The following is a 71,463-nucleotide window of genomic DNA, read 5'->3' as shown; positions in this document are numbered from 1 at the left end:
AAGCAAAGAACACTTAGCAAAGTAAGTGGCAAATGGCACTATGAGTTGAACGTCAAAAACTTGCACAAAATAAAAATCAAGTAGTAAGTGGCATTCTAGCTGAGCGCCAAACACTTAGCCAAGTAAGTGGCAAATGGCACTATGAGTCGAACGCCAAAAACTTGCATAAAATAAAAATCAAGGGGCAAGTGGCATTTTAGCCGAGCGCCAAGCACTTAGCTAAGTAAGTGGCAAATGGCGTTATGAGCCAAATGCCAAAAACTTGCATAAAATAAAAAGTCAAGTGGCAAGTGGCATTCTAACTGAGCGCCAAGGACTTAACCAAGTAAGTGGCAAATGGCACTACGAGTCGAACGCCAAATACTAGTTAAGTAGCAAGTGACATTCTAACCAAGCACCAAACACTTAACCAAGTAAGTGGCAAATGGCACTACGAGCCGAACGCCAAACACTTGCAAATAAGTCAAGTGGCAAGTGGCATTCTAGCTGAGCGCCAAACACTTAGTCAAGCAAGTGGCAAATGACACTATGAGCCGAACGCCAAATAATTGCACAAAAATGAAAAACAAATAGAAAAGTTGAATTATCAGTTCCTTCAAGCACGGGTTAGAGTATTGAAGCTTTGCAAAACAAAGTTATCATTTCATTCATCATCGTAAAGTAGTTCTTGAGGTAAAAAAAGTGATATTGAAATGAAAGTAAGCTAGTACAAAAGATAGCAGAACACGATTCTGTTGCATCTTCTCCTGTGCCTGATTCGTTGCCCATTCTATCATCCCTGGCTGCATCATCATCACCGACCGGTTCACTGTCTTTCTCTCCATCATTGGCTGTTTCATCGCCCCTAGAGGGAGAGTCAAAATGGATAATCTCCTTAGTTGGTGGAGTTCTGTCAGTGGCAGCAGATGGAGGAGGAGCAATGGTGGTGATGTAAGGTACACACAGAGGACGAATATGTGGGATCACCCCTGAAGCTGCAATCTCATTGCACTTAATGAATATATTATCAGCAGGAGCAGGGAGTGGATCCTTGTAAGCGTTCGGCGGGCCAATGTCCAGGGAGGTATCTAGTTCATCCGGACCCGCACAGGAGCTTGATTCGCGCTCAAGGGGAGAATGATCAATAAAATCGTCTATGTACCCCTCTGCATACTTTAGGGCCATGATCCGGGAGAAGCGTACGTAAAAAGCCTTCATGCCACCATCAACTCTACCTATGACGTTAAGCAGAGCGGTGCGTTTATTTGAGAATTTCTGTTTTGAGATGGAATATGTTAGTCGTTCAGCAACCAGAGTGCACTGAAGGTCACCCTTCTCAACCTTCATAGTGTCTCTCTCGGTTTGTATAACGTTCTTCTCTATCTTCAAGACATCCAGCTCCTCATGAAGAGAATCTCGCTCATTCCTCAGAGCATCCCTCTCAACCTTCAGAGCATCAATCTCTTTTTTAGAGTCATTTAACTTAGCCAATAGCTCTGAGTTTTTGGCTTCAGTTGTCATTTCTGCTTCAACATATTTGTTAAGACCGATAGAGACGGCTTTGATTTTCTTGTTTGCGTGTTCAATACTTTTCTGGAAGGTGAACATCCCAAATAGAGTCTGCACAAAGACACAAGTGTTCTAATAAGTATAAGTGTCAAATAATCAGAACAAGAAAAATAAAGGAAAGTTGGTACAGAAGGTAAAAAAAAAAAAGGGGGAAGAACTACCTCAACAACAGCTGCTGGAAAACGTTGGTACATCTCGTTGAAGGTCATTTTGTTCTGAACCTCTATATCCTTAGGGGTCCAAATGCCTTTATAGAAAGCCAACAAGGTAACTAGATCTTTGAATAAAGAATTTGTAGGGGCAATAACTGACCCGTCCTCTCATTTGAGTAAGGGACGCCATGGAACCACTGCTGGCGAAGAGACGGAGGTTCTGGCTGATTCACCCTCTGGAATGGCTACCAGAGTAGAAGGAAAAGTGTTGGTGACCCTGAAAGACTGAACCCTTCGGGTTGGAGGAAGGTCACTTTGATCAAAGCCACCCTCAGGCTGGGGTCTTTTGCCCAGGCTCTTTTCCAAAACATTAGTTTGGGTGAGGGAAGATCCCTCAGCATTTTGAGAAGAACCCTCAGCGTTCTGAGCAGCATATAGAGAAATTTCATTCAGGGTTTTAGAGGGTTCATCGTTTGGCAAGATGGGTTGAACTTCAGCCGAGGTGGATGTAGAGGGTTCAGTGGTAGGCCGCTCAGCGTTCTGAGTCGTAACCGGGACGGTTGGAATGGCCATGGAGGTGGATGGTGCAGCCATAGGAGTTTCCGCAGAACGCCTCATTCTGCTGAAAGAAGGAATCTGGATGTTCTCCATAGTGGTACCAAGAACAGATATGTCAGAGAGGTTGTTAGGGGTGAGCGGGTCAGTAGCAGAAGGGATCTCGTTTAGAACTTTCTCCTCCAGAAGGTTAAGTCTAGCCCTGCAAACTCTGTAAACCAGTTCATCATGAGGGATGCTAAAGCAATCACAAAGAAAAGTGTAGAAAAGAGGAAGACAAATTTCACAGGGGCAGTCAGTCAGATACTTATTGTATTTCTTGTATATAGGGACAAAACACTCTCCGAAAGTGGTCAGGATAGGAAAAGTCCGAGCGAATGGAATTCACCAATTTCCACTAACCCCAATTAGATTTTTCCTCCAACCCTTTTCAGATGAGAGTTTGTCCGTACAAATGAACCGTTTCTCAATGGGATAGAGGTAGAAGTACATATCATTAGTTCTGATTTTGGTAACTCAGTAGTAGAGAAGAAGATCTATGATATCAAGATCCAAATCCCTATCACGATTTAAAATTAAGAGGACCGATACTACCTTAAGGAAGTTGGGGTTAACTTGAAGAGGGCAGAGCCCCAACTTGTTGAAGACATAATAGAAGAACGGGTGCAAGAGGAATCTAATTACATTTAGATGGAGAATAGAAAAGAGGATCTTTCCGGGAAGAAGACCCTTACCGGATCTCTCATCCAGGCCCTCGGGACAGACTCTAATGGTAACATCGTCAGGGATTTCGCTTTTCAAACGAAGAACTCCTAAGTCCGGAGCTATTGTAATGGTGGAAGAAATTCTCAGTTTTAGGGTTTTTCTATTTTAAAAAAAAAGTCGTAAAAATCAAAATCCCAAAAAAATAGTAAGGGATTAGAACTAACCTTAAAAAGGGGGTTTACAGAGTACACCGTAGCAAAGCGAAAGTTGGAGAATCAAAAAGGGGAGACTCACCAGAGAAGGCAAAGAAAGCTCGCTGGAGGAAACTGATAGTTGACAGAGACAACTAGAAAAGATGATGCTCGAGGACGAAAATGAGAAAAATAGGAGAAAGGCTTGAAGCTTTGGGTTTTAAAGAGGAAATGGCTTGACATCCCAAAGAACCATTGCAATGATGGTGCTTTAAGTGTCGAAACGTGGGTCTCCAAGCCAACCGTTCGCTTCCCTTACGTCACCACCTCGAGCCGTCACCTCATGATTAAGTCTTTTCGATAATCTCACCTTAATTAATTAGGGAGAGATTATGGGGGTAGATGATGATACCAAAAATGGCCTGGGCAGGGCGCGACCCAGATCACAAGAAACGGTCGGGTAAAAGCAATCTTTCTGAACCAAACCCTCATTTATCAGGCCCAGGAACATCAGTTTGGAAGCCCAACCTAAGAGAAAAAAGGAAATGGACCCAAAACCAAGAGGAGCCCAAAGGATCAGCCTAGCATAAAGAGTTAGTTAGGAAACTTCTAGAATGTTTGTAGAAGTTTATAAGTAGATTGAAAAGAGAGGGAAAAGGGGTTGAACATTTTCTTGGAGTGTAAAATTATTCTGTCCAAATTAAGAGAGAATTTTATTGCATCTTCAGTTATCAACTACAAAGAATCAACCTTTGATTATGTCAATACAACACGTATAAGTGATGTATAACATTCATTCGTATCACGTGTGTGTGATTATACACACATACATGTGGTGATTGTACACACATGTGGGTGGTGGAGACTGTTCAATATAGTATAACATTGTAATTATGCGTTAAATTTTGTGAATTTCACATATCTCACGGATTCAAGAATCGAAGTTGTGACTGTTGCGATTACACTTGACATTCTCTTTTACGAACAAGGAGGTATGAAACTTTGAGAATGCTATTATACACTTTTACCATCACAGATTAAAGTTAGACTTAGAATAGACTCTCTTTGTTAATATTAGCTCGTGATCCAATGCATAGAAGTTTGATTCATTTACGCAAACAATGAAGTCAATGATCTAACATATATATCAAGTTTGCTAATTATATATATAATCAAATGTCCAACGAATTGATGTCATTAGACTCGCGTAAGATTGGTGACACCCTTGGTTGCTTACCCATATGGAAAAGCCTAAAAAGTACTAGTAAATTCCTTTTGATTCGATGTCTGTCAATCGATAAACAAAATGATACGTATTGTAGATCCTTCAGAAAATAAAAATGGAATCATTACATTCACACGATAGCTTTTTAACACGTCCGAATTAATTTCAAAAAAGCTGACTTTTTTTCTTTTTCTTTTTAAAATTCGCATGTTGTTACAAAGAGAGAATATATAAATTTATATATATATATATATATATATATATATATTGGTATAAAGAACGAAGGTGGACGAAAGAAGGGGATTGTTAAAGCATCACATTCGCTGAATATGATTATGGGGTGTCCCTCCTTCAAAATTTGTTCAATTCCATTCTCCATCTGTGGGTACAATGAGTAGTTGAATTTTAGTTTCTAGGCTCCATTTATTTGAGTGTAAAATATTTTTTTTATGTTTTTTGTTATTTGGTTTTTGTAAAATATTTACGAAAGAAAAAAATATTTAAACTTAACAAAAATAACTTATTAATTCATTTTCGGCAAGTTAATTTAAACGTCCAACCCGATGAACTGGACCTAGATCTTTGCCAAATACCAAAAAATAAAAATAAAAAAATATATATTTTACACGGAAAAAAAAATATTTTACATTGAAATAAACATAGCCTTAATCACTATAATTAGTTCACAAATCTAATAAGAGAGAAAAGAAGATGATAATTTTAAAGAAATTCTATTTGTTTGTTTGGTGATCCTGTAAAATATACTTTTAATTAAAGGTTTAACTTTTTATTTTTAATTATTATTTTAAAAAGCACATGTTAAAGAAAACAAACAACAACAAAGTTTTTTTCAACAGTATTTTATCTCAGAATTTCCAAACGAAATAGAGGAAATGTATTTTAATTATGCATTGCTTTATTTATTTATTTATCCTTACTCTCAAATATATTCAAAAATAAAAAAATGACAGCCTTAATTTTCTAGGTACATGTAAATTAATTGCACCATGAAGTTGCAGATGGAACTAAACAAAAAATAAATCCCGAGGCATATATATCTAAATTCTGATAATTTGTGTATGCATTGATTGCTACATGAAGCTTGACAGAATTTTAAATCTTTTTTTTTCCTTCTTTAATTTGTTTTTTTGGGTAAATAAATTCCTTCTTTAATTTGTTACTCAATCTTAAAAGCAAAAGCAATAATATATATCAAATAAAATTATGAACATGTGAAACATACAGCAGAGTTGGTGTGAGAACATCAATAATAGTAAAAGAGTTAGACCTTGATGCACCTTCTTGGTTTCATGTATTGTAACGTATACAGTATATATATTTATTGAATAATGCATCCCATTGTCATAGCCAGTATATTTATTGTAATATATATATAGTTTATTTTGTTGAAACTTTGAACACTGTTTTATCCCTTCCGGCGAGCCACCGAGGCGGCCCCTGAACCAGTTTCTCATTAAACTCGTCCAGAAATATGAAGCATGTTAGGGTCAGCTTAGTATGCTAAATAAAAGAAGCCCCATTTAACGCCATATATATATATATATATATATATATATATATATATATATATATATATATATTTGGGATACATTGAAAAAAAAGGATGAAGGTGCACGAATGAAGGTGATTGTTAAAAGACGACATCCACCGGATATGATTATGGTGTCTCTCCTTCAAAATGTGTTCCATGTGAGGGTACTTTGATGGGAATAGATCCTCTCCAAAAAAAATTTGTCTCTAAGCATTTACAAATATTTAATTTTACACTTGTTAAGACGCCACATTAATAATTTAATTAACTAATGAATACGATATTATTTGACTAAAAACACCATTGGTTAAGCTTCCTTCTTTTGATTTCCTTCATTATCATCAATCTTTATTGGCTACAATTGAAGATTTGAAAGAAAGTATTTTAAGATGTCAGACTACATCAAATAACTCAAAGGCCATTTGAATTTCCTCTATCTTCGAGAGTTTTATTAGTTTTATCTCACTGCAACATTTAGTTGAATCATATATATATATAATATTATAACTTATTCATTGAACTTTATATTATTATTCACAAATTCTAAAAAAAAAAAAAAAAAATTATACCCAAATTTGCAGATTTTTACACAAACCCTTAAATTATTTTTAACTGTAATTGTCCAAATATCCATTTTATGCAGAACTAATTTTAATAGGGACAGTAATTAACATTGTTCATTTGTCGATACATTATACCCCTCCAACCAGGCCAATAACCATTTTGGTAGGAACTACAGATCTTGCTTTTATAAACTTGACTAAAACTAAAAATAATGAATTTATGAAATTGCTTGCAAGTATGGTAGGCATGTGTCCGAAAGTGCTCCTTCAATCAGTTACGGGTGTTTTCCAATAGAGAAGAAAGAACCGTATTTTAAAAGAGAAAAATTGACTGATTTTGAGCGAGAAAATCAATTGTAGCAAGATAATTAATTGTTCCTTCAATCTGAGAGTTGGATGAGAAAGAACTGTAAGATGCATTTTTAGTCCAACGATATCGTATTCATTAGTTAATTAAATTGTTAATGTGGCACCTTAACAACTGTAAAATTAAATACTTGTAAATGTTTGGAGACAAATTTCCTTGGAGAGGATCCATTGCCTCCGAGTGGTAGAATTTTACTTTAATCACTATAATTAGTTCACAAATTTAATGAGAGAAAATAAAAAGATTAGTTTCTAAGGCGTTTTCGTGATTATAATGGAGCAACTTTATTATTATAACGTGGCCCATCTAGAATTTTTTTTTATTTATTTTAAATTTTTCTGGATAAGTATAGTATCATTATTTCAGTCTTTCTTTAACTTTGTTTTTAATTTATTAAAATATCATATTTTAGAAAACAAACGAACCACCAATTTTTTTTTAACAATATTCTAGGTTAGGATTCTAAAAGGAAATAAAGCAAAAATACTACAATTGTATATTGCATTTTTTATTTATCCCCACTCCCAAATATTTTCAAGGATAAATAATACATTTTAGTTACATTTAAGCATGAAAGAAATGATAATAAAAAAAACCTGTTACACCATAAATTATTGGGTAATCGATCTCATCCAATAAAATTGATTTTTTTTATAAATAAAAAAATATTTATTATTTATATATTTTTAAAAAATTATTTGCGTCTAAGTAGGAATTGATCCTAAGATTTAATACTTTATGATCCACCAAGACCAAAATTGTTGAATTAACGACTTCAAATTATTGCGTTGGCAATCTAAACGCACAGAATGACACCGAACAAATAGAAAAACATGAAACGACCATGAACTCAAATCCTTTACTCTAATTTTTGGTGTTATAGTGGTACTATCGATTTTCAACACCATTACATATGTTTTGATCAACACATTTTACATTCACTTTTTTTCAGCCAAATATAACGTTTTAAAAATTAAGCACACGAAACTTATTAAAAAACAAATGTAACATGCTGAAAGGTATTCATCGGCGGACGGTATGATAATTGATGCCTTGAAACGTTTTTGACACTATTGAATATATTACTATATTTGGCGCGACCGGCGCATTGGCATGGGTCACTCTGTATGACCACAAGCAACCCACATGAATAATGTGAACTAAATTATAGCCTGTAATATATAAAGCAATGCATTGCATAAATTACCATATACCTCATCATCGTGGACTCCATTCTAAGCCATTCTATTTTATTATTGCCAACCAACTTCAGCCAATTAATAATTATATCAATTAAAGTCTCATACAGAGACGCATGTGTGAGTGCCAATTATGAAAAAATAAAAAAATTACAACTAAAGAGCTATCAGATCGAATCACATATGTATACCGAGTAATGATACTTGCACCGATGAGTTAGTCAGAATGATTAGGTTTATTATATCTTATTGGTTATTAATTAAATAAGAAAGTGAAGGACCCCACTTTTTTATATTTCCTATACATTGATTAATCAAATATAATAAGCTTATCAATTTTACCTAATTCCTCCGCGCAAGTCACTCTTACGTAAATTTATCTGATTTTTTTAACACATCCTAAGTCACAGCTTCTAATTGCTCAAGAGAAGACAGCTTACCTTTTTTCATACTCGATGCCTAACCATTTTCTGCAGCGGGCCAGAGGAAAGGGACTAGAAGAGTAAAAAATGGCCTAAGACTTCATTTCTCAAGAAATTCGCGCAAAAAAATTTCTGAAAAGATTGATAATAACGTTTCGATTCATTTAACCGTGAAAGAAATCATAATAATATCTGTCACACAAAAAATTATTTGGTAGATGATATCTCGCCCTCATTTGATAAAAGTGATTATTCCTTATAAATAAAGAAAATAATGAGTAGTAGTATTTGTTAGCTGGGTAAGTTGTATTATTGGGAACCAAATAATTTCATCGGAATAATGGACACTAAGCTTACATGACTGCTGAATTCCGATCCTTTCTTTTTATTTATTCGTCCTATGTTCATTTGTGCTCCATTAAATTAATAATACAACACGCTACATCACAATGTAACATATTACACGTATATCACACATGAAATAGTCATGCAACAATGTTAGACTTATGTAATATGTTACACCGTGTTGCTACAATACTACAACGCTATTAAATCTAGAGTTCAACGTCCTTACATAATCAAGGGCGGAGGGAGGGATGGGCGAAGGTGGGCTTCAGCCTACCCCAAAAAAAATTTTTTTTTTTTTTTTTTACTACACTACTTGCAGCCCAGTCCAAAAAAAATAATAATTTAGCCCACCCAAAATTAGCCCAATCCTAAATTAGCCTACTCCAATTAACAATTCTGAATCCGCCCTCGTGCATAATTGAATTTAAAATAATTACGTTTGTGAATTTAATCCGCCCTTGTTCATAATTGAATTTAAAATGATTACGTTTGTGAATTTAAAGGATAACCACGTACAAAGAACAAAATGGATGAGGAGTCACTATTGTTGACGCTTTCATGAGTTAGGCTACAACTTTCCATGAAATGTAGAATAATCACTCTGTGTGACCACAAGGACCCCACATGATCAATCATGTGACCTAAATTTTATATATATATATATATAAAGCAAAGCCTCGGGGCCAGCAGTGCGTGGCATAAATTACTATCTCCTTCATCGGGACTCAATTCTAACTAAATTTCATTATTGCCCACCAACTTGAGCCAATGAAACTAAGTGTGTGAACGATTAAGATATATATTTAAAACAAAAGTTTGATTGGGAGAAAAAGCATATGTTTGATTTACATTATTTATTAATTAGATGATTCATGACTTATGAGCTTGGATGATCAACAATATTATAATTAAAGAAGCCAAAAGATATGTGAGAAAATTAAAATTGTAATCCGAAGTGCAAGCGTGAAACAATTTATTGTGACTGATTTTTTTTTTTATTAATTTTTTTCAGAAATACGAAACTTCTTAAAGCTTATAAGAAATAAGGAAAAACAAGCACAGGGAAGAGCACTGGGGTTAATTGTAGGATTCAAAACCTAACCAAACCATATATAAATAGTTTCACAGGCAAAACTAAAACAAAAATCGTGTAGAATAATGTATTTTTGCTTTCTTATAATAGAAAATGTTTTCTATCTTTGTGAAAAAAATTGGAAACATAAAAAAAGTATTTCCTATATATGTTTTAGGCATTGTAGTGTGAAAACATTTTCGCTACTGTTAAAATACGGGCACATAACATATTTTTTAAAATAATATTATGGTACATTATATATTTTATTATATATAGGATATATTATTTATTATAATACACTATATGTAAAATATATTATATATCACACAATAATGTTATACATAATGCATACATGAATTTATATAGAGTATATAATTGGTGATAATGTTTTTTCCTACTATATCTTATTTTGTAGTACTTGGTATTCTTAGGATTTTTTTATTTTAAAATGGGTTTTGTTAATATTTGAAAAATAATTGAATTGCATACATTGTTCCACATTTAAAGCTGTATGGTACTAATGGAAAATTTTAAAATAAAATAAAAAAGTATTGTGTAGATTTTGTAGCAAATATATGTATTACTAAAAGTTTGTGAAACAAAGTGTTAATAAACTTATTTCCGTTCTTTATTTTCACTCATAATAATAAAATTATGTTTTGGTTTTTTTTTTTAAAATTGCAAAAAATAAAATGAAAACGTTGGGCTTGTTTGGTAAGTATTTTGTTTTTGGTGTTTTTGTTTTTGTTGGGTATTGTAGCAATGAATGTAGAATAGAAAAACTTGTTTGGTAAAAAATATTTTATTTTGTACAGTACAGTAATGTTTCGTGTGACCAAAAATCAAAATAACAAGTTAATATTTTTACATGTTTCAGCACTGTAGTAACTAATAATGAACAGTAATAAATAAAAATTTTTTTATAAAACAATTTTAAATTGATATTTTTAAACGAATCATTATATTTTTCGATCAAACTTGTAATATATTTTTACCAAATATGTTTTTCATATTTTTGTTTCAAAAAATTTTGTAACAAATGAACGTTACCAAACATACTTCTAATTACTATTCAAATCACTCTATCAAAAAATAATAATAATAATAAATAAATAAATAACAAAATACAAACCAAACACGATTTACTGATAAGTAGAAATGGATTGTTAGGTTTTGATTCCTACAATTAGTCAATAAAAGAGACATGAGAGGCATTTCTGTAATTAAGACTATACACACGCCCTTAGAGTCTTAGACAGCTATAGATAGATAGATATATATATATATTAGTGAGTGTGATGATTTGTATGACATTTCGTTGTTTCAACGCTATCATCTCTCTATTCTCAAAGAGCTAGCTTTAATGGCCATCTCTCTCTCCAACATAGTCCCTCCCTTCAAAATCCACCCCCACAACGTATTCCAATCTGAAAAACACTTTCTCGTACCATCTCTTCCCCAAAATTCTCACTCTAGATTCTCCAAGAAAGTAGAAACCATAGGACGAGCATTGTCCGAAACAAGCGAGTCCTTGTCTTCAACCATATTTACCCAGATCAACACAGAAACACCAAAAGTTGAGGAAGAAGAAGATTATCAAGAAAAACAGCAACCGGAGAAGCCGGTAGCTGATCGGTGGCGAGAAATCCACGGTGAAGATGACTGGGTGGGCATGCTTGACCCGATGGACCCGTTGCTCCGCTCGGAGCTCATCCGGTATGGCGAGATGGCACAAGCTTGTTACGATGCTTTTGACTTTGATCCTTTCTCCAAGTACTGCGGAAGCTGTAGATTCAACCGTCACAACTTCTTCGATTGTCTGGACATGACAGGATACGGATATGATGTCACAAGGTACCTCTTTGCCACATCTAACATAAACTTGCCAAATTTTTTTAAGAAATCGAGGTGGCCTAAGGTTTGGAGCAAAAATGCCAATTGGATCGGGTACGTGGCCGTGTCCAACGATGAAATGTCACTGCGGTTAGGCCGTCGTGACATTACCATCGCATGGCGGGGCACAGTGACACGACTCGAAATGATTGCAGACATGATGGACTTTCTAAGACCTATCTCATCCGACAAGATCCCTTGTCCAGACCCAACCGTAAAAGTCGAGTCGGGATTTCTCGACCTCTACACGGACAAGGAGGAGACTTGCCGGTTTTGCAAGTTCTCAGCTAGAGAGCAAATATTGAGTGAGATCAAGAGGTTGATAGAGAAGTACCAGGATGAAGAATTGAGCATAACCATAACGGGTCATAGTTTGGGCAGTGCACTAGCTACCCTAAGCGCCTATGACATTGTCGAAACCGGTTTGAATGTGATGGGTGATAGTCGGGCAGTACCCGTTTGTGTTTTTTCATTTTCGGGTCCACGGGTCGGGAATGTGAGGTTCAAGGAAAGGCTCGAGTGCCTCGGATTGAAGGTGCTGAGGGTGGTAAACGTTCATGACATGGTGCCGAAATCACCCGGATTCATTTTTAATGAAAATGTACCTCCGATGATGATGAAGATGGCGGAGGGGCTGCCGTGGAGTTACTCGCACGTCGGAGTTGAGCTTGCGTTGGATCATTGCAACTCTCCGTTCTTGAAGCAAACGGGCGACCCGGTTTGTGCCCATAACTTGGAGGCTCACCTGCATTTGCTTGATGGGTTAGTCATTCTCTCTTTTACTCCCCCCTCCACACACACACACACTATTTACATATGCATTGGGTCAAAATGTTCATGTGTATCATAAATTTTATATTCACGTCAATATTGAATCAAAATTAATCTTATGTTATTTTATATAAGGAGTTTATTTTAAATTTCATAAAATTACAAAAAATAAATTAAAAATTAATAGGTAAGGTCATGTAGGTAGACAATGTGAAACACACCCAAATCCTACCCGAATATCAAGAAATTTGAAGTTCGAACTTGCAATAAATTTAATCCAATTTTTTATGGTATTTTATTGCCCAAAGATGCTAATATTAGTGTGCCATTTAATATTATATGGAAGCAATGTGAGGTGGAAGTGATTAAAAAAAGAGATGAAGACGAGACCATCTGTAATGACTTGTAAGTTACAGCCAAAGTTGGGGATTTAAATAATTGCACGAGTACCCATTGGCATTAAATGTTATTATGACAGGCTGGTGGGCTACTATTATAATTTTAACACACTATCACAAGTAAATTGTGTGTGAAAGTGAAATATATTTTATTAATTCAATTTGTACTTATAAAAATAGAAAAGATAAAAAAAAAAAAATTATTTTTTGTTTGATTGGTTTAGAAACATCTTTAAAGCTATGTCTTAACTTTTGAACAAATAAGTTTTTGTTAATTAATTTTATTAAGTCATAGTCACACCCGACGTATAAACGTTGTTATTATCATTATCTTCATTCTTGTCTTTACTAAAATTTTATTTTTTTCACTCTTTCTCTATAAATAAAAGCAATATATCGACTTTTGTGTTTTGTTAAGCCCATTTGTGTCGAATGATACCCATTTTATTTGACAAGTAGCAAGTGAAGTCGCGATTGCACAACGATATATCATGAGTGAAGTTGTGATTGCACAACTATATATCTTTAGCATTTATGATAATATATAGATATATAAATACATACAGAAATGCAATTAATTGAACGTAGTTGTAAAATTGACGTTGGTGATGCAGATACCATGGAAAAGGCCATAGATTTGTGTTAGCAAGTGGAAGAGACCCTGCACTGGTGAACAAGGCTTGTGATTTCTTGAAGGATCACTACCTGGTCCCACCTAACTGGAGGCAAGATGCCAACAAAGGGATGGTGAGGAACAACGATGGCCGTTGGATGCAACCTGAACGGCCCAAACTCGACGACCACCCTGCAGAAACACACCATCGCCTCAGGCAATTAGGGTTGGCTTCTGATCATCAATAGATTCTTTGCTATTTATTATTGTAGAAGAAGTTAAATATATCGAACATTTAAGATTAGCTTCTTTTGTGAAATTGTTAGGCATTGAAGAATCGCTTCCTTGTCATGGTTAGAAAATGATAGGCACAGAAATGATTGAAGATAAACTTTAGATGTATGAAGATATTAATTAGTCTATGACGTCACTGTAATAATCATGAATTCAGGGCTCGTTTCCGGGCTCATATGGTATGCTGGAGTGTTAAATCATGACAAGGAAAGAACAACATATATAGGAAGAAGAAAGCTTACCATTCTCAAACTTGAAACCAAATTTTAATTGGACTGAGAAAGATTCATCATTTGGCATTAATAGATAATACAAAAATAAAAAATAAAAAACTAAAATATAAAAAATAAAAAATAAAAAATAAAAAATCCTTAAAATTGATAGAAATAAAAGAAAACAAGTCGAACTTCATTTATTAGAATTGCCTCTCGCTAAATATTGCAATAACTTATCTGCGGCCAACATGTATCTGTGATACTTAACCTGTTATACAATATAGGACTATCATCAATGTGTGCAAAGGGAAAAAAAAAAAAAAAAAGAAAAAAAAAAAATAGATACAATATTGTTGGCTTTCAGAATGAAAAAATGGTCATTTCACGGAGGAAAAGTGCAAAATTGCACTAGTTTACTGAAACATTCACTTAAAATGTTTCTCTGTTACTGAAGCCGATCTGTCGCCTCGCCTCAAAACCCCGCGCAATGCCTATTTACACTCCCTTCACAAAGCTCCACCACCATGCGAATCAACAACCGAGTTTCCATAAACTACTCAACATGTATAGTAACACCTTTGACTCCGCGAAAGGGCAACCTGACAAAATCAAGATAAAGAGCAGAAAGAAGATTTTAGGTTTTATACAATTCAAGAACCTAATTCAGAACACAATTTTTGGTACTGCGTCGTGTAATATATTCTTTTATGCTGTGGGAATTTATCACCCGGTGGTGAACAATTCCAAAAATAAATAGAACAATTTTATGTTCGTGTAATAAGTTGTGGAAGGACTATATTGCAGTTAAACCCTGATAGGTGCAAGTACACAAATCCTTTTACTTTTAGGTCCAACAATGATCTATGCAGGCCAACTTTATTGTGAACAGTGTATTATCTAATCCTCACAGTTCATTGGATTGCAGAATTTCGATGGCCTAAGAAACATTGGAATATGGAAAGTAAGAACCAGATGTGCAGAAAATAATACTCTACAAATGACAATAATTCGTCGCAACAAGAAGATATCTTTTTTGCTGTTTTGCTTCGGAAGATTTATTCACATGTTTCTATTCGAGACCCAGCATAAAAAAACAATTTAGTTATTGTCCAACAGGCATTGCGAAAATAGTTAGAAGAGACCATCACTGTTTTGGAAGGTGAGAGTGCTGTATGGTGGAAGGTGGCGATGGTGGCGGTAGTGAAAGGTGTTAGTGTTGCCAGTGGAGGAAGGCGGTGGAGGTGATGGCGACTGCAATGTGGTGGTGGTGGAAGGCGGCAGCAGTGGTGGTGATGGTGGTGGCAGTGGTTTTTCTGACTTGGTACGTTAGGTCTTTTTGGGAATGTGATTTTTTTTTTTTTAATAATTTTACTTGCGAGAGGAATGACCATTCCATAGGTTGATATGTGGAATGAATTTTCTTTTCCATTCCAATGGTTCCAGGTCATTAACATTGTAATTTTCCTATCAAACAAAAGAATGGGCATTCTACTCCTGCAGCATACCAAGCACAGTTTTAAGGTAACATTATGAGACTATAATTAAAAACATAAAAGTGGACAACATTGAAGGATGTTTAACATTCAACTGTTTGTGCAAAAGAAAATACATTATGGAGGGTTATACAACCACTATATAGACAGAATTGGTGACTCCTTATCAATGCTTTACTTCTCATTAAGATGGTTCAAAATAACAAGAAAAGGACAGAACATTGCAAGAACTACCCAAACAAAGTTTAAAAATCACATTTGCAGTGAAGGGCATGACAATAAATTAAGGAAACTGTTCTTATCTTAAAAAAAAGCATTATCTGCTGTGCAGAAGATTGATTTATATAACTCACATTACTCACCTAAACCCCTGCTGCAGCTTTAGCCTCAGAATCCATCTTCCCCTGAAACAATTGACCAGCAATCATAGCCAATCAAATCAACAGTCTCAACTCGTGAACATGAAACAATAAGGCATTAATGTGTCTGCAGGTCATACAACTTGGGAGAACAACATGAAAATTTAGTCATCAATATCCAATTTATTAAATACTAATATATCTAGGGTTCACTGTTATATCTATTAACTATTGTGTATTAGTGCCGAAAGCAATAAGAAAATAAGAAAATAATTGTGAAAAGAATTTATGAGTTGTAAAATTTTTCATTAAATTGTGGCTAGTAGAAGGCCAGAACTCTGTCTAAGGGGTTGGATATCACATGACTAAATTTGTACCAATTAAATAATTGACAAGGTTCTGAATCAAACAAACCTCAGCTGGAGAGCTGTTGCGGACTTTCCGTGTAGGAGTCCTCATTGTGACAAACTCCTCTGCTGATGTAGGATGAATACCTACTGTGGCATCAAAATCTGCCTTTGTCAACCCAGATTTCACAGCAATAGCAAATCCCTGAGGTTTTAAACAAAACAAAATCAAATGAATTGATCGTATGACAACAATTTTGGAAAAGCAACAAATTGATAGGATGCAGAAACCTGCACAATTTCAGCTGAATCTTCCCCACACATCATCAATCCCAGAACCTTGTCCGTTTTTGCGCACACTATAATTTTCATGAAAATCCGGTCCGGAAGCCCAGAAAGAGTAGCCTTTAAAGGCCTGAAGTTTGCTGTGAAGATATCAACATCACCATATTCTTTTATTGCCTGCAAAATTCCTTGAAATATTAAGCAACAAGCCAATCAGAGCTATTGCATATATGTAGTTCACAATTTGTTTCACCTGTTCTTCAGTAAGACCAACTTGTCCAATAGGTGGCTGAGAGAACACAGCAGATGGTACAGCCCTAGTCAAAAGCAGATGATAAACTGGTCAGGACGCAATGGAAAATCAAGTATCTTTTTATATTCTATATAAACCAATTGAAATTTATCGGTATAAAAGGACAATGAAAACACAGTTTAATGGTTACTAAATGATCTTGTAGATTCCAACATACAGAACCCAGCAAGCAGAATGCCTATCGTTTAACAATTAACTGATTCATACTGTATTCGAATGGATCTTCATAGAAACACTTGTGAGATTCTATGAAACAATTTATCATGAGATACAAGAAGTACCTATAATCTGGTTTTGTCGGTTCATTGGCAAAAAGAGTTTTTGCCAATGCCGCTCCCTCCATCAAAGCAACTGGAGTTAGATTAATTCTATCTGTAACATCTCCAACCGCCCAAATTGATGGAACAGATGTGCAGGAGTATTCATCAACCTAACGAAACAACATAAAACAATACAAGAAGATGCATAAAATAAAAAATAAAAAATAATCCTTTTAAGGTAACGGGAGGGGGGATTCAAGAGAGAGAGAGAAGGAAAAAAAAAAACAGTACCTCTATAGCTCCATTTTTGGTCATTTTTACCCCTACCTTCTCCAATCCTAAATTCTGCAATAAAAAAGGAGCCAATGTATCAGCCAATCTGAAATTGGTTTATTGTCAATATTTTGAGCATGTATCAACCAATCCTTCAGACCTACAAATGTTCTAACAATAAAGGGTCCGACTCCTCTAGGGTACAATCACCTTCAAGTTCATTAAGTAACAAATTACAGGGCACCATGTCAAATAATGGAGTGCGTTTCCATTGCTTGAAAAGAAGAATTCAAGACAATTCCCAGAACACCATTATTTCCCTCAGATAAACTGAGGTATTACAACCATACTTTATTGTGTCAACAAGCGAACTAAAAATTGCAGAAAACCATACAGAAATGAGACACCACAAATATGAAAAAATCAAACCTTTATGTTAGGCTTGCGCCCTGTTGCAAACATGATATGTGAGAAACCATCAACTGTTCCTTTGTTAGTCTTCAAAGACAGTGAACCATCTGTTGATTTAAGGATAGCCTGAGGCGACTCCTCTGTGTGGAACTCAATCCCTCTTAGAGACATCTGTTCTGCAACAAAATCTCTGATCTGCAGGAAACAAGAAATAAATTTTCATGCATGAAGGGAAACTTTTGTGTAAATATGTATATAACCAAACACAAACAATGTCATTTGTTGTTCCTCACCTCTTCATCAAAGCCTCTTAAAACCTTTTTCTGACGTATGAATACATGGACCTCACTTTTCAAACCATTGAAAATGCCAGCAAACTCAAGCGCAATGTATCCACCCCCAACTATTGCAATTTTCTTAGGCTTTGAAGGCAAATCAAGGGCAGCATCTGAATCTATTACATATTCACTTCCAGGAATTTCAGGAATGAAGGGGCGTCCCCCAACTGAAATCAGAATGTGTCTTGCCGAGTAGAGTTTCCCATCAACATCCACTGTGTGTGGGTCCAGAATCTGAGTATATGGTCATTAAAACCCATTCAATAGTTACAAAAAGATAGAGAAATGACATGTCAATAGCAATTCACTAAAAGACCATGTTAAAGATTAAATATGGCCACATAACCACATTTCACCTTTCCACGCCCTTCAATTAATGTGACACCAGCATTTTTCAGAATGCTCTTGTAGATACCGGTAAGACGCTGCAATTCAGCATTCTTATTAGCCATCAAGGTGCTCCAATCATGCTTGGGTTCAGCTTCATATTTCCATCCAAAACCACAACTCTCTTCAAATTCATGAGAATATTTGGATGCGTACACAAGTAGTTTCTTTGGAACACAACCACGAAGCACACACCTTCACTCCAGAAATTAAAAAAATCACTTACAAACTCAATAGAAAATCCCGGAATGCATAAATTTTTATGTAAGCTTGACTGAATGAAAAGAAAAGATTACACCCACTTAAATATGTAAGCTCAATGAAAATATATACAATAAGATACAAAGAAATATAACTGGTGCCTTGGATTGGTCTCCCGGCTCCAAGGGCCACAATGTATCCTTCATTGTTTCTCTGGCCGAATTTGTTGAGAAGGAGCTCCAAGAGGGGCCTCAGGCTTTGGATGCTCCGCAACAAGGGACTTATCCAAGTTTTTTTCTTTCTACTAAGAATTCCACTAAAGATCTAATCCAAAAGAAAAGGTGTTCTGTTAGGTTGTGTTAACCTACCATACAGAACAAGTATGTTGTCTATTATCGTTTTCACGATAGTTTTGTTGTTTCTTACCTATTTTGTTTCTGCAACCTCTCGGGGTGTCAAACTATTGCTAGGTTTTTCCCTCTTAGGTGTTTGGACTTTCTTTAGTCGAGATTGTGTTCTAAACCTAATTGTAAATTAATTTTATTTCTGGTAATAAAATTTTACTTACCAAAATATACATACATGTGTTATTTTGACATATCTAGCAAAGTGTGGGACAAAATCAGATTTATACAGAAGCGACCAAATCAAATTAAATTTATTAAGATGAGAACAATCAGGCCATGTAATTCCCCAAAAATCCTAAAAGAAAAAGGAAATTGAAGAACTTTTCACAAAAAATTGAGAACAGCATAAATAACACTTAGCCATTTCCAGTAACTTCAGGTTTAGGCCACAGGGAGGTAGTTTAGATCATGTAACCCTAATGACCTTTTGCCCCTCCTTTATACAGGGTTGGATTACTCATAGTTGTTAAAGGCGCACCTATGCTCCAAAAAAGCCCCAGGCTCGTCGAGGCTCACGTAGAGCCCAACCTAGTGTAGGCCATGCCCCCTTCAATCAGGCTCACATAAAGCCCCCAGGCTCACACTTTGTAGTAGGCTTCAAGCTCAAGAAAGGTGCGCCTTTTATTTTATAATCATTTATTCATATCATTTTCTCTTTTATTTAATGACCACTAAATTAAAATGTTCTATATCACACCACGATCACTACGTACATTAATTGCATTTAGTGCTTGATTCTGAAAATATAAGATAATATATGTTGGGCGCACTCCACTGTTCTACGTTTGTACTCCCATTTAAAAGGATTTGACACTTTTAACCCTAACTTGACACATTAATGCTTATTTTCTTTCAAATTACGTAACTACCCTTCCAAATATGATTGGTCTTCCCCTCTCTATCCAATCTTTAATATTTTGGGTCTCTTTTGATGGGATCCAAGAAACAAAATACCCATGCCCAAAAAAATAAAATGGACCAAAAAAAGGTTATAAATAAATTATATGAACAAAAACTAAAAAAATGCTATCTGTGTTGAATGAATTATTTCTTTAGACGACTCGATAATAAAATAAAAAAGTACCCAAAACAAAAATCGGAACCAAAAAAAAAAGTGAACTCAGTTAAATAAATTATTTCTTTCCACAAGACCACCCCAAAAAAAGTTATCCTTACTGAATAAATTATCTTTTTTGACACGATCCAATAAAAAAAGGACCCAAAAAAGGAGTTATCTATGTTGAATATAACATCTTCTGACAAGACCACAAAAAAGGCATTGAAGTAAAGAACATAATAATAATAATAATAATAATAATAACAACAATAATAATAATAATAATAATAACAACAATAATAATAATAATAATATAATAATAATAAATTTAAGTTTCACAAATAAAGGGTAGCTATTGTATTATAAAATAAGGGAGGATACATTAATGACTTTAGGAACCTTCTTGTCATTTACTTTGAAAGAAAAAAGCAAGTGGAGTGCAAGTGCAGAAAAGACGATTGCAAATATCGCCTCCCTATAGGCTTAAAATTCGCATGATTATAGTTTTTTATTGTTTCCGATTTTGTAATTACATTTAATTTGGCTAATGCATATGTATATCAGATGATATGAAAGGATTTATGAGCACCAATTTACCCAATATTCTTAGTTGATATATCAAGGCATTTTTAGATAATTTTTTATTATGGGTCACGTATCTTGAGTTGTTCCAATTGTATATTTATTGAATTCATATGCAAATAGAATAGATATGTTGAATTAGCTAATCCATTGAATTGATATGCTGAAATTTTTTCTTATTTAGCCACTGACTAGCTTGTGTTGCATTGTTTAAATATTCTTTATATGCTTATAACTAATATGTCATTATTATCACACACGCACCTTGCACTTAAGCTACAGAAGACCTTTGGGGCCTTAGTGCGCCTTGAGCCTTTATCAACTATGGGATTACTAGTGTTGGTTTTTGCCAAGTCGAGTAGCAGACTAGGTATAAACTAACTTCCGACATTATTTGCACAATGTGACTACCTTCGTGCCCAAAACATGATTTTTCATATAAATAAGTCAAAATACGTCTTTAAGTAAAAAAGAAACAAAACCCAAACTTGGAATGAAAATAAATCAATATTCCATATGCAGTAGATGAGCCAATCTAGCTTTCATATTCGCATCACCCTTATTTCATTTTCTTTTCCGTAATTAGCATTAACTAATCACCACCAAGGAATAATGCTAAGGAACTTATCTGATTCCAACTCATTCCCAAAAGATTTCCAAACAGCACATTTCTTGTATCAATCACACAACAAAACTTAATCCAATTATTTGGGATTGACAAAATCCAAGTGAAACTTAATTAAGTTTCTGCCAGCAATTATAAATTTTATTCCAGGAGCTTGGCATAGCAAATTAGGAAAGATATTTTAGCATGTGATTGGGGATGGGCCCTGGGTCGGCATAACCCGAGTCCCACCCCAAATTTTATGGGTATGGATAAAGTATTTGAGATCATGTGGCTGGGATTTAGTTTAAACCTAGACGTCCAAATTTATTTTGAGTAAAACTTGGGCAAAGATTCCACAAACTTGAGCAACCCAAAAAAACCCAAAATGCAAGAAGAGTTCATAGTTTTTAATTTATTTTAAGACTGTAGGTTATTTATATAAATTAAGGGTAAGGTTCCATTATTCATTCTTCGATAGCATTAATACTAGTCATAGTAATTAACCATTTAACTTGTGATACAGTTGCTTTGAAAATTTGAAGTAAATTTATAATAATTGCAATTAGATTGAATTTAGAAATAAAATAAGAAAGAATATAATATTTTGCCTTTCCAAATTTTTAGATTAAAGAACGTTATTGAATCTCACAAATCTGAACATGTCATCTTTTTAAAATAGTACTTTGATGTGACTTATCAAAATAGATATATCGCTGGCGGTAGAAGCTAGTCGCCAGAATTGAACTTTCGGGCAAGGATGGAGACAAAAAAAACATGAGCACACTTGTGCGAGCCTTATTGAAAAATAAATCAAGAAGCACGGTGGCATGTTTCGGTCCTCTTCCCCATTACCCAGAAATATATATATATATATATATTGTTTTGATGTGGGATTTTGTAGTTTTTTGTTGTTCGAACTTTTTGGAACATGTTATTGGTTTGAAACATGCAATGGTTGGTATATGTTTTATTACAGGTTATAAACTACTGTCGTATAATTATATTATGCCAAGGTTAGTTTTATTATAATTTCTTGTCGCAAAATATGAATGGTTTCATTTCAAGTCAAATGTATATAGTTTCAATATTTAATGTTAAATTTTAGCATTTTCAATGTTTGTAACATTCTATTTATTAGTAGACCATGGAAGCCATCTGGTATAGCATGGGTTTAGGAGTTAGTACCTTGGGTCTGGTTTGGTCTGACGCCTTGGCCTACCCAACCGGCAGAATCTCAAACCTACTTATAACACATCTACCCTAGTCAAATTATCCACAAAGATATCCAGATTCCAAGTTCTCCATAAAAGATGACAATTAGCTTCACATACTGGAAAAGGAATGTGATTACAAAAGATAATCAACTTACACCAGTCTTGCATAGACGCACTAATCATGTGAAATTTGACAAGTTAACCATCCCATTGGCTTCATCAAACATCATCAGGACACTACTGGAGGGTTCTTTCTTCTAAAATTCGACTTCAATGGGGCTACAGGACCTATGGTAACAGTACTGTATGGTTGTTCTCCATAACTGATTTTATAAGATCAAAATCACCAGACAACCCCATTTGACAGAACAATTTCCATATTGGATGCCATCAAACACAATAAATTCCAAAAGTATTATCAGTTGGAAAGTTACACTTTTCAAATCAGGTATCCTCACAGGATCAAATTGACAACCTCTAGATGTATTATCAGCTGGAAAGTTATTAGAACACCCAAAGAAAATTCAATTATGCAACCACAAAATTATTTCATTAACTTGCTATCCCACCCAAAACTGTCTTTAGTATCTTAAATGAATTAAATATCAGAACCTGCAATGATGCAAGAAACAGTTTTCCCAACCAAACAATTTGATGGGCTATCTTTAGTTAATGTCACTGTGTGCTATTGAGGTATATTTGATGATTCCTGTGAATAAATACCTCTCAGACTACTCCTTTATTCCTTGAATTTATCACAATATTTCATTATCAAATAAATCCTGAAATAATCCATGTACTTCAGTAATTCTCGATGTTGAAGATAATTCCGGATCATATTATACTACAACTCTTTTATATTTTTAACATGTATTATTTTTCTCATATGGAATTCAATAATAAATACTTTAACTAAAAAATTTGCAAAATCCCAATAACAACAACAAAATTACTCCCCAATCCTACATTTCTTACTATTTGCAAGGTTAGGTATTCATGTGGCTGTATACCCCAAACTGAAATTCATCAAGCTAACTTAAAAACAATACATACACACATATATAAGCATTCAAAAACCCAAAATTCACAACTTACGTTCCACCAACGCCTCCGGTAGTGTCCGAAGATACGGTGGCAAAAGGAAGCTCGCACACGGCAACGGAAGCACCGAAATTGGCGGCGAAACGCGAAGCCCTAACGCCGCCGCTGCCAGCGCCGATGGTGAAGAGGTCGAAGTCGTAGTGGCGATGCTCGGCGCCGTTGTCGGACTCGGCACGAGTGGTGAAGCGACGGTGGTAGTGAGAGAAAGAGGAGGAGCGGGGAAGAGAGAGAAAGTGAAGGTTTTTGGAGTGAGGGAGAGGGGAAGAGTGAGGAGAGAGAGAATTAGGGTTTAGAGAAATGGGGAATCGTCTGTAGAGGGTTTGGAGAGTTGGGGAAGAGAAGGTGGTAAGTTTTGGTGTGCTCAAAGAAGTCGCCATTCTGCGTCCTTTCTATTCTATCTTTGCTTTTGTATATATGCCGAGTTGAGTTGGGCAAATACAAATAATTTCATTTTATAATAGGAAAATGCTACTCCTATTAGATACAATCTTTATAATATGTTATATAAAAAAGCAGAATAAAGTAAGTGGATAATTTATTTAAAAAGAAAAAACAAAATTTGAATTTGTCATGTACTCAAATCATGATTACTTCAATTGAATGGTCCACAACGAAGAGGCATATTAAGTAATATTTCTTAAAGATAAATACGGAGTATTAAGAAAAAATTAACCCCATTTGATTTTTATATAAGGTAACGCCTATTGCGACTCGAGGGACTGAAATCGGGAGTTTAAATTTTAAATTCTTTTAAAGTGTACGTAGGATAAAATTATATGTGATCGGAGATAAATTTTGATATGTCACCATCATCGTTTAAAAAAAAAAAAACATTGCTATAACATACTCATCTTTCATTTCTCATTCTCACCATTTTTAGTTAGGACTTAATAAGATATAGTAGATAAATAATAAAGTAATTAGATTTAAGGTGGAATTAGACGAAAGCTGTAACATAATGGTAATTATTCACTTTTTAAATTAACTTGCACGATAAACTGAGTAGAATTTAAATACCAAAAAAACTAGTCAAAAGACAAAGATAACTGATTTTCTTGATCCCTCACAGTATATATATATATATACACTTGGAATTGTTTTATAATTTAGCTTGGTAAGGATTTATGCAAACAAGTTGAATAAAGAAGATCAATCTGTCATTGCATAACCAATGAGAATAATCAAACCAACTGAAATCTACGACTCAATATGACATGGCAAACAGACCACCTCTAAGCAAATATGTGTGTGCGTGTGTAATTATTTCAGAAATATTCTAACAAAGATTTTACCTTCCCAAGAAATATATTCATTGATCTTTCTTCCTCTTAATCTTAAATACATAACAGAGAAATATAACAAGAGCTAAATGAAGACCATATTTCAATATATATATATGCCAGTAGTTTCTCGTTTTTTCTCTCCTTTTTCTTTTCAAGGTCGCCAAAAAGATGTCAGCAAAGCATTGCTACTTGAGAAACTGAATATCTTAGAGAATTTGAAGAAGCTCTGCTATACCCACCATGCAATGGGACCCAAACCACCATCACAATCAAGTGTACCCTGCATTGGTATACAAGAAAGAAACATTGTTACAGAACTGCCATTTGCAGAAGTAGCATCCCCTCTGATAAATTTTTTTTTTTTTTTTTTTTTTTTTTAATGTGAACAGAAAGCAGTTGCAATTGTTCCTCATCTCAACTTAGCTACGGCCACATATTGATCAAATCATGGAACAAGTTTAAGAAATCTAATAATGGTCAAAATAAAAATATCTTCCAGTAAAATACATGTAACGTTATTATTATAAATAAATAAAACATGTTTTTATTTGGATAGAAAAGATTTCTCTTTCACTACAAGGTTTCTTAGTATATTTTCATTGCTCCTTGTAAAAGTCGTTTAGAAATCAGTGAAGCACTCACGTTCGACATGCCATGTTTCCATACACTTCATTTCGCCCTAGGGTATGGATGTGATAGAGGAACTTTTGGAAATTCAAAACATTAGCTACACACTGACACCTGTACAGTAGACACTTACAATCGACACTCATACCCGATTCCTTGTAACTTATGTACTCCAATTGGACAAATGAAACATGTATGGGTATTTGGTGACACTGCATGCAAAGGCATTAGGAATGAGAAAAGTAGCAATTGAATATTTCAAATCATGGAAATTGGTCACTAAACTTCATAAGATGCTATCTAAAGTGGTGCCTAAGGATTGCGTTATGTCTGCCATGAATACATGAAAACACATTATATACTCTCCAAATATAAAGTTTTTCCAAGAAGAGTAATAATATTCTCAAAATTTTAATAAATATGCTAGAAGGTAAAAATTACCAACCATGGAATCGTTGAAATTTTATTCCACAGAAAGGATATCTATTCTACTAAGTTATAATATTAAGAGGCCCTCTGTTCGAAATTTATCAAATATATTTAGATTAACAAACTTCAGATTTCAGCCTCATGCTGATGTTAAAGGCCCACAAAAAAATAACACTAGCTTTGGGCACATTCCACTGGATAACATCTTAAAAACAGTAACAACATGCAATGGTTGAACCTTCAGTAACAGAAAATTCATGTGCACAACTTTCAATTGTCAACTTACATTAACCACCATGGGGGCAAATGGCTTTGGATCTTTTTCTTGTTCAACTGGTATTGAAGGAAATTTTACACTCTCAACTCGGAACCGAATCTGCAATTGAACAACTTAAGTTAACGCTGATTTGCAGTTTACAAATTTTAATTAACTCAGAAAACTGCAAAGCTTCAAAGCATAACATCAACCTCGTCCAATTCATCTATAGGATAATTGTCATCATTATACTGCCATATCCACCTCACTTGATTCCTAGGAGAGAAATTAAAATCACATACACAAACAGAGGTCATGAAATGTACTGCACCAAAAAAAAAAAATTAATAGATCTGATCAGGCCTGGAAAATTCTACTGTAGTTTAGTAGAAGTTGATGCATAAGGAATCTTACTTCTTTTCTGGATCAGGCTCAAAATGGCTCGGACTTGGCATTAGATGGGCAGGCACATAGATGTCATGAAAAAATCCAAGTGATACTGAAATTACAGATTCAACATCAGCATGCAGGTGCTAATAACAACATATGCATCATAATGAGAAATATAAACATGATAACTATTTATTTCAGCAAGACAATTTATAACTGAGAGAAGCTGAAAGAAATACTCTATAGTAACAAATTTAAGAAAATGATTTAAGTAATAAAGCATCCTTCTTTGAACGGTCCACAGAGAATGAGTTGAACATCCAACATTAATTTTGGGTCATCTTACCCAAAATTAAAGCATTAGTGACTTGGCCCAACCACTCCTCTTCATCCCCCGCCCCAAGGGAAAAAAACGAAAGAAAAAGATGAGTGAAAACATGATAAAATTCATAAAATTTTAATTATCCAGCATTGATTAACAGGAAATCTTAAATTTATTAGGGAATAAAGGAAAAGGCATTTCTACCTCATGCAGTATATGATTTCTTAACCATAAAATCTCGTTTTTATACCATCTCCAATATTCAATGCTGATTTTGCAAACTATCTCCATAAACTCAACATGCCAGATTTAGAAAAAAGATAGTCATCCACTAACATGAAAATCAATTACCTTTATGTGGTTTCATCAGGATTCAAATACTTCTTTTGGCCTAAGAAACTATCGATCAGCCAAAACCAATATGCTACCATAACAGTAGCCACATAGTATATCTCTAAGGTGACCACCTGTTATTCAAATTTACAAAATGAAGGGAAAACCTCAATCAGGTACAGCGTCCCTTATAAATTGGTAGTACATGCATCAACAACTGGACAAGTGCATAGGCCGATTAGGAGGAGCAAATTTTTCCTGATAAAGCCCTAGATTTGGTTACAACTACATGCTTATGATTAAATTCACAGAAAAAAAAAGATTTCTTCCCATACTACCTTTCAATATTTAGATAAAAATAAATAGTTTTAAGTCAAACTATCTCATTTTAACAAATCAAGACCAGCCGTCAGTTGATAAAGAATAGGTATGGCTTTTAGATTAGTTTTCACGCAAGAAAGAAAAGAAGAGGTTTTCTTTTAATTGATATGCATGCAACAGAAAGGAAATTGGCAGCATCCAGCCAGCAACTCAAATAGCCGCATCATAATATGCTAAGATATCAATATATGTTGCATGCATATTTAAAGAAAAAGGTGACATAAGTTCATGAAAAAACTTGAACAAATGGATAATACTAGAAGAATAGATATCTAACGTTGTTCAAGATCAAATAACCAGATAAGAATTTGTAAGTCATACATCGTAAACCATTAGCATCAGATTCTTTAAGTTTTGCAACTATGACCTCTCCCACAATTGGACAAAACATAACCAGCCTGAACTTAACCTGCCAGAACAACATGATATTTAACGATTAGGTGAACACATACTAGCAAGTGTTCAGACATTCCATGAGAATTCAATTAATTAACTCTTTTATACAGCATTTGAAAAAGTACGCTGGAAATCAATATGGAAATATCACCATGATCAAGGATTCACTAGAATGGTTTTTTATAAGAAAAAATCATTATTTGAAACCCTAAACTGTTGGCACTCAATCAAGTGTTTCCGCAAAGAAACTGTCATGTTTTATCAAATGCACTTCAAAAAAGCGCTTCAAACCAAATTTGAAGCACATAACTGCATACTCCTAATTGACATGGTCACATGGCCAGCTGACATATTTCTCGAGCCCAAAAACTATTTTGCAATGTGAATTTCATAAAAAATACAACTGCCACTATAAAAGCATTCTGCTTGTGAGATACCACCTCCAGCACCCCGTAAAGCATAACAAGCTTAAGGGCCCAGTTGGAATGGCTTTTAGAAAGCTGCTTTTGGCTTCTAAGACTTAAAAGCTAATTTTTGCAGAGTTTATAGTACAATATTGAAGAGCTTGAAGCTCGTGGAAAAGCGTTGGGCTGAAGCCAGAGGGGAGTAGCTTCCGCAAGACGCTCTTCCCGGGTGATGCAGGAAGCCTTTTTCACTTTAAAATGAACTTTTATAATTCCATTTTCGTCCCTTACATTCAATAGCAGAAAAACAGAATTCCAATCCTGTCCTGTTTAAAACGATTCAAGCCCTTTCTCTTTCCCGTGATGATCATTGAAGCGAAAGCATGCAGACCAAAATTGTAGACATTTTCTTTGTTTCTTTGTTGTTCAAGTGTTCAAAAGACTCTAAAACCTAAAATCCTATCATCACCTTCAGGTTTGATCTTCCTCTTCCATCTTCTCATACAGTATATATAAAGCTAGGGTTCTTTTCTTGTCCCCAAACTAGTGAGGTCTTGCTTAGCCTTTTATTTAGAATTGATTGAACAAACATGCGATTCTTCCTTTCTATTAGGTGAACCGCTGAAACTCCAGGAGAACTAATAAATAGATGCTACCTTTGAAGGAAGTTTCTCTTAGCACCCTTATGGCTATTATATTCATATGTATATATTATTGTTTCTGTAGAACCTCATCAGTTCAAATTGACTTCAAGGTGTTGATAAAATGGCAAACTGAATTTTTTTTTACTGTTTGCTCATTGGTTTTGCACTTGTTAGTTTTGGACATAAATTGGAAAATTATTTTCAGAGATATACATTGTGTTGTATATTGGAATACGGTGGTCATGGCTAGTTGGTATGTAGCACACACATTGTGTGCATGTGTGCCAATCTTTAACCCTAAACATTGGCTATGACCTAGCTTCCTCCACAGCTTTGTTGTTTCCTGGTTTTTGGGTTATCAAGATTTGGTCCTTAAATTATACGCAAGGAGGCAGCTGGTGTCAATGGTCTATGGCTCAAGAAGACCCATGGTGCAAAGACCAATATGATCATCATTTTCAAGTGATGGTGCATAGACCAACATGATCATCATTTTGAAGTGATGATGCAAGTTTATCATGTTTCTTGATGTGTGGCCATTCTGTAGACTCTAAATTCTTCGCTACCTTTTCAACCTAGGCAAAATATTTTTTAATTGTGTGGGAAACAAATTGTCCTACAGTCTTTCTTGCAAACAACCATTGTGATTTTCTTGTAGCAAAATGCCAAAATCTGTCAATTTGAGGAAATCTGAGAATCATGTCTGATCATTTCAGGAACAAAATGAAGCCTGGTCATATCTCATGAGAAAATTACATGCTTACAGAACAAATGACATACGGCAGTAATATAATTGGAGGTGATAATATTTTAGAACTCACACTATTCTAGCCATTTTAAATGTATGCATCTCCATTTAGAAAATTGACAACCGTAGTTTTCATAAAATTATTTATGTTACATCAAACAATATACATGCTTGTTATACATTATGCTTAGATAAAAAAATTTGTTTTATTGTATTACTGATGAAATGGAATATGTAACTTTTTTTTAAAAAATAATAATTTTTTTTAGTAAAGTTTTTTAAGACCACAGTATAATGTTCTTATTTATGGCATATAATCATAATTTGATTTGGTCGAATGGTTTATTTTTGTGTTTAGAGAAATGGTTGTATAAGAAAATTGTTTAACTACCTTACGGGAAAAATAGTTATTCAACAATAGAAGAGCCTCAACAAAAGTTTTGCCAAACAGGAAAATAAAAAAAATAAAAAAATATGGCTTCTGGCATTAAAAGCTCTTCTAGAATATAGTTTCCAAACACTAAGGCATAAGTTAAATGGAATTAATAGCTTCTACTTCATTTTTCTTCTGCTTAAAAGCATTAGCAAAAGCTATGCCAAAGGAGCTCTAATAATCATTACAAACTTAACTGTACTGGAAACCCTATGTTATGGATTGGGAACCTCTAAACCCCCCTGAACAAACAACACCCCCAAAAAGGGCATGGTGTTGGATTAAAAGTTCTCTCAACATCATCACCATAAAACACAATCTGTATCATACATTGACTAATCAGGTGTTAAAAAGAACAATTTAGCTAGATCTCTTCCAAGCAAAAAGGGCATGGTGTGAACACCTAATTGGCCTTAATTATGAAGAAATAAATTTTGTTAGAGAATATCATTATGGGAGTGATTTAAGCCTTTGATAGAATATTGATTGGGGTGACGGGAGTGATTTTAGGGATCCTACATCAATATATTTTTCATATTTATCACATGTTTGTAATTGCAAATAAAATTAAGAGAGAACATAATAAAAGAGATGTAGCTTTTGGCCTTTGTGTGTCGTGGATGTAGGCCGTAGTAGCCGAACAACGTTATATTTTTGTGTTGTTCATATTCAATTTCAATCTTCAACTTTATTTTTCTTAACAAATTTAATATATACATATATAGAACTTTCTCATTTGTATTCAATACATGGAATCGAAGTACATAAAAAAATTGAAGGACATTCAAAGAAACTAAGAACAGTAAACAAAAAGCCTGTAAACCCATTTCATATATATACATTTCCAACAAACAAGACTCACGCACAATGCTTCAGGGTAAAAACTTAATAGTATAAAAAAAAAATTAAAAAAATATTATTATTTATCAAAATAAAGAATATGAATGTAATAAACACAAGTAACCTATATAAATATTTGAATGAAAAGAAGAAAAAAATTGTATAAACGCACAGAAAGATTAAAAAAATACTCAAACCTATTACAATATTGGCCAAGAAGGAACAAATGAACAACAAATGAACACATGTATAAAGATTCAGAAAGAACAATATGAGACATAAGACAGATTATACGTACTGTATAGGTTGAAGCACCGTCTCCAGGAAAGATAAAACCGCCATCAATGGACTCAATATCATAAACAGAGATACAAAGTCCCAAATCCGCAATAACCTTTATCACCAAAAGTCTCAGTCATTTTAACCAAGTTTGACAGATGTAGAAACAGGACAATATAAAAGTGATGTGTTTAAATTTGAAAATGAGAAAGAAAATACCACAAGACCTTATCCAAGAAGAGATCCTCAAGCACACATTTAATTGCTTGCTCAAGAGGAAGGTTGAGGAGATGTGGGGGTAAACGCAATGTGTGTTCAATTGTACTCAAGCAGAACATCTTGGAGCTAAAATATTCAAATTTATAAAACAACAAATCAATTGAAAACGATGATATCCTACTACAATACAAATGATGTAGGACAAGAGAGCAGCCTTAAATAGCTAAGAACTCAAAGAATTCAGAGTCTGAAAGTTCAAGAACTAGGGCAGAAATTTGGAGTTTGATAGTAGAAATGTAGAAAACCAAAGGAGAAGTGGTTGTTAATTAAAATAAACAGAGCTATGGTTCAAAATATTAGTAGAGAGAAAGGATTGAAAACAACAAAAACCTACTGGAATCACACCAACAGGTCCAGGTATCACACCTAGAGAAGGCCTCACACCCTCACAAATTGTGAATCACTCACAAAGAAATCTCAAAGATACTTTTATTCATTCCTTGACTGCCTCAGCAAGTTTACATCATACCCTTCTTATAGCAACTTATGACCCTCAGATTACCCCATGATTGAGGTAATCAAAAGTTGACTCTATAGCATAATAAAAGTAATCACCCCGTAATTGAGGTAATCAATATTTGACTCTAGCATAATAAAAGTAATTACTATGGACGGATATAATTTGATCGAAATTGATGCAAGCTACCATAATTATGCAATTTGACCAAATCCCCCTAATTATGCAAGACTCCAAGTGGACCCATCGTCTAGCATGTGCCAAATTAAGGTTTGAGCCTTAGAACCCTCCTTGCCACGCCTTTTATATACCTTAAAAGGCTGCTGCCATTGTTCTCTATCAACAAATAGCACCTAAACAAGATGGGAGTTCCAATTCTTTTGGTTTCCCTTTAATTCTTAATTTGATCAGTGGACCAAGCATGAATTAAACCATTTTAGGTCATAGATGTGGAAGCATCTCACCACTCAAGCTGCTAAACTGTTTTCAGGTTTTGAGGACAACAGGACTGGGAGAGAGGAACAAGGACTTATCTACAACTAGAGAATGGATTGTATTACATACGTTTTCAATAGTTAGCAGGTTGTGTTATACCAGTCTCAACCAAAGGCTTAGAACTTCAACTGTTTTACCATTGTCAATTGATATATAAATGCATTGAGACCAACAAAAAGCATGTAAATGTGGCTGTCCAGAATCAGAAAGAGGCAGATCTTTATAAAAGGTCTTATAAAGCTTTTGTCTCTTATTAAATTATAAAGCTCCCTTCTCAAGTCAAATTAAGTCAAGATCAACAAAATTACAAACTACTCTAACAATATTACTCATGGATTGTTTGGTATTCTGGTAATGTGTTATGTTGCACAAAATCTGAAAGCAAGAAAAGAACATGTTTCGTAATGATATGTATAGCAGGTTGTACATTAATAAATTTTGTTTTCTTTTGCTATTTGAATGATTAAAGTATGCACCTATCTTTTGAGTTAACCTCTACCAAAGCTCCTAGGCAAGAGACACACCGTTGCTTTGATCTTAAGGGCCTTGCTCCAAGTAGAGGCAAGGAAAAACTATACTACTTTCAGAAGAATAAAACAATACTTTAATGACAATACACAATATGATGGAACATAAAAGATTTAGATGGCAGATTCATGCATAAACAAATTTATTACCCTTTCTATTCACAAGGTCAAGAAAATGTTTTTTTTTTTTGTACAGCTCCATGGTAGACAACATCAGCAAATTTAATTAAAAAACCAATCATCAAAATTTCGCCTAGTGCTATTGCCAGTGATTGCCATCTAAGAGTCTTAACAAATTCACACACGGAAATATTAGTCATAAATACATTGACGCGAGTAACTAAAGTAACAGTTTTCAGTGCATTCAAATGAAGTCATTCTATTTTCCAAAAATGTGAATGTGCAATGCAGGATATTAATATAGATGCACACTACTCAAGCCTATTTAAAACCGAAAAAAAAAGATTATCATGAGGAAGTGATCGCCACAAGTACTTTATAGTTACATCTCTAACTTAATCTATTAATCTTCAGGGACACCGTGCTTATAAATGCAATATCTTGATCGAGTTTATGAATTCAAGCATGAATACTAAGCTCGTGACTTTCACTCTGTAATTCTAAAAATTATCAATACCCCTCAAAAAGAGATTGAACACACCCACTTAATCAATGTAAAAAAATAAAATAATATTTCTATCGACCATTTCGTCGAACAACTTACATGCACTAGAAATCAACAATCAAGTCATGAGAGAAAGAGAGACATAAAGAGAGAGGAGGAGAGGAATATGCAACTGGAATGAAAAGAGGGTTGAGGGGGAAAAAAAAGTGTGCCTATTAAAGAAGCATAGTTTATTGAAACGGAGTGTTTTTTGAATTGTTCCAATATCGAAGCGGCAAATCAAACCCTAATTCAACTGGTTTTTCAGGATGTAGTAGCATACACTTGTAATTTCTTCTGCTCTGCATTAACTATAGAAACACGACGTGATGAAAAGAGAGAACTTGAGATATAGAAAGAGAGACCAAGAGATAGTTGAACTTACAGAGAGGGTAAGGTGTCCTCTCTCACTCTCTGTAATTCGTCTCTCTAGAACTTGCACAGAGAGAGATGTGTCCGCTTCTAGGCCGTAAACAAATATTTTAGGATTTTGGCGGCTCAACCTAAATACTTCTCCTAAAACATTTCTTTTTTTAATATATTCCTGTTGACATGAAATAGTATTGTATTGTTTTGATTTTTATAAATTATAGTAAATATGGTATTGCTTAATTTTTTTTTTTTTTTTTTTTTTTTTTTTTTTTTGGTATGATATAGTCACTAAAAATATATCCCTTTAGGAAAAAGTTAAAAAATAAAATTTATTAAAGATTTATAAAATATTAAAATATTAATATTTTTAGAGAGCGAAAATGCACCAGTGAAGTATGCGATAGCTAAAATTTGATTACTCTAAAAAGTTAACGTGGCTATGAAAAATTCTGACGTGGCTATCGAAAAATATTGATGTGACAAATTCAGCGAGCCTAATTCTAGAGAGCCCATTGGAGATGCTTTAACAAAAAGAATTGTGCAAGTCGTTTGAAATTGACCAATGGGTAGCCCAAATGATCTCTCTTGGTAGGAGGAGTTGTATTGGTTTCAGAAATCTCGGATTAACTGGCTTAGATTGGGGGATCGCAATACAAAATTCTTTCACGCTTCCACTGCCCGTCGACAAAGCAGAAATCATATCTTTGGGGTTGAAGATTCTAATGGTGGCTGGATCGAGGAGGAGGATCAAATTCAAGATCTCTTTCTCAGCTACTTCCAAGATCTGTTCCATAAGACTACCCCTCAGGGAGTTGATCTTTTTCTCCGGCATATTTCGAATTGGGTTTCTTCAGACATGAATCAAACCTTACTTCAGCAACCGTCAGAAGAAGAAATCCGCAGGGCGGTGTTTGATATGCAACCTTGCAAAGCTCCAGGCCCAGTTGGTATGACTCATTTATTTTACCAACATTATTGGCCTATTCTTAAGTATGAGGTTATCGATGCGGTACGTAGTTTTATGCATTTAGGTCATCTATTATCTAGTATGAATCATACCAACATTGTTCTTATTCCTAAAATTCAATCTCCCACTTCAGTATCTCATTATAGACCTACCTCTTTGTGTAACGTGGCTTACCGCATTGTTGCTAAGGTGATGGCTAATCGCCTTCGTCAGGTTATTCCATTAGTAGTCAATGAGTCCCATAGTGCTTTTGTTCCGGGACGCCACATCACTGACAATACACTTATCACTCATGAAATTCTTCATTATCTTAAAAATAAACGTAAAGGGCAGAAGGCTTTTATGGCCTTGAAACTGGACATGAGTAAAGCCTCTGATAGAATTGAATGACACTTCTTATTGGCAATGATCAAGAAATTGGGTTCATCCGCATTGGATTCAACTTATCCATGTGTGTATATCTACAGTCTCGTATTCGATTATGATTAATGGTAGACCTGTTGGTATGTTTCGTCCTTCGAGGGGGCTCAGGCAAGGGGATCCTTTATCTCCGTATTTATTTATTTTGTGTGCTGAGGCTTTATCCATGTCTTTACAGCTTACTCTGCAGCATCGTGTTATTTCTGGGATCCGTATTTGTCCCCAAGCACCCTCTATTTCACATTTATTTTTTGCAGATGATTCTATTGTTTTCACCCAGGCATCTATGTCTGAGATTGCATTCCTGAAAAAGTTATTGCAGCAGTATGAACAAGCCTCTGGACAACAGATAAATTTTTCTAAATCTTCGATTTTCTTTTCCACAAATATGAGTGCTGAGGATCGTCTTGGCATTAGTCAGTTGTTGGGAATTCAGGAAGAAGGGTTGTGTGCCAAATATCTGGGAATGCCAACTCTGATTGGTCGTTCTAAATGGGATGTATTCCATTATATTACGAAACGTGTGGCTACACGTATGGCCAACTGGAAGTCTTTGCTATTATCTCCTGCGGGTGAGGAAATGTTAATCAAAGTTGTTTTAAATGCCCTACCGACATATGTAATGTCTTGTTTTCAATTACCCTGGAAACTTTGTGAGTCTATGCGAAAGATTATTAGGGGATTCTGGTAGGGATCAGATGGGGAATCTGCAAAAATTAGTTGGGTCAAATGGGATGTCTTATGTAAGGCAAAGGAGGAAGGGGGATTAGGGTTTCGTAATTTTGAGGCGTATAATGTGGCATTAGTGGCTAAGCAGGGGTGGCATTTTTAAGTTACTCAACAAGGGTTGGCTTTCAAGCTTTTTAAAACCAAATACTTTCGCAATTGTTCTTTCTTGGATGCGCCATTGGGGTCTAACCCCTCTTGGGCTTGGAGAAATATTTGGTCTTCACAATCTCTCTTGGGTATTGGAGCCCGGTAGGTGGTGGGTAATGGTCACTCTATTAATATTTGGAAGGACCGATGGGTGTCTGGTATTTCTGGCCTTCTACCTCGCCCATATGTTGAGGGGAATCCCAATATGGTGCATGAACCTTTTAATTCCTCTGGGACTGGTTGGAACGTGGACTTGCTTAATTGTTTATTTCAATCGTCCGTTATGGCTAATATTCTTGCTTGTAGTTTCAGTTTTTGCTCTAAGGAGTATGAGTTAGTTTGGGGTGAGGAGACTTTGGGTAGGTTTTTTATTAGCTCTGCCTATCGTTTAGCTAACCGCATGTTCAGAGCAAGTGATTCTCTTTCTATGCATCGTCATCCAGTCGACTATCCACATTTGAATGGTTAGAACAGTTTATGGAAATGTAACGTCCCTCTTAAAATCTAGCATTTTTTGTGGAAATGTTGTCAGTCTGCTCTTCCAGTGCGTTGTCTTCTCAAACTTTATGGTATGGAGGTGGAGCTTGTGTGCCCTAGGTTACTTAAGACCTATTATCCCCTTTGAGTATTGTTTCCTGGGTTTCCTCTCAGTTTTGGGAATTCAAAGAAGCCTTTACTTCTACGGGTCATTCTCTGGTGCCTACTTCCCAGGGAGGTGCTCCATTTACCACGTTTCTCCTTCCCCTGTCCAATGGTCTCCTCCTCTTATGGATATGGTTAAATGTAATGTGGATGCTTCGTTTTCTTTATCGACCAGAGTTGGTGGTGGAGGGGCAGTCTTCCGAAATTCACAGGGTCAGATTCTGAATGCGGTGGTATTTTCCCCTTTTACTTCGTCTAGTGCTTCTCAAGCTGAAGCTATAACTCTTCGAAAAGCTCTCTTGTGGGCATTGTCTCTGTGTTATGATCGGGTTTGGTTTGAATGTGATTCATTGTTGGTGGTTTAGGCGGTTAATGGCGTGGATGCCGGTCCGGTGGAGATTCATTCTGTTTCTTTCAATGTGCAAGTGCTTTTGGAGCGGTTCTCCTGTTCTCTTCTTAGTCATGTCTGTCGGCATGGCAATGGAATCGCCCATACGCTTGCTCAACTTTCACGGCCTCATATTTCAAGTGATATTGATCTAATTCATATTCTAGCTGATATCTTGGAGCTAGCAGCGAAAGATTGTTAGCTTGGTTTTTCTTGCTGTTTGTTTGCCAAGGCAAAAAAAAAAAAAAGATCTCTCTTGGTAGAGACCAGGTTGAGAACTGTAGTTTGCGTTTTTATTTTAAGCTTTCAGAGATAAAAAATAATAAATAAATTTAATGGAACTTGATTTGGCATATCAAAAATTGGGGATGTCGGTTTGGAGCAGACTTCCCTTTTCTAAATAGTAGTATATGTCACATAAATAAAAATCTTTTTTTAAATTTGAACCGTAAAGAAGGTCAGAATGGACAGGCGGCAGGATAATTGACATCTCAACATGTAATAATTGAAAGTTATGTCTCCATTTTTAATATGGAGAAACTTAGGTCCTCATTGATGAGAATGTATTCCATTCGGACCTTAAATGTGAATTAATAACAAATAGATACATACATTTTAATTACAAAATCATTGTGATGGGAGTATATACTCATAAGTGAGAATGTAAATATTCTTTTTTAATTATTCTTTTGATTTTATAATTAAAAAAAATATGTTCATTTGTTTACTAGTATGAAGTATGAGCAATTAAATATTGTCCTTTTACTATTATTCTTATGTGTTAATACCATTGAGCTTTATAAAAACACTAAAGTTATATTAAAGTAATGCAAAGCGATATTATGAGCCATAAACTTTCCTCTAAATCAGAATATTTTTTCATTGTGTTTTATTATTATTATTATTTAGAATTTGGGTTTTTTTTTTTTTTTTTTTTTTTTTTGGACAAGAAACTTAACTCCCACTCGAATGTGTCTGTGGAACTTGAACTCTATATTATTTTTTTAAGACGCGAAAAAGTAGCATGCGATCAAAGCCATTGGTGGTGTCGGTTGATTTATGTTGACTGCCGCAAGTATCACAAAGATTTCCATTCCCTTTTCTTTAGGATTTTAATGGGTTGATTAAATCACATCTTCAACAATTTAGTAAAAGTCATTCAAACCACCATACTTCTGAATTCACTTTTGCTTCTAGATATATATTATATTTCAATATGGAGCTAGGCTTACAAAAGGAAATTCAGAAGTTCAAAGTGGATTTATTTTTTATAGGCGACTATACAAATATGAGTGAAAAACTCATCAATTAAGAAGCAAGTTGAGAAATACAACAGATGCAACTACAAGGGCTAAACACAATTTTCAACATTCCCTGTTGATGATAGAGAAAGAGTTTGATTGTGGAATTTAGAGGGACAATCCAGACTCCTCATCCTCTTCAAGGGTGGAAGTGTAGGTAAAGTAGAGAGCCCAAATCAAAGCAAACACACCCAAGAGGATCCAAGCAAGCAGGTTGTTGCTCAAACCAAAGGGAAGCCCTGTTCCTTCTGTGCTTAACCTCTCATCCACCAGAGCCATGGCAGGGCTCGACACGGTTGCGGCACAAGCTGCCGCAAACAACGACGCACCCATGCCCAAACTTGAGCTGCTCTCCTCCACACATGGCTGCTGCTTTCCCTCCATGGAACATCTCACTCCTCCCTTCTTCGCCATTGCCGGCAACCCTGTAAACAAATTTCAACCAATTTAACCTAACAAACCCATAAGTTTCTAGGTCTTTTTCTAGTTGAATTTCCAAGAAATACAATAAAAGTAAGCTTATCGTGCACAACACTTACCAAGAACAGGAGAGGATGAAACCACCAATGAACCCTTGTGCACAACACTTGTGAGTGCAATTGATGAGGTTGGACTGCAAGCAGTTATGGTGGCCATACTTGTGATCTAATTGAGAATTGAAATAAATCTGGCACACAATTACCACTGCTAGAAGTTGTAGCCAAGGGATCAGTTTATTGCATACACATTGGGATGTAATATACAAATTAATATCATTGTCATTTCCACTGCACCACAAAGCATATGGATAGATGGAAGAGCTTCTTATCCTCAATAAGCCAATCAATTTCCTCCACGTGTCACATCATCCCTATACTTCCCCAACCCCAAGCCAAAGGGGCAGTTTGGACCTGCCTGAACTAGGTGTCACATTAAACTAGTGGACCCCCTTTCTCAATAGAAAGATCCACTTGCTTTCATCTTCGATTTCCTGCCTCAAAAAACATTATCATTGGCCATGAAAAGTGGGCTATTTGAGTTAACCTCCAAACCAAACATCACCACAACCCTGTTTAGGGTTAAGCATTTCCCAACAGAATATTCTTAAGAGCCTGGTTAATATCTAAAGAATTTAGATCAGTATACTTTTAAAAAAAAAAAAAAAAATGAGTAATTCTAGAAATGAATTATGTACACACAAAATAACCAGCACTAAACCACCCCAAGGGGCTTTTTCATCCCCGTTATTGCTAAAACTGACTCAGCTCCTAGACAATTTACGGCCGGAAAAATGAGAAATGGAGAAACAATGAGTTGAAATTTACACGGAAAATTTTTGACTCAATTCAATGTTCTAATGTGGGATTTAACTAGCTTTGGATATTGCAGTGTTGAAGGTAGGGATGCTCATTGTCAATATGTTTCCACCAATACGCCTTGTACTCCTCGATCCCAATCTCCAACCATGGCTTCGAAAGTCCATCATAATGTATGACTGCTGCCTGCTCGATATCACTCCGCCTGACACTGGAGTCATAACCCAACCCAAGGACGTGCCATCTGCCGTTCAACGCCACTGTCTGCTTGTAGAAGGTGACCCAACCTATGGGCAAGCTACCAGCTTTCCACAATGGCCTCTTATTTCCCTGCACCAACCAATAAAACAAGTATTGGATATTAGATGAGTGCTTGGACCGAAGTTACTATGACTCATGACAAGGATTGCTTTATAGACAATCCTTCCGATATTCTGCAAGCATCCATGCACCAATTACAGAGGGAAAATCCATCTAAACTGGTGACTTAAAACTCAAAAGTACTTGGACATATATGAACAAAATACAGTATTGTACGTGAATATTCTTCAGGTACAATCAACCCAAAAATTACAACAAAGAAACTACATAATGAGAATTGAAAGATCAAAGAAGCCAATATGACAAGAATAATGTATATACAAGAGTACTAATGGGAGGCTACTATGAGCTGCATTACATGAAAAGGTATCACCAATATGATCTCATTAATTGAGATTACTGGAGCCTCATACTGGGTACTTTCCTAAGGTTTACATTATTTGCACAAAATATGCAACACACATGTGCTACATAGTGGTAATTTATGATATATAATAAGAATATAATGGACCCAAAAAAGAAACACGTGGTACAAATCTTTGTGATCAACACTGTTTTCTGTAGCATAGTAATGAATAGTATAAGTTTTTATCACACTAAATACACACGCATATAAGAGTTGTGAAGAAGCACAAGAAAGGAATTTTTAAATGAAAAAGTAAAAAAGAAACACAAAGCAGAAAATAGATCCTTCAAAGACAGAGAGCTACACTTTTTTATACAAAATTACAGAAATACAGAGCGAACTCAACTGAAGGCACAAAATTAAAGTGGGAACTCAACTGAAGGCATGAAATTATCCTTCTAAGGAGAACTATTGGATCTTTCCAATAAAAGGGACGTATGAGAGGAAGAGTTGAATGTTTTAAGATGTCAATAAATATAATCCAAGCGCAAATAAGCATGCAAGTAAGATAATGATGGTAACACATGAATTTCATACCAGTTGCAAATATTTGTGATACAGCCCAGTTAAATTGCGTCTCCTCCACTCTCTGAGATCAAATATATTCATCCCGAATGCCCAAGTGCATGCCTTGACATCAAACCTTTTTGCCACAAATGGGTCAGAGAAGTTGATAAATGTATCCATCTGACGGAATGAAGGTTCATCATCTTTCGGACAAGTCTGCACTGCTCCAACTACTTTGCCCATCATATTGAGATTCCATAGTCCTGTTAGATCTCTTTGCACAACCACATCATGGTCAAGGAACAGAATCTTATTCAGCATAGGGAAAACATCAGGCAGATAGAAACGAAGGTGATTCAAAGCAGAAGTGTATCTCAGGTCACGGGAATTCTTCTTTTGCAATGTTGCACCATATTTGGAGGACAACCATCCAAAAGTTTCTACACTCTGCACCTGAACTGTGGCTTTACCTGGAGGATTTAGTAAGAACCACATTGAGATTGCTGGGAGGTAGAGAGAATCGGTCACTACATGGAAGGCAATTCTCTCTGGTTCCTGTGAATATTCAAGCACACAATTCACTTTTGATTCAATGTATCATTAAGTACACAGCAGTTATTTTCTATTTCTTGGTAAAAGTTAGTTATTGGTCCTAATTAATTGACCAATGAATGATTTCAATATCATTCTACTACTTTAGGGGTTATCTGTTCGATCATCAATATCTTTCAACAGCATTATGGGCTAAAGAGGTATGGAAGAGAACATTTGGCATGATAAGTTGAACGATATTGTGGATTATCTTACATACCCAAATATATACAAATTTTCACATTCCCACTTTTATTTTATCGACATCACAACAAATCAAGTTGCTTCAAGAGCCACTGAAGTAAAGTTTTGAAAGACTGGCAAACCATCAACATGGAAAGGCATATTCTTATCCAATAAAAAACTTCAAATTCATGTGAATTAGTTCACGAACAACAATGACATCTAGACAAGGACACAATGGTCCTTTCACAATTAAACAGGGGTTCAAATAAACAAAATCTGGTCAAGACCTAAGTAGGGGGGACACGGACATGATAAAGCACCAATACATTGGCAAGTCAATTTCTAGAAATATAGGTCAAGGATACGGCATGGAGACAACTATAATAAATAATTTTTTATTTACATACTTCTATTGAGTAGGACTATTATAGAACTTTAAATAATTTTTAATTTATATAAGGAGATTTACTCCAACATAATTTAAAACATAATATAAAGGCTACTATTTTACTACTTTGTCATTAAAATTATATTTTTTTCTTGTATAAAAAAGTATCATTCTAGGCTTGACTTGTGACCATGTGTACAATGTCAACATTTCTTAAGGAAAAAGTTGGACACTTGGAGAAGTCTTCATATTTTTTTCAAGATTGCTGAACATGGCTCCTCTAGATGTATTTGTGGTATATGAGATTTGTGTTAAGGATACCTGGTAAGTGTCGGTCAAATGTCCACAAATTGTCAGCGAACTGTCCCAAAGTGTTGGCTAAATATCTCAAATAACTAAATTTATTTTCAAATTATGGACGTCCATGAAGTATCGGAATATGTAAATTGGGGTGCACAAACGATGGAGCCATAAAAAAAAATAAAAAAAATAAAAATACTGTGATATAAACAATATAAATGCATTTACAGGTTTCAAGTTCTACTTAAATAATCAGATAGTTATGCAAGTGGGACCTTTACAACAGTTTGCACAACAAACGTGCATTGCATACCATCCCAGAGGAATTTACTCTAGCCAAAACAAAACAAAAAAAAAAGGAAGAAGAAGAAGAAGTGGATATCTGTGCTACTATATTAATGTCAGTGACATTTTTTTATGAATATAATAGAAATACTAATTAGTTTATACATTTTTAATAATTAATTAATCCATGTGTATAATCTAATTCCTATTTTTTATAAACATTATTTAATGAAAAAAAGAAGAAGATATTTATGATATATATATATATAAGTAAAGTCGATTAGAAGAGCGTTCAAAAGGGGAACGCGTCCCTAATACAAAAAATGATAATTGAACCTAAGGACCAATAGAGTCCAAAAGATCAACTAAGTCATCAGTCGAGGAGCAAACACTTCCTTTCACATAACAGAAAATAGAACGAAGAATATAAATTTTTAAGTTCGCCAAAGTTGATTCCTTTCCTTTGAAATTTCTGCTATTTCTCTCTCTCCAAATACACCACCAAACACAGTGTGGAACTATCCTCCAATAGGCACGAGCGTGACCTTTCACTGGGCATTTTCTCCACTCGTTAATAACAGAAAATATTTATGATAAATTTTCAATTTACAAACAGTGTCCATCAACTTTTTTGTTTTTTGAATAAAATTTTAATGATAATTAATCAACTGTTTCATTTTTAATGACAATTAATCACGTTTAATTTATATGAATCCTCTTCACTAAATTTCACACACAGACCTATGGTCCTATACTACTATAAAAATATCATTAAACATTTTTATTTTTATATACATTTTTAATGAAAATAATCTATTCTAATACAATGTCAATAATGAGGACAGGGATGATTAAGCAAAAATAAACAAACACACGAGAGATGGTACATTTTTGTTTTTTGAATACAATTATAATGATAATTAATCAACTATTCCATTTTTAATGACAATTAATCACGTTTAATTTATATGAATCCTCTTCTCTAAATTTCACACACAGACCTATGGTCCTATACTACTATAAAAATATCAATATACATTTTTAATGAATATAATATATTCTAATTCAATGTCAATAATGCAGACAGGGATGATTAAGCAAAAATAAACAAACACACGAGAGATGGTACAAACAAAGATCAGGAATCTTACACTAGCAGAGCTAATGGTTGAGTTCACAACCACTGCAGAAGCCAGAACATTATCAGAGAAGACAGCAAAGTGGTAGAGATCTGGATTTTGTAGTTTGTGTTGGTTAGGTAGCTCCCGCTCCTTCAGCGGTAAAGCAAAGAACTCAGCAGTCAGTCGCATGGAAAGGCAGTGAAGGCCTTTTGGGGTAGTCATTCCGGCAAGCCGAACAAGATATGACACTTGATTCTTCTGTGTTCTAATCCGTTCTTCAGCATTGTGAGTCATGGCACGCAGTTTCATAGCCATGGCAGAGCAATCTTTGTATATGCGGCTGGCTTTTGACAATGAACCCTCCATGGATCTCATCTTCTGCAGAGCACTGAAAAGTCTTCTGCTTGTTAGATCAAAATATAGATATGTCTTACTCTTCAAATGACAAGGGGCATCTATCGTACACAGTTGCTCAATTACACATCTCACATGAAACCAACTAACTATATTTGGTTCTAACATAACATAATAATCGTCTGCACAGTTCTTAGTAACTATTTGAAAAATATATATTTTTTAGTCCAGTTCAACTGTTCAAGTACCGTGTACTCATGAGTTTGTAAAGCTGCATCAGTGGAAAACAAAGGATAAAAAATCCAAGTCGGGATTTTAAAACACAAAAAAAAAAAAAAATTTGATTCTAATTAATGAAACAATCAATGTAATTCCTGATTAATATTTTTCAAAATTTGTTTAATTCAATGTAAGAATATGAACATTGTATTTCTTTTTACCATGTGCAAATGCTTTTATAAGAAAATATACACATACATGCATAAATTTATTAATAATTAATATACAACAACAACAAGCCATTTCCAAACTACTTGAAGTCAACTACATGAATCCTATATTTCCATTCTGCTCTAATTAAGGTCACATTCTCAGTCAATCCGCATGCTATCATGTCCTTCCTTACTAACTCTACCCACATTAACTTTGGTCTTTCCTCTTCCCCTAGTATTACCCTCAATGTGGACTATGTCAAATTATTCAGCAATTAGATGCTTATAATGAGCCCTCCACATGTGTAGGCATGTAGCTAAGTTGTTTAGAAATCTGAACCCAAAAGTCCAGGTTAAACTCCTTGCGAGATACTAGCTCACTTCACCAGGTTTATAAGCAAGGGGAGGGGTGGATGCGAATGGTCTCAACTCTAAACAAGGTGGGGCAACTTCTACAACACCAACAAAACAGAAGAGATAAATAGATAAGAAAGAAGGGGGAAGAGATGCTATAGTATGACAGAATAAAAGAAATGCCTTACTTCCTAGGCAGCTGAGAATCCTGGGTGCATTCACCCACAGCTTTCTCTACCTCTTTAATACGTAGTCTCAGCTCTCTTACTAATTGGGAGTTGCTGTTTGGTGGAGCAAAATTCAAGTACGCCTTGGCCCGAATCACCTGATCCCTCATCTGTTTTATCCTCACATCTTTTGGCCTTTGCGACTTGGACTGCACATTCTGATCATGCCTAACTGTTGCCTGTTTGGATTGTTCCTGCTACATAAAGCAAACCAAAACAACATTCAGGCTGCAAGGAGAAAAAAGATAAAAAATAATCGCAACAAACTCAAGCCTTTGAATAGCTTCCTAACAAACACCACAAATAAAGAGGAGGAGGAGGAGGAGGAGGAGGGAAACCTGCTGATGTAGGAGGGGAAAGAAAGCTGGGAGGAGGGGGAAGAAAAAGAGGAGAGAAAGAGAACAAGAGGTAAACAGAAAAAGAATAGAGAGAACAAGAAACTTTAAAGCAAACAACTCATCAAAATAAAGCCAGTTCCCACTATACAAAGGCATAATATATAGTCAACTAAAATAAGGAAAATAACGAAATAATCACCCAAAAGAAACTCAACTAAATTCAACCCAACTACTTGGGTCGGTTACGTGAATGCTGCTCTATCTAAGGTCATTGCCTCAACAAACAATGTAATCAAAACTTAGTAAAATATGAGATGAAATGCTATCCAAAATATAAATTTTAAATAAGCAAATATCTAAAATTAAGTAAAATATGAAGATGAAATGCTATCCAAAAACTAACACGTTAGATTGTGCACCGCACGTCGGTCCCATCCTAATCCTCATCACCTATTATTCCAAGAAAATATCATAATCATTCAAAGGGATGTTTCAAAGTACTTAAATCCACACAGAACTGTGGACAGACATGTTACGTCACCAGTTGGACAGACCTTTTTTTTTATAAGTAAGATTTCATAAAGGCGCTCAAGAGGGGAGCGCTCCCAAAAGAATACACAAGACGCCAAAGGCGACAACTATAACTTTAAGCAATCCACAAAGTCCAAAAGATGTCCCAAAGATTTACAATTGTGCCCATGAACCCAAAAAACATAATGAATATACATCACCGGTTCAAAGTTTCCTCATATCAGACACTCAATTAATCAGCTCAGTTCCCATGAACCTTTAAATTCAAACCTTTCAAGCCACAATAAAAGCCCCAGAACAGCTTATCTCCTATATCTTCCTCTAAATAAAAAAAATAAAAAAATAAAAAAATCTTATCTCTGGCCAAATTTGAACAACGAAAAATATATCCATTTCATTCTCAAATATAGTAGTAAATGATTCTCTTTTCCCCTGTGGTTTGTAAATTCTTCAATTTCTCATTCAGAAATCTCGTGTGCCTTTGAAGGTTTAAGTCCGAAAACAGTGATTTTTTTTTTTGTTTGAAACAAGCTTAGCAAGGGATTCTAAAGGTCTCCATATCGTTTATTCCAAGCAATTGTGGTATGCAATTCCTTTCCAGAACTTTAGGAAGACCGACCAAAAACAGTATCACAGTTCACACAATGTCGTAAATATCTGAGACTTTCAAAAGGTTTCTAAACAGACTCCTTATAATATTATTATCCTTTTTCCCAAAAAAAAAGGTTTCTCAAGTATAGTTCAACATTAAAAGAAACATGTACAGCCAAACACTAAAATTAAATATCATGTTCTTCTCTATTGGAAAAATCACAATTGATGTCTAAAAAGTCCCTAAATTCCTCAAACTAAATATGGGGACATCTTGATTATCCCATGCAGCAAATAAGAAAAAAAATAAAAAATAAAAAACATAGAGGTTGAAATAATTCAAGAAATTATAATTGTAGGAATTTAAGAATGGATAAAATAAATAAATAATCATAAGAGGACAGGCAGCCCAATCAAGGTATTCAGCCTCTAAATACTGCAATGATTAACACTTTGAACAAAAAAAAAAAAAAAAAAAAAAGGCAAAAGAAAGGAAAAATCATGAAGTAGAAACAGATAATAATAACGACAAAAAGAGTAATAAAATTAGTACCACAAAGGCTCATAACTAAAAAAAATTAAAAAAATGATAACTTAACAAACTCCAGAGTTTCTTTAGTATTTCATAGTAAATTCGTTTCAGTTCAGAAAACCTGATGTAGATCGCATGCAGCAAATAGGAATGCAAGAAATTCTACCAAAAAAAAAATAAATAAATAAAAAAGAAGAGAAGAAAAGAAATAAAAGGGTCTAAAAGATATACTATAACAACCCATAGAGAGGTTAAAATAATTCAAAAAATTATAATTGTAGGGATTTAAGAATAGATAAAAAAATAAAAATAAATAAATAATAATAATAATAATAAATAAAATCATAAGAGGATACGCAGCCCAATCAAGGTAGAATCAAAATAGAAGAAGAAGAAGAAGAAGAAGAAGAAGAAGAAGAAGAAGAAGAAGAAGAACCTAAACATTTGTATACTTAATATTTAAGCAACAAAATTACCTAAAAAAATAACCGAAGAAAGTTAAGAAACTAATAAAATTCAATAAATATATCATCAAGTATATAAGATATATAAAAAATCTTGTCAACTGCACCAAGAGCACAAGGATGATTCTTGCATATACCGACAAAAATTAGATTTAATTGACTTTCAAAGTGGAGAACTGAACATTTTTTACAAATACCCACATGTTCACCTCGAAATTCAATCAGTTGAGATAAATAAGTTGGAACATGATGGTAAGATCAATGTAATGTAAGCTTTTGATTATACAGACTCCCCATCACATGTATCAGTCTTTCCTTCTTTGTTAGCAATGTTGCCATATTCCTAATTGAACTTCAGTAAGGAGACAGCTGCAACATAGGCATGGAACATTGACGCATGCATCTAGTATTCTTTTCTTGTGTCCATAAGGATACAGCTAGCAGAGGCCGTTATTTTTATTTATCTTGTCAAATTATTTGCAGTGATGTCAGCAGTGATAACATACTCCTAAATGAGCTTTAACAAAGTATAACAGAGATACAAAGGAGACATAAGAACACTGATGAGTGCATCTTGTACTTGTTTTTCCCCAAAGCACGTGACTAGTAAACTATTCAGTTTAATCTATAGGCATATTTAGTATTTAGTTCCATTTTCATTTTTTAATCGCTTATTTGGTTAGATTTCATTAAAAAGCACTCATACTACTACACCCACATAACTCATTTGAAAAGGGTGTCCACATCAGAAAGAAAAAAGAGGGGGTTTACGTATTTTAGTTTACTTCCTAGCTTTATTCATGCCAAAGTGAGGTATGCATTGATGACAGATATACTTATTTTAAGAATTTATTTAAAAACAGTCTTGAGCACTTCATGTTGCAACAGATTTTTCTATTCATCCATCTAACTATGCATTGTCTTTCTCATACGGATACACAAAATAAAGTAGATCTTATAGAGCCTTCTAAGCTGACTATATTACTTATAAATATAAAACCTCTCTCTCCAGATGGTTAAAATGTTCAATCAGAACTGGTCCTCTTCTGCACTCTTGGCTTAGGAGTTGGCTTTTGTGTCAACCCTTAGGTCAGGAATTCAAGGACTGGTAGAGAAGGAAATGAAATGGCTCAATCAGGAAGTTTAGCCATGCTCCACAAAATATTTATTCTTTTTGGCTATGAAATAGTAATTTAAAATATAAATTCTTCAATAAAACCATTGAGTACTTTGAAATAAGTTCAATAACCTAAAACATGTACTTATCAAAGTAGGGTTGAAATCCTATAAACTAGAGGCTCATTTTCAATTATATTATTATTCAGGATATCTAAAATTTAGCAAGTTTCACTGTTCTATATATTTGTTGGGGCAATGCCGTTCACTGCCTTAATTTAAAAGGAAGAGGGAGGGGTGGTGGAATTCCCTGGGTACCAAATCAGCATTCGTGCATGGCAGAACTGATCATATTTCAACAATGACCACCAGAAGAAAATTCAAATCCTAAACCCCGAAATTGCAGCACTTTATAATCTTAAATTTGATTTAGGTAAATGACTTCACAAGAAATTTTCTTTTCCCCTTTTAAATTTTAACAAGCACGTAACCATATCCTCCAGGCTAAAAGAGCACATGGTAAACTTGTCAGGCTTGTCTGTAGTCAACCACACATTTAGACGCTCAAACGACATATATTATGCAATTAAAAGGTATACCTCCAGAACAAGTAGTATAAAAGAAATACATATTACAAAGGATTCGTTATAACACCAAAAGAAATAGCTCTTTCCATCTTCTGAATTCAAAAGATAGGATTTTGATCTACGATTTTTTATTTTAAAGTTAACTTCTTCGTATTCGTAAATATACTCGCTGGGGCTTGAACTCTCGTGGAGGACATACAAAAATCAAAATTACACCAAATTTAAAATTATCAACAATATGAATTCAGATATCATACGTTTCCATCAGATGCAAAAGATACTTTTCCCAGCTGATTTTGATGATTAGCTTCTCTAGCATCTTGATTGGTTCCTAAAAGATGAACCCAGAGAAAATAGAACTGAAGTCAGAACAGATGAGAATAAGAATTGAAAAATGAAAGAAGCACATTCAATGAAATCAACCATTTCTTTCCGGCGTATTAGTACTGCTTTTGGCACTTCCTGTTTCCTCACTTTCAGTATTTTCTTCAGTGGAACTGTAGCTAACTACTGATTTAAGAGCTCCATCTTTGTACACAACAGATGTCGGCTCTTTGAAGCCTTCAACCACTTCCTAAACCACAAAGCAGAACCAACTCCATAAAAATGAGAACAAAAAAACAAATACTAAATCTTCCAGACAAACCCTTATAAAAGAAACAGAATCTAAATTACCTGCTCAATCGCGTTAAGTTTTTGAGCATCTGTCCTGATTTTCTGAACCCAAAATCAAAACAAAGAATTCAATATCTATTAGATAAACATCTAAACTACAGTTAGTTGCTTAGAAGTAGATGAAAAATAAATAAATAAAATAAAGACAATACACAAGAACTTTGAATTTTGTAATTCACTACTAGGGACTGACAATTGAACCTTATATAACTATTTGACTTAATTCAGATGAGCTTCTGATTCATCTCAAAACAAAACAACATATAAAGAATTTTCAAGAATATCTGTTTAATTTTCCTCATAAAATTAGCAATAATCAAACAGACACCAAGAAAGCAATACGGATAATAACGATTGCTATAGAAGAGGGGAATTCATACAATATTCGTTAAATCTTCACTGAACACTTCCGATGCTGCAAGAAAAGATTCACAAAACAGCCAAACATTCACACGAGTAAGAACAAACCAAAATATATTGCTAACAAAATATAATTCATCTTGTAATCAATCACATATACAAATATATACACATGTATATGCACAAAAACATTACCGTCAGAAGTGTGAGTCTTGAGCCTATCGGAGAGTAGAAACATTGGAACGAACACAGAAACAGCAAGCAAAGAGAGGATGATTATCCTCGTGCATCGACGGAGTTGCTTCATCAATGATCACTTCATGAACATCCGCCGATTAAACGGATGCCTTACTCTAGGGTTTTCAAACATTCATCGAGATTCAGATCAAGATTCTTTACTTCGATAGAGAGATTAGGTTTTCTTTGCTCGTTTCTTGCTTTTACACGTTATTGATAAAATCGCCTTTCACTTTGTTGGTTTTTAGAGAGAGGGAAGAGAGAGTTTTAGAGAGAGAAAGAGAGCGGTGAAGGAGGAGAGAAATGTGCCATGTTCGGGACTGCAACGATTTATGATATATATGGTGTATTATGTTGGGGCTTTATATAGTTTTGGGATTTGCCGTTTGAGTGGAGATTTGGAACGCGAGAAGGACCATTGATGATGGTGGGTCATTTATGGGTGATGGGGCATGAATGTGATGGCCACCATATACCATAGTCACCACAATTTTAATTACATTGAGAATTTGTGAGCAAAAAGTTCATACCTAACTACCTAAGATGATGATTAATAAATAACCAAAGCCTCTACTTTTTATTATTATTTTATAAAAAGTAATAAATAAAATTTATTCCAAAAAAAGTTATTATCCCTATTTATTACTTTTTAAATTTTGTAATTAAAAATTATTTGTATATTTGTGATTGGACTACATCATATGTCCTAATACCCTAAGTTAATCATTAAAAAGACATAACAATTTTTTTAGCTTCACTTTGGGGTTTTTTTCTTTTCTTTTTTTTTTTTTTTTTTTTTTTTTTTTTTTGCCTCCTCCAAAAAAGTAGTTCCAAGGCTGTATAGGTTGAGTGATAAATCAAGAGATTTATTAAAGGATATGTATCATTTTACTTTTTCACATATCTTAAAAGCGAGAAAAGCTTATGGTAATTCCATATTATTAGTGTCATTAATCAATTATGTTTTGTGTCATAACTAAAAGCGCATTTATTTTAATGGATTTATCACTACTTATAAGCATGAGAAGGTGATACCTTCCCATCAATATCTCAAAAGTAGCATTATGTTGTGTTTCGGCACATGAAATTAAAGAAAATTTTGGTTTAATTTTCTAACTTATTTTTTTTAATTTTATCAATTTCAATTCTAAAACTCAAATTTTATGTACACCAAACATATTTTCCAAAAATTTTGTCACATGCCATGATATAAAACAATTTACTTCATTGAGAATTACAACACAAATGTGAAATATATCACATTTACAAAATGCTCGAATGTGCCACGTTTACGATTACAATGATTTATACAAGGAAAATTAAATAGAGATTTATAAGTTGAGTGTCTCACATAAAGGGGACCAGCAATTGCAGTTGTGATAGAGCCCACCTATTTGTAAGAAACTCCACTAGGCAGATTAGGTCGGTGCTATATCAGTGTTATTCGTATAATATGTGTGTGTGTGTGTGTGTACATATTATTTTGGCACTTTATATAGTTTGGGGCCTTTGGGCCCTTTTGGGGTTTGCGTGGAGACTTGGGAATGCCCGAATGTGATTGGTCATTATATACCATGGTCAGCACAAGTTTAATTACTTATGAGACTGGAGAGTTATGTGAGCAAAGTTCGCACCTAAGATGATGAATAAATGACCAAAGCCAATGTATTATTATTATTATTATTATTTTGAAGAAATCTTTTAAGTCCTCTAAACATAAGAAGATTTGAGTTGTACCATTTTTTTTTTTTTTTGGGTGAAAATTAGTTCTTAGCTCTCTACATATTAAGTATTAGATTAATGTTCTGATTGGTAGGAAAGAAAAAAATTGAATGGAAGGGAAAGAAAAAACTTGAACGGAAGAATTAGATATCTTAAGAAAAAGATGGTGTATTTCTTTATTTGAGATTGTATATTTTCTTCTTTTTGTTCAGTTAGATAGAAGAGAAATAATAAACTCATAATTTATTATATTCGTTAAGAGAGAAGAAAATAGAGTTTTAATTTTTGTTACCATTATATCCAATAATATTTAAAATTTGTATAATTTATGATAGTATTAAATTTAAACTTGTCCACTTGTCTTCACTCATTTCTTCCCCTCATTTTTTAGATGATGAAAATTTGTAAAGAATGAAGGATGTGTCATCCTTCCTATTTTTCTTTCTTTCCTTATATCATCTTTACCAATCAAAGGAAGTTCTTTCGTTCCTTTCTATTTTCTCTCCACACCTCTTATTTCCTTTCTACCGAATGCAACATAAAATATATTTAACTTAAAAAAAACACATTAAATGTTAAATTTCAAATCTCATTCGAAATTACAATAGGAATGTTAAATACGTAGAATTTACAAAATGCCAAATATATTGATTTTCATTTATATTCATTAACTTACTAAAACAAAACACCAATCTTTTTAATGACCACGACAACCTATAATTCATGAATATTATTTATAAGTGTTAAGTGGTCTTCAAATTTTCAATATGAAATTACTAAATTCACTAAAAAATTATTTTTATTGAATTATGTAATAAAATGTTGTGAATTGATGATGATGTTAAAAAAATTTACATATATATATAAGAAGGCAAGACGGGTTAGAAGTTAAATTAGTAAATGCAAAGAGTCGAAACCTGATACTACAAAATTCACTGAAGGCACTAACTCACTCGACTATTGAGACATCGACAAACAAATACCAGACTACATCTTTTAGCTCTTATCTTATATATTTGAATTCTTGAATATATAATAAGAGACATTTTTTAGGGGGAAAATGATTTTTTATTTTATTTTTTATTGGCAAAGATATTACTCAGACCCAAACTTTGGTAGGGTTTTCAAGTTTCAAATATCACACTAACAATTTTATATCTACAAAATTAAAAACTCGATGATTTAGTAAGAATACAACTAGAATATATTTTGCATTGTCCAAAAAAAATTGTCCGCGTACAAAATTTAAAAGAAAAATACTACTATATTGAGATATAAAATTAAGGGTTTCTTCGATACATTTGATAAAATTGGAAGTTTGGAACCATACAGAAAATACAAAATCGAGATGGGTCATTGGGTTTTGAACCAAATTGGGAACAGGGCTCTACTTAATTGTTCTTTTGTGGTCCATAGCTTCTTCACTGTCACCAATTTTGAGGATTAATATTTGTTGTAGGCCGAAGTTGCTATCATATTTTCTCCACACTCGAAGCCCACGTCACGAGACAGTGAGGATTTGTCAAAGGCTTTGCTTTAATTTCTAGATTTAGGTGAACCAAATTTATACCATATCTGATGTGATTCTAAGCTAATAACACCTATGCTTTATTTCTTGATTTAGGTGAACCAATTTTATATCTCCTTCTTAATTAATAACACACCCACATGTATACCAGCGCAACCTATCAAAACTTCCAACACTATGTTACAATCATTAGTTGGAGAAGTAGTTCGCTGTATCGACTTATACGTGACGTATCGATCAGAGAAATTAAATTAATGAGAATATGATAGTTTTGTATGATATTACTTGCATACAAATATATATATATATATATATAGAGACACAATTTAAATATAATAGTTACATGTAAAAGAAATAAATCAAATAAAATATAAAAGTAAAGTTAAAGAAATGATATAGAGAGGCACGTTATAAACACGTTGACCTAAAGTTGATAGATCTCCCCTATGTGCAGGTACGGACGGTGCTAATTAACTCCAAGATACAACCCGATCAGCTCTCAGCAGCACTTCCTCTATGTGCACGACCTCAGGAAGGAAAAAGGACCAAGTCTCCAATGTCGAGTTGCCCAAAATAGTGAAATATATGTGAAAGATATTGATAGGATAATCTCTGGAAAAGGTAATACGCAAATGTGGTAGAGTAGTTTGGTATCCTTTGAGTGCATCCCATTGCCATATATATAGTCCTCCTCAGAGAAGCCAAAACGGCTAACTCTTTATTTGCTATAATAAAAACCCAATAAATTATATACGTTATAGTGAAACATTCATGTAAATTAATTCCGCAAGTTACAATATAAAATTTAAATAATGAAATTAAATAATAAAGGAATATTGAAATATTTATAACGAGTTTTAAAATCTTTCAAAAATCTCAACAATCTCCCACAAGATTTAAAACTTTTAAAATCATAAATGTGTGTATATAATATATAAAAATAATATGGGCAACATGATACTATGCAATGGGTGTAGGTGCCTTTTGAGTTTGAACTTTCACTTAGTGTAATTGTTTTCATTTGAAGAACCAGAATGAACTATGTCTTGAATTCGGCCCTTTGAACCAAACTTCAACACATTACACACATAATATCGACGAGAGACTTTGGCCAAGCGGGGTAGCGTTATTAATGATCATGCGTTGATATCTTGATTCTTATGAGAGTTACTAGAGAACAGCCCAATTCTTATAGTCGCGGTCTCACGACGGCTCTCACTTAGGTGAATCCTCCTAGGGTATATATGACCTTTACCCTGCAAGAGTATGTTTGCCTTGGAATCATTCAGGGCAGAGCCCTTCCTTAACGTTACATCACAACACTGATGCCATAGGGATGAACAGGAAAGAATCTTCTCGAGAAACTTCCTAATAAAATAGTGTTGTCAATGAGTCATGCAGTGCAGATTGTTTCTACCCATTGAATCTTTCGTCATGTGATTAAATCGCCAATCAGAAGGTTGGATTACCTCCGTAGGTGACTCCCTTAGGGCTTAAGCTCATCCCACTCGACATATCTATGACAATCTTCCAAGAAATAATTTTTATTTTTATTTATTTATTTTTTTTACCTCTTGTTCTTCTTCTCATATCTCAGTATATTTTCCTTAAGAAATTACATGTTTCCCATTCACATATATGTATCTCATTTGTATGTATCCATGCACCTTGTTCTTTATAAGGTGTTAATTCAACAAATCAATATCACCTTATAATGTATCAATCTTATAGACATTGGCTTATCTATTAAAGTTAGGATATGTAATAGGAATTTGTTCCACACAATCTTGTGATTCAAATAGTATCTACGGCTAAAAAATAAAAGTAAATATTATGATTCATGGTACTCCACTGATAGAAATTTATTTGATTTCTAATTAATTGGTTATCCAATTTGCATCACTATATCTTTCCACCATAATTGAAAAAACCTTTTATAGCACAAGGAGTAATCTTTTGTGATTTGATTCTATCTAACATCATCAAATGATTCTTAATCAGATTATGTGAATATCTACTAAGTTTATCAACAGATAGGCAATACCAGATTTGATACTTGGTAAAGATAATTCTCTTAAACATCTTTTCAAAAATAGTACAGTGATATCTTGAGAAATTTATTTCTATTTTCATACCTAACATCAATGATGTCTCTTCAGATCCTTTATTAAAAAAAATCCAGAGGTAAAATTTTTAAGTTTATCTCCAAAAAAATAATGTCATCCACAAAAAAACTTTTTCTCCATTATTTCCTTTGTTACACACTTACCATCATCATTAATCTATAGTACTCTAATTAGATTAAAATATCTCTTGCCATTGATTCCAAAGCTTGTCAAAGACCATAAACGGATTTACTGATCTACACACCAAATTTCTTGTCATACCTTTTTCCTTTTAACTAGATTCAAGTAAGATTACTTTAGCTAAGCACCCCCACAGTTTTAGGATTTTTGGACTATAATCCATTGATCTCTTAATTTTTTTTTTTTTTTTTTTTTTTTTTTTTTTTTTTTTTTTTTCAACTAACATGTCCAAGTCTTTCATGCAAAATATCATATAACTCAATATTGAAAAACAAGAGGAGAATTATTTAATAAAAACATTCAACATAAACAAGCCTTCACTGACTTAACCTCTCCCACAAAATATAGATATTTCAAATTACAAATCTATTTGTTTCATTACAATAAACCATAGAAAATCCATTAACTAAATTTCTCCTCATATTGGGTAGGTGTCGCACATCCTCAAAGTTAGAATCTTCCGGGATTTTAATTCCATGTCTCCAATCCTATGAACTTGTGCGGCGTATCCTTTCCTAGTATTAAACTTCCACTACTTGAGTTCTGATAAAATAACAACTATATATATACATTATCTCACATTTTAGTCACCATCATAACTACTATGATAAGTAAGATTCACTCTTAAAGAATTTAAACTATACCTTAAGGAAGGTTCACCAGAATCTTGACCCACCAATATATTCACTTGTTCTCGTGGATGCCTTTGATTATTGGGCTGATACACCTCTGTCTTCTTAAAGTAACAATCCTTAGCCACATGATTACTCCTTCCACAAACATAGCAAGGTCTTTCTTTGCCTTTATCTTTCGAATTAATATGGTTATGACGAGGAACATTAAGATCTTGATTTGGACGACGGAAGTTGTTCCTATTATTTCTCTTTGAAAAATCTCCCTCTAGGTTGAAAATTTCCCCTATGATTGGAAGTAATAGGACTCTCAACAACATTCACTCTAGTGGTGGTAGTAACTTCTTTCTTAGTACTAGATCTATAGTTTTCCTCAATTCTTATAACCATATTAAATCGAAAGATAAAGGCAAAGAAAGACCTTGCTAGTAACTTCTTTCTTAGTACTAGATCTATGGTTTTCCTCAATTCTTAGAGAATTGATTACATGGGTCAAAGTAAGATCACCTTGCTTATGTCCAAGTGTTCTTGCAAAATCTATCCAACTAGAGGGTAACTTATCTATAAGACAAGATACCTTAAAATCTTCACCTAACTTAGTGCCATTCCTCTCTACTTTCCTCAAGAGTTATTGGAATTCATGAATTTGCTCACTAATGGATTTGTTATCTACCATCATATAGTTATTAAAGTTTGTCACCGAGAAACGCTCTATACCCGCATCAATTATCCTATACTCAGCCTCCAAAACATTCCACAGTTCTTTTGCATTTTTAGTATTATGGTAGACATCATAGAGGTGTTCAGATAAGGCACTCAGTATTCTATTATAACAATGATAATCAGATTGTTCTTTTGACATGCTAGGAGAAGTTGAGGTTAAAGTTGGAGTGGCAGTAGCAGTGGTGATAGTGGTAGTTCCTTGGGGTTCCTCTATGGCAGATATTAACCCTAAAATCGTAAGCCAATATTTCATTTACCTTTGCCACCTCCTAAAGTGCCGGCTACTAAACTTTTCGGGTTTAACCGAATTAGCTTCCTCTTTATTCATTTTCTTTTCTTTTAAAATCTAAAGGCAAAGAAAGTTTCTAACAAACTGAAAAATTCAATAAAGGTTTGTCAACAACAATTGTACTTATATTTGAATTTACTAAAAGAACAGTTTCCAACTAACTCTAAACTTTCATTAATTACAAATAATATTTATATAAGTCAAAAGCTGAATTAAACGGAATACTGCTTTTTAACAAAATATAAATTAGACGTCTCATTTAAATCAAAAAGATGCACAATAAAAAATACACAATTTAAAATAAAAGTATTAACTTTTCACGCTTAAAACAGTTTCAATACAATAATTTAAATACCCATAACTGATTTCAATAAATTGACTTCTTTGATAACTGTTTTCTAATAATAAACTGATTTGTTTTTCAATAAATTGACTTCTTTGGTAACTGTTTTCTAATAATAAACTGATTTTTTTTTTAAAAAAAAATAAACTACCTTATATATATATATATATATATATATATATATATATATATGAAAAAAACTTAAACAGAATAGTTTGTTTCCTTATAAATTGAAAGAAAACGTAATTGTTCCTTATATATATATATATACTCAATGCTCAAATCAGTTCTAAAAACACCAATTTAAATTGGTAAGTGCCGGAAAACTGTTTTCTTAATAAATTGTTTCATTTTGAAAATAGATACCTTTCCAAAAAATTGACTTTTATAAAACAAATTATAAAATAAATAATGTTGAAACTGTTGTATATTTCAATAAATTGAATTCGTCAAACATAATCAATACAACTCTTTGCAATACTTTCTATTTATTTTTTAATATTATAAAGTGTATTGTAATTTAAACAAAACACGGTTCATAATAAAAAAGATTTAGTTCTTTTACCGATTAGGCAATAAGTCAAGAAGCTATTTAGAGAAACTATCAACTTTGCAAATATAATTTTATGCACTAAAATATTATAAACGAATCACACTAAAATATTATATAAATATAATTGACAATTAAAGTAAGTTTTGCAGAAATTAAATCAATGAAAATATGGTAGTTTTGTATGATATTACTTGCATACAAATATATATATATATATATATATAGACACACAATTTTAATATAATCGTTACATGTAAAAGAAATAAATCAAATAAAATATAAAAGTAAAGTTAAAGAAAGGCTGGCCTGATATAGAGAGACACGTGATAAACACGTTGACCTAAAGTTGATAGCCCTCCCCCATGTGCAGGTGTGGACGGTGCTAGTCAACTCTAAGATACAACCCGATCAGCTCTTAGCGGCACCTCCTCTATGTGCACGACCACATGAAGGAAAAAGGACCAAGTCTCCAATGTCGAGTTGCCCAAAATAGTGAAATATATGTGAAATATGTGAAAGATATTGATAGAATAATCTCTAGAAAAGTAATACGCAAATGTGGTAGAGTAGTTTGGTATATGCCTTTGAGTGCATCCCATTGCCATATATATAGGCCTCCTCAAAGAAGCCAAAACGGATAACTCTTTATTTGCTATAATAAAAACCCAATAAATTATATACGTTATAGTGCAATGTTCATGTAAATTAATTCCGTAAGTTATAATATAAAATTTAAATAATGAAATTAAATAATAAAGGAATATTGAAATATTTTAAATGAGTTTTAAAATCTTTTAAAAATCTCAACATAAATACCGCTACACACCTCCATGGACCAGACAATTCGATTGGTTTATACCGATATTCACCCGAATTCGTTACACTGCGACCGCAACCGATGCTGCAACTATAGTTATAGATGATATGATGTTCATGTTATGACGTGCACATATTTGGAATATTTTAGTATATTTCGCACTTATTATGTTGTTTTAGTGCTAAGATATGATATTTATTCATTTTGAACTCTTTGTATTATGTGTTAGTTTTTAAAACATAGTGAAATCTCTACAACTCATGGACGTAATTTGAACTTTTGAGTGAACCATGTAAAACTTATTTGATCTTACTCGTGTGTTTGATCTATTTTTGCAGACACAAGAAGAGAAACAGCAATCAATGTAGCAGATTGGTATTATATACAGATCATCTTATAAAAAACTATAAGATTGAAGAGGAAAATTAAGAATGAACTGTTGAATAATTTATATATTTAACTTGCATCTTTTCTAACAACTTAACCTTTTGAAATAGATGGTAGTTAGTTTTTAGAGTAGCTGGTAGTTAACATAAACAACACAAGAATATAACATGAATCGGTCACCACGACCTACATCTACGGCACACAAAATCTAAAGAGCTACCTATTTTTCATTATATTCTCTCTTAACTTCGTTTACAATGATCACCTCAATAGAGGTGAAAGAATACAAACACATGATAAATATAAAAAAAAATCCCTAAAATCAATCCCCAAAACACTACTATCATATTCTATGGAGGGCTAAAATAGCTCCTATAATGATGTTGTCCAACACATCTAATATTAAACCCTCCCAAACATTATTACATATCATGAAAGAACTTGTAAGTTTCAACATCATCCACAATAAACTTGACTGCACCAATGCAACCCAACACTGCAACAACTGAGAACCAGGCAGCGATTGTGATGTTGAGGGACAGCAGTGAATATCGCATTATTTTGTTTCTGGGAGTTCTACCAGCTTTTATTTGCGCTAAAACCGGGAAGACAAAGTCTAGTGGAGTAAATCCTATAGCTCCACAGATCGCAACGAAATCACCAAAGAATGGCATGGCCGCGGCAACAAGTGTTATAAGGACAATGTAAATCGAGGTAAACATGAGGCGGATGAGGCGTGTCTGGAGAAGGAATTGGCTATTAGTTTTGTCTGATGGCATTCTTTCCTCGAAATAGGCATAAGTTGGTCTGCAATATATCTGAAATAAGAAGATGAGATGTTCAAGTCATTATCAAAGGCTGATCCTAAAAGCTGACAAAAGAGAGATAATTTTAAGTTTGAATAAATTCTATGTTATATTTCAAAATAAATAACAGGTTGAGCGGGTAAAACACAATGAATGCTCAGCACAAATGCAGAGTAACAAAGAAAAGGAAAAAATAAAAAAGAAGCATATATTATAAATCTGGACAACTCCACCCATATCGACTTTGGGACCTCATGTAACAAATGCCCCAAGCCTAAAAACCTTATATTGATTGTAATCTTGAACTTTAATTAAAGATCAAACCTTTATAAATACAAATGTATTATTCAAAACTATTGCCCAGTTTCTCAAATTATCCTCTACATTATTCGCAAATGTACTACCACAGCTCCTGATATTCAAATAGAGGAATTTCATACTTAACCCTTACAGTTATTATTAAAATGTCTGCATTGAAGAAAGAAGGATTTCTCATGGAAGCATCGTCAAACAAATATTCTGAACAATATTTTGATTTTTGACCTTTTCTTAGAGATAGTCACCAATTGTATATTAGATTATAATTGACAACAAGGGCTCAAGATTAATGCATATTAAATAATAAAAAAGAAAAAACTCAGCAAAGCATGTGATTGGCTTCTCTCATGCTACAGGTTTTGTGGCACCATACAAAGTTCCAGTCTTTTACTTTTTCTTTTTCTCCAACAACCATCTTTGCATATGCTGCTATTTATTTATTTAACAAGATCTTCTAACTTTCACAGAATAGCAGATCTGTAGTGTGATAAGAGTATTCTGTTTTAGCTGCTTGGTAATGTCACCATTATGAAGGAAAAAGGAAGTTTTTATTTATTTATTTATTTTATTTTATTTTTCCTTCCTATGTTTGCTTTAATTTCATTTCATTGTCAAATGGATTCAGTTGGTAGGGCTGTGAATGAGCTTGATTTTTTTTTTTCCTAGTTGGTACTCACACACACATGCCTCCACTGAGGCTCAAACCCCTAACCTCCATTTGGGAAGTAGGGACTTGGTACTGCTAGGCCACTGGCGTGTTGGTGAATGGGCTTGATTTATTTATCTCTAGAGTGAGCTTCTAATCAAGCCAATCTCAACTGGAGCTTGAGTGGTTTAATCTTTTATTAGTCTTAGGATGTACATCAGCTTATAGAGTCACCTTCCATCTGCGCTTCACCCCCCCCCCCCCCCCCCCTCGCGGTAAGATTAACGAGCTTTATAATGTGCTCTAGGTTGCGTTGGGTTTGTGGCTCGAAATCTGTGTGAACGTGGTTCTGGAAGAATTGGACCAGTCCAACTTCTGCAGGCCGGTCCAATGTGGTTGTGAATTGAAGAATAAGATTCTGGTGGAATTGGACCGGTCAAGGTATTACGAACCGGTCCAACCTGCCTGATGAGTGTGGGAGACAGTTTCCTTTTCCGTTTTGAAAACCCGGAGACTTGAGGAGAAAGACTGAATATTTGGGAAGGAAATTGTGGTTTATTAGGCTCCTATTTTAGAGTTGTGATTGATATAGTAACTCTTTGGTAGGCAAGTCGTGGATAGAGATTGGGGGGGGGGGTGGTTGGGTTGTAAGGGTGAGTGTTGTGTGGAGAGGAGAGCCTGGAAAAGAGTGAATGAGTGGGATATTGGGTTGTAAGGGTGAGTGTTGTGTGGAGAGGAGAGCCCGAAAAAGAGCGAATGAGTGGGATTTTGACATCTATTGTTGTATATTATCTTCCTTGATCATAATAGTGCAATCTCTTCTCCGTGGACATAGCCCTAGAGTTAGGTGAAACATGTAAATATTGTGTTGTGTGTGGATGTATATGATTGTTATCTCCATATATGCTTGTGTGATGATTTGATGGTGATGCTTCTGCTGTGTATGAAGAAAGAGGGATTTAATTCTCAACAACAACTAGCCAATAGTTGGTTGGAGGGAGTTAATATCCCTAACAGCTTGGCTCATATATTGAAAAGTCAATCTCGAGTGAGGCTCTAACCAAACCAATCACAAGCAAATTCAGGCAAGTGCTCGTTAACAAAATCTACATGCATGTGATCATGCAATTAAAGTCTTTTAATTTACTTATTTTGGGAACTTCTTTGAGAAGTTTATTGTTGTCTATCAAAAGAAACTCATGCAAAAATATGTTTCATAATTTCATTTCATTGTCACCATTATGAAGGAAAAAGGAAGGTTTTTTTTTTTTTTTTTTTTTTTCCCTTATGTTTGCTTTAATTTCATTTCATTGTCAAATGGATTCAGTTGGTAGGGCTGTGAATGAGCTTGATTTATTTATCTCTAGAGTGAGCTTCTAATCAAGCCAATCTCAATTGGAGCTTGAGAGGTTTTATGTTTTATTAGTCTTAAGGATGTACATCAGCTTACAGAGTCACCTTCCATCTGAGCTTGTAAGATTAAAGAGTTTTTTTTCCCCCTCGGTAAGATTAACGAGCTTTATAATGTGCTCTAGGTTGGGTTGGGTTGTGGCTCTAAATCTGTGCGAACGTGATTCTGGAAGAATTGGACCAGTCCAACTTCTGCAGACCGGTCCGATGTGGCTGTGAATTGAAGATTAAGATTCTGGTGGAATTAGACCGGTCTAAGTATTACGGACCAGTCCAACGTGCATGATGAGTGTGAGAGACAGTTTCCTTTTCCATTTTGGAAACCCGAAGACTTGAGGAGCAAGACTGGGGATTTGGGAAGGAAATTTTGGCTTATTAGGCTGCTATTTTAGAGTTGTGATTGATATGGTAACTCCTTGGTAGGTAAGTCGCGAGTAGAGAGGGTTTTTTTTTTTTTTTTGGGGGGGGGAGGGGGGGGGGGGGGGGGGGGTGGTTGGTGTTGGGGAAGATGTAATGGTTTGTAAAAGTGAGTGTTGTGATGAGAGGAGCGAGCATATGTAATTTCTATGGATGTAGCCCGGAAAAGAGTGAATGAGTGGGGTTTTAACATCTGTGGTTGTATATTCTCTTCCTTGATCATAATAGTAAAATCTCTCTCTCCGTGGACATAGCCTTAGAGTTAGGTGAAGCATGTAAAATATTGTATTGTGCGTGGTTGTGTATGATTGTTATCTCCATAGATGCTTGTGTGATGATTTGATGATGATGCTTCCATTGTGTAGGATGAAAGAGGGATCTAATTCTCAACAAGAACTGGCAAATAGTTGGTTGGAGGGAGAAAATATCCCCAACAGCTTGGTTCGTTTATTCAAAATTCAATCTCTAGTGATGCTCTAAGCAAACAAATCACAAGCAAACTCAAGAAAGTGTTCTTTAACAAAATTTACATGCATGTGATCACGCAGTTATAGTCTTTTAATTTACTTATTCCGTGAACTTCTTTGAGAAGTTCATTGTGGTCTATCAAGAAAAGAAACTCATGCAAAAATATGTTTCATAAATCATTAATGAATCCAGATATAATCAACTTTTAGCTAATTTGTCCATAAAAATGTACTGAAAAATACCTGATAGCATCCTGATATCTGAATCACAGCAAATAGATTAGCCATAACAGTTGTCCAAGCTGGAGTAGTAAGAGAAGCCACAATATAAGGCTGAACGTCTGTACCAAATGCCCAGAAACCAAAAAAGGCCAACTGCCAGTAAGTCGAAACAATTATGCTGTATGCCACTGATACACCTTTATACATGTTCTTCTTTGCAGGTTCCTTCACAGTACTCTGGCAAGATAAAGATCATATGTCGTCCACTTAGTTATTTCAATTTATCTTACAGAAAGACCAGTTGTCTCTATAAACTTCATAAGGAGTTTTGTAAACAAATGCCAGTAGTTTTTCAACATTCATTATCAAAGGATCATGAGAGGAAAGACTATTTATAAAATTTAGGTCCAAGATAGTGATATTTTACTTGTATTTCAGGAAGCATTGCATCTCCAAATGAAAAGGCGATTGTGCCAAGGGCACTGAAGGCTTTGAACATCTTAGACGAGGAGCTTCCTTGCAAACTATAGCTAACTGATTTTCTATCAATCTTTTTCCCTACAATACAATAATTTATTAATATGAATGTTGTACCCACAAAGACGTAATCTAAACTAGTCTACTTAAAGGATATCAAGTTTACCATTATATATTGTAACACCAATGGTTGTGCCGGCAAAACCGATAGTGCTGAGAGTGCATAGTGCATTTACCCATCTCAAGGAATGAATGTTTGGGAGCTGAGAGAGAAAAAGCTCAAAAGCCCCAAAAATAATAATGAAATGCTGCAAAGTTAAGGAACCATCCTTATGATAGTATTTGTATACTGCCTGCACATAATACAGGGAAAAAATAGTAAATATAATATTACTGGTCCCAATTATTTGTATGATTAGGTAAAGCTGATCTCATCAGAATATATGACTTACCTTAAGGCTGCTTCCAGCAGCAATCTGAATGGCAATGTTATTACCCAAGGAAGCCACCTGCTGAAAAAATGCAATAGACCAGAAACCCCAGGATCCTTCAAGATCAGAAAAGATGATTATAGTCTAGATAAAAATGGATGTAAGAAAAGAAGAAAATATGATTATATACTAGATAAAAATGGACAGAAGAGAAGAAGTTAATGAATATTGTTGGATACTAAATATTAAATGCAATGACGAAACAAGATTTGGAGAAAAACAACCATAGGATACAACTTGGCCTGTATTTAGATCCTTTCAGCTCAGCTGTTAATAATTTTAATGCACCCCTCCGAAAAAAAAAAAAAAAAAAAAAAAAAAAGTAACAATCATAATATGAAGCTAACTAAATAAGCATGTTATATATCCATCAACACTAAATACATATGGTCATGTAAGCAATGATCTCAATCAATATTACCCACTGTTGCCAAACTTAACAACTCTACAGAATCGTTAAAAAAACCCAATTGTGATGTCAGAGAGGGTCTCTAAAACTGCCTTGGCAACAAAATTGAGACAGATCAAGCAATATTTTAGTTGGGTTTTTTGCAAGATATGAAGCTGCTTTCAAATAGTAAATTCAGGAAACATGTAGATTATAGAAAAAAGCCTGTAGTGTAAACTTTTTTTTTTTTTTTCCCCCTGATTGATACTACCCCCAAAAATAAAGAACCTACATCCTAACTGATACAAAAACATGTATAATTTTCAAAATGAAGCCGGTAAAATGAAGTTAACCATATATACTCCCGGCAAGATGTCGATATGTAGTCTGTTTCTTCCCGTTCCATCTCCATAACGATGCAATCAATAGACTGGAATACCATGTGGCAAGTGTTCCAGCCACCAAACTAGTCACGCCTGAACAAAGAATAATCAAATATCAAATTGCCAATAACTGAGACTGAAAAATTCTCAGAGAACCATCTGAAATTGCATCACAAAAAGCAAGGTCAACAATTGGAGAATCACATAGTACTTGCAAATTTTAACTATAAGTGAGAACAACTTGAGATTAGCTTTATCAGCATCATCATTATTATTATTATTATTATAGAAACAATCCCATTACAGGGTTACATAAGATTGTTCAATTCATTACCATTTTTTTAATTATTTTTTTATAAACGAGCATAATTGTACTATAAAAACAAACCCATTAGAGAGTTACATGGAGCATATCCCAAAATCAAATAAAGACCACGTCCACCAATCAAGAATGAAAAAAATAGGGTTTGAAAAACAAGAAGCCCAAATGCAATTCATTACCAAATTGATACACACAAACACATGTATGCGAGGGGATTTGAGAATGAATTACCGAGATACCAGCCGAGAGAAGCGACGGCGAAAGGGAGAGGAGCATAAGCGGCGGGGGTGGCGATGGTGGTGGCGACATGGAAAGCGGCGTGCTTCCATGTGCCTTTAGCTACTGCTGCTTCTTTTTCTTCATCATTAACCGTAGAATTTACATCTACTGTTGATTCTGTATCGAGAGAGTGGTTTGAAGCCATCTCACATCTGGGTTCTTCTTATTCAGCACTACTGATACTAGTTCGATTGGCAGAGTGAGAAACAGTACCAAGAAGTATATAAAATCGGCCATTGATTTATATGTATTTGACTTTTGTTGCGATAAAGATTCAATGGTTTGCTTTCAAACTTTGAAAGTCGCACATATATATATGTATGTATATTCTGGCTGGGGAAAAGCGGCTGAAATGATGAAGTCAGTTTCCCAGGACAAAACAGTTCTTCTGTTTGTTTTATGTTTACAATGTATAATTAAATTGATCACTTTCACTAGTGATTAAAATAATTAATTTTTTTTACATAGAGCTGTCAAATTTATTTATTGTTTTATTTTACGTTAACTTCTTTTTTTTTTAAAATTTTTTTTTTTGGGGGGGTGGGGGGGGGGGACATTTCAAATTCCCCCCTCATCGTCAACGTTTGTCAAAGCTGAGTTTACCGGACAACACCTACAAAAATATTGATAATGTCCATATTGCCCTTCTCATTACACACAGATGAGAGTAACAGTTTCCCTCCAATTTAATTCATCAATCCCCCCACTCGAGGTGAACTGAGTTCGCTGCTGGTTTAGTCGAGGCTCAATGAAAAGAGCTCGCTGCTAGGTCTCTTGAAGCTTATCACACAACCCGAAGCTCACTGGAGCTGGGTTCACCGAAAAGTGAGTCGTTACCGTCGTGGTTCATGCATGAAGGAAACTTTGAAGCTCACAACTTAACTTTGTTCATCGTCGTGGTTCGTGCATGAAGTAATTAAACTTGGAGCTCACAAAACCAGCTTTGGTCCCTAGACTTGATAACGGATGCCATCACCGGAACACTTTGCCTGACCGAGTGAACGGGATGCTTCGTTGGACCTGCTCATCTCTAAGACACGTCGATTTTCTTCTCTGTTGTTCTATCGCCATCATCGGAGGTACATGTTACTTTGCTAGATTGAAATGGTGACTTCAACGAACTTGAGTTCGCCGGAGTGCACGTTGGAATCGCTTTGGGTTCACTTCAGTTGCCGAAGTTTATTGGGTCTCTTCTTGGTCTCGTTGGAAACAATGGACACGTTGCTCGGACTTGGGTCTGAAACTGTTTGGTCTATATTCACGTTCTTTAAGCTTTTGGTCAGAGTTGGGTTTTGAACTAGGTTCGCCGCTAAGTTGAAGTTCTATTCGTCTTTGTTGCAAAGCATAAAACGAAAGTCAAAAGAGAAATAAAGCAAGTAAAACAAAATATTATAACGTGATTTAACCACTAGGCTAGGGCCTACACCTATAGTACAAAAAGTCCAAAGGGCCTACATCACTTTTATAATATTCTCTTAATTCATATATAATACAATGGTGGATGCTCCTTTATATATAGGAGCAAAAATTATGAGAATTGAAAGAGATAAAAAATAGGAAACAATAAGGATTTTTTCTTCACTGATTCCTCCAATAATACTAAATCTTCAATAATAGGAAACAATATTAATTATTGAAAGACTTTCCTCCACTGATTCCTCTATTAAATCTTCAATACTCTCATCAAGTTGGAGCATGAATGTCCAACTTGCCATTGAGATAACGAGTAGCAACAAGTGTGGATAATGAAGAGAGAAAATAAAGAACAATACTACCGAACACACCGATAGCCCAAATCAGTCAACAAAAAATTACTGGAGACACAGCAAAGGTGAGGACAGTGCTACCGAACACACCGACAGCCCAAATAAGTCAATAAAACCTGCTGGAGACACTGCAAAGACGAAAATAATGCTACCAAATACACCGGCAGCCCAAACAAGTCAACAAAAAACTGCCGAAGACACGGCAAAGGCGAAGAATATATAATGTCTCGTTTTTTTTGGATTTTTATTTTAGTTATTTTTTGTGCCTTCTTTTGCGTGCCACGCGGGTCCCGAGGGCCGATTAGACTAATTTTTGAGTCGATGGTTTTAGAAGTTCATTTGAATTATTTTAAGTCAATTTGAGGCAACGGGATATTTTTTTTAGAATTTTCCAGAAATCGGGACGACTTTCAGGCTCGGGAACTTCTCTTGGTTTTCTTATTTTAAGTGAAGGGTGTTATTGGCATTTCACATACATATGCATATATATGTATCTATATATATTAGAGGAGATATTTATAAGACAAGGATGGTATTGCATTGGTTAAGTGAGGGAAATGACTAACTTGACATAAAGCGAAAACCATTAGGAAATTGACATGTGGCATAATATAGGCCATAGGTGTATTTGCAAGACCAAATCATTCTTCCTTCCTCTCCCATTCTAGGCCAAAGTTCTTTCTCCCTCTAGTCATTTTTCTTCCCTTTCTATGTCTATATACATCTATATACACACATGCTTCAAGGCCATTTTTTAAAGGTTTAGGATAGGATTTTGGTGATGACCAAGAAGGAATAATTGATAAGCTTGGCAAGGGCTATAAATTGGACATCAATATTGCAAGGGGTTTGGGGATTTCAAAATTTTGGCTTGCCCTAAGGCTATGTTTGGTGTGAGTGAATGTAATTAAATGAAGGTGGAATGGAATGCATTTGTTTCCATTCTCTTATTTGGTGTGTCACATTAAAAGTGGAATGGCCATTCCTAGGGAATGCCCATTCCATCAAAAAGGTGGAATGCCCATTCCACTTCTTAAGAGGTGAAATGACCATTCTATTCCCACTAAGAATTAATAAAGTAATAAAATAATTTAAAGAGATAATTCATGCATATACACACTATATAAAATATAATATATATAAATAATATGTATCTATATGCTGTTTGTTCCCCCTCTCTCTATCTCGTTTATTTTTCTCTCTTTATTATCTCTTTCCCTTTTATTTTTGCAAATTAATTTTTTTAGTTAATTTTTTTTACTAATAATAAAATGTAATTTAAAGAAACAATATAAATTCATTCTATTCTAACTTTCTTACCAAACATAGGAATGAGAATGAGATTCCATTTTTACACATTCCATGTTTACAACCAAACGGTGGAATGAGAATCATTATTTTCATTCCATTCCCACCTCCATTCTCATTCCATTCCAATTCATTCCACCACACCAAACATGCCCTAAGGCCTTATTTGGCTAGCTTTTTGAGGTAGGGGTTTTCCTACTGCCTTGTACTTTGTATTTCATTGAGTAATTATGCTTTGAATTCTCTAATTTTCATTCTCTAATGTAAGGTTATGAACATGATGATGTTGCTATATTAATGAATGGAAAAGCATATTTATATGTGTTAAAAAAGTTGTCATTTCATGCTAAATGCTAAGTGTTAGCTTGATATAGTTGATGTGGTTTACTTGATGAGCATGCTATCACAAATGTTGGAAAATGATATGCTTGTAGTTGATTTCTATGATGAACACCATGCTTGTAGCTAAATTGTGAATAAATGCCATGTTTATATTCATTGTATTGGGAATGCCGTGTTTATGCCATGGTTATCATACATGTGAAGTTGAAATCAAGTTAATGCAATTACATTCATATACATGGCATGGTGGGGAAAATTGAATGAGAAACACATTAGGCCATTTAGAATGGTGAGAAAGTTGAAAAAGAATGAAAAGTGAGCCATCTTAGAATGAGCGGAAAAGAGGAATTTAGATTTGAATTAGGTATCGCTAGCCCGGGGCTAATTTGACCTAGAGGGAGCGCGGTCTGGTGTAGCACATGTAACGTTGGTACTAGGCACCAAATGGTTGTTGGATTTGGAACCAGGGATAATATCAATTTCACCTCGGTAAAGTCGGTTAGCGAAGGTGGGGGATTGGGGTCGGTTTGAGACCAAGCTTTGGAATGGTTATGCATTACATTACATTTGCATTCATTGTGTGTAAGTTGTATCTATGCCATTAATTGGATTGAAATGTGGTTTAAATTCCGTAAAATCCCCAATGCATTATCCTGGCTATCTTGTAGTCCCATTATGTGTTATGTGGCTCAAGGGAGTCCAAAGTTAACGCCTTAGGAAACTTCTACTGAGCCTCCGTGCTCACCCCTTGTGATACCCCTCGATTATAGAGTTACGGGTGATTAAATCCGAGCACAGATCCGAGGGATACCAAACAATTAATATGTAAATAAGCAAGAGTACAAAAGAATTAAAAATAAAATAATACACTAAAAAGAATTCTAGATATAAAAATCCTCCAAAATAATAGATTAATAAAATTTAATTTTTTCAATCCATACAACTCGGGAATCCATCCAGTGGACCCCTAATAATTTCAATTGAAAAATAAATTACAGAACCAACATCTAAACTATAATATAAAAGGAAACCTTATGTAGTCGGAAGAGT

At 34.3% G+C, this 71,463-nt stretch overlaps 6 protein-coding genes across 10 annotated transcripts; 1 reads left to right on the top strand and 5 right to left on the bottom strand.

The window, feature by feature from the left end:
• The first annotated feature begins 11,209 nt into the window (after positions 1–11,209).
• LOC132306859 (phospholipase A1-Igamma1, chloroplastic) lies at positions 11,210–14,393 on the top strand. The gene is made up of 2 exons (XM_059804427.1): positions 11,210–12,557; positions 13,579–14,393. Exons 1-2 carry the CDS (start codon positions 11,266–11,268, stop codon positions 13,823–13,825), a joined length of 1,539 nt encoding a protein of 512 aa, XP_059660410.1. The 5' UTR covers positions 11,210–11,265; the 3' UTR covers positions 13,826–14,393.
• LOC132306858 (glutathione reductase, chloroplastic) lies at positions 14,259–24,158 on the bottom strand. Of its 2 annotated transcripts, none has more exons than XM_059804426.1 (11): positions 23,716–24,158; positions 18,522–18,747; positions 18,121–18,399; positions 17,846–18,022; positions 17,435–17,488; positions 17,165–17,313; positions 16,824–16,887; positions 16,577–16,747; positions 16,353–16,490; positions 15,933–15,983; positions 14,259–14,685 (listed from the first exon to the last, which is right to left on the bottom strand). In XM_059804426.1, the coding sequence occupies exons 1-10, from the start codon at positions 24,096–24,098 to the stop codon at positions 15,942–15,944; spliced, it is 1,683 nt and encodes a 560-aa protein (XP_059660409.1). In that variant the 5' UTR covers positions 24,099–24,158; the 3' UTR covers positions 14,259–14,685; positions 15,933–15,941. The 2 variants fall into 2 exon arrangements, with proteins under 2 accessions (XP_059660409.1, XP_059660408.1); XM_059804425.1 differs by having other exon boundaries at positions 15,942–15,983; positions 23,716–24,157.
• Positions 24,159–24,954: 796 nt separating this feature from the next.
• On the bottom strand, positions 24,955–34,446 carry LOC132306860 (uncharacterized). Of its 3 annotated transcripts, none has more exons than XM_059804428.1 (8): positions 34,294–34,446; positions 31,714–31,831; positions 31,506–31,601; positions 28,064–28,151; positions 26,731–26,815; positions 26,529–26,592; positions 26,347–26,436; positions 24,955–25,284 (listed from the first exon to the last, which is right to left on the bottom strand). In XM_059804428.1, the coding sequence occupies exons 2-8, from the start codon at positions 31,822–31,824 to the stop codon at positions 25,234–25,236; spliced, it is 585 nt and encodes a 194-aa protein (XP_059660411.1). In that variant the 5' UTR covers positions 31,825–31,831; positions 34,294–34,446; the 3' UTR covers positions 24,955–25,233. The 3 variants fall into 3 exon arrangements, with proteins under 3 accessions (XP_059660411.1, XP_059660412.1, XP_059660413.1); XM_059804429.1 differs by lacking the exon at positions 34,294–34,446 and adding an exon at positions 34,192–34,287; XM_059804430.1 differs by lacking the exon at positions 34,294–34,446 and adding an exon at positions 33,969–34,185.
• A 4,368-nt stretch (positions 34,447–38,814) lies between these two features.
• Positions 38,815–39,609, bottom strand: LOC132306857 (photosystem II reaction center W protein, chloroplastic-like). The gene is made up of 2 exons (XM_059804424.1): positions 39,414–39,609; positions 38,815–39,299 (listed from the first exon to the last, which is right to left on the bottom strand). Exons 1-2 carry the CDS (start codon positions 39,508–39,510, stop codon positions 38,983–38,985), a joined length of 414 nt encoding a protein of 137 aa, XP_059660407.1. The 5' UTR covers positions 39,511–39,609; the 3' UTR covers positions 38,815–38,982.
• A 390-nt stretch (positions 39,610–39,999) lies between these two features.
• Positions 40,000–51,468, bottom strand: LOC132306856 (probable galacturonosyltransferase 6). 2 transcript variants are annotated; one of them, XM_059804423.1, is made up of 9 exons: positions 51,030–51,468; positions 50,855–50,889; positions 50,475–50,516; positions 50,223–50,373; positions 50,057–50,130; positions 45,602–45,834; positions 44,305–44,662; positions 41,434–41,958; positions 40,000–40,499 (listed from the first exon to the last, which is right to left on the bottom strand). In XM_059804423.1, the coding sequence occupies exons 1-9, from the start codon at positions 51,139–51,141 to the stop codon at positions 40,224–40,226; spliced, it is 1,806 nt and encodes a 601-aa protein (XP_059660406.1). In that variant the 5' UTR covers positions 51,142–51,468; the 3' UTR covers positions 40,000–40,223. The 2 variants fall into 2 exon arrangements, with proteins under 2 accessions (XP_059660406.1, XP_059660405.1); XM_059804422.1 differs by having other exon boundaries at positions 45,602–45,837; positions 51,030–51,467.
• A 9,112-nt stretch (positions 51,469–60,580) lies between these two features.
• Positions 60,581–67,379, bottom strand: LOC132306855 (GABA transporter 1-like). Its single transcript, XM_059804421.1, has 7 exons — positions 66,950–67,379; positions 66,367–66,489; positions 65,587–65,681; positions 65,301–65,487; positions 65,085–65,215; positions 64,679–64,894; positions 60,581–61,189 (listed from the first exon to the last, which is right to left on the bottom strand). Exons 1-7 carry the CDS (start codon positions 67,140–67,142, stop codon positions 60,794–60,796), a joined length of 1,341 nt encoding a protein of 446 aa, XP_059660404.1. The 5' UTR covers positions 67,143–67,379; the 3' UTR covers positions 60,581–60,793.
• Between the last annotated feature and the right edge of the window lie 4,084 nt (positions 67,380–71,463).

This window comes from Cornus florida, unplaced genomic scaffold (assembly GCF_030987335.1).
Source record: "Cornus florida cultivar Cherokee Brave unplaced genomic scaffold, ASM3098733v1 CherokeeBrave_3.0.0_Hap2_Chr05, whole genome shotgun sequence".
NCBI classification, from domain to species: Eukaryota; Viridiplantae; Streptophyta; class Magnoliopsida; order Cornales; family Cornaceae; genus Cornus; species Cornus florida.
This window is presented reverse-complemented; position numbering and strand designations above follow the sequence as displayed.

Bases quoted from the DNA above. Each gene is read 5' to 3' on its own strand.
- LOC132306859 (XM_059804427.1), top strand. From the start codon at position 11,266: ATGGCCATCTCTCTCTCCAACATAGTCCCTCCCTTCAAAATCCACCCC. The intron at 12,558-13,578 runs GTTAGTCATTCT...TTGGTGATGCAG, and splicing joins CACCTGCATTTGCTTGATGG to ATACCATGGAAAAGGCCATA.
- LOC132306858 (XM_059804426.1), bottom strand. From the start codon at position 24,098: ATGGCGACTTCTTTGAGCACACCAAAACTTACCACCTTCTCTTCCCCA. The intron at 18,400-18,521 runs GTGAAATGTGGT...CCATATACTCAG, and splicing joins TAATTGAAGGGCGTGGAAAG to ATTCTGGACCCACACACAGT. The intron at 17,489-17,845 runs GTTTGATTTTTT...TTTTTATTGCAG, and splicing joins GGCGCAAGCCTAACATAAAG to AATTTAGGATTGGAGAAGGT.
- LOC132306860 (XM_059804428.1), bottom strand. From the start codon at position 31,824: ATGTTCTGCTTGAGTACAATTGAACACACATTGCGTTTACCCCCACAT. The intron at 26,593-26,730 runs GTAAGATTCCTT...TTTCTCTCCTAG, and splicing joins GAGCCTGATCCAGAAAAGAA to GAATCAAGTGAGGTGGATAT. The intron at 26,437-26,528 runs GTTGATGTTATG...GTTCAATTGCAG, and splicing joins CTATAGATGAATTGGACGAG to ATTCGGTTCCGAGTTGAGAG.
- LOC132306857 (XM_059804424.1), bottom strand. From the start codon at position 39,510: ATGGCCACCATAACTGCTTGCAGTCCAACCTCATCAATTGCACTCACA. The intron at 39,300-39,413 runs GTAAGTGTTGTG...ATTTGTTTACAG, and splicing joins TTCATCCTCTCCTGTTCTTG to GGTTGCCGGCAATGGCGAAG.
- LOC132306856 (XM_059804422.1), bottom strand. From the start codon at position 51,141: ATGAAGCAACTCCGTCGATGCACGAGGATAATCATCCTCTCTTTGCTT. The intron at 50,890-51,029 runs GTAATGTTTTTG...CTTTTCTTGCAG, and splicing joins CAAGACTCACACTTCTGACG to CATCGGAAGTGTTCAGTGAA. The intron at 50,131-50,222 runs GTTGATTTCATT...TTCATCTTTTAG, and splicing joins TAATACGCCGGAAAGAAATG to GAACCAATCAAGATGCTAGA.
- LOC132306855 (XM_059804421.1), bottom strand. From the start codon at position 67,142: ATGGCTTCAAACCACTCTCTCGATACAGAATCAACAGTAGATGTAAAT. The intron at 65,216-65,300 runs GTAAACTTGATA...ATTGTATTGTAG, and splicing joins TGGTGTTACAATATATAATG to GGAAAAAGATTGATAGAAAA. The intron at 61,190-64,678 runs GTATTTTTCAGT...TTCTTATTTCAG, and splicing joins AGATATCAGGATGCTATCAG to ATATATTGCAGACCAACTTA.